This window comes from Polypterus senegalus, chromosome 12 (genome assembly GCF_016835505.1).
Source record: "Polypterus senegalus isolate Bchr_013 chromosome 12, ASM1683550v1, whole genome shotgun sequence".
Taxonomy (NCBI): domain Eukaryota; kingdom Metazoa; phylum Chordata; class Cladistia; order Polypteriformes; family Polypteridae; genus Polypterus; species Polypterus senegalus.
Window position 1 is genome coordinate 132528411 of NC_053165.1, and position 72089 is coordinate 132600499.

At 41.4% G+C, this 72089-nt stretch overlaps 2 protein-coding genes and 1 long non-coding RNA gene across 9 annotated transcripts in view; 1 reads left to right on the top strand and 2 right to left on the bottom strand.

The window, feature by feature from the left end:
• Window positions 1-14335: 14335 nt before the first annotated feature.
• LOC120541640 lies at window positions 14336-15398 on the bottom strand. Its single transcript, XR_005636054.1, has 3 exons — window positions 15341-15398; window positions 14476-14555; window positions 14336-14366 (listed from the first exon to the last, which is right to left on the bottom strand). It is a non-coding gene; the product is annotated as an uncharacterized LOC120541640 (long non-coding RNA).
• Window positions 15399-18763: 3365 nt separating this feature from the next.
• On the top strand, window positions 18764-45023 carry nr2e3 (nuclear receptor subfamily 2, group E, member 3). Its single transcript, XM_039771365.1, has 8 exons — window positions 18764-18819; window positions 19119-19346; window positions 22430-22533; window positions 23083-23334; window positions 33252-33433; window positions 38830-39070; window positions 40433-40538; window positions 44378-45023. The coding sequence occupies exons 1-8, from the start codon at window positions 18764-18766 to the stop codon at window positions 44508-44510; spliced, it is 1302 nt and encodes a 433-aa protein (XP_039627299.1). The 3' UTR covers window positions 44511-45023.
• A 12325-nt stretch (window positions 45024-57348) lies between these two features.
• myo9aa (myosin IXAa) overlaps window positions 57349-72089 on the bottom strand; it is a 470016-nt gene continuing 455275 nt past the window's right edge. For all 7 annotated transcript variants that reach the window (XM_039773456.1, XM_039773459.1, XM_039773460.1 and 4 more), the window contains one exon: window positions 57349-58676. In XM_039773456.1, the coding sequence (XP_039629390.1) occupies window positions 58237-58676 (440 nt within the window). In that variant the 3' untranslated portion in view covers window positions 57349-58236. The remainder of the gene's footprint in view (window positions 58677-72089) is intronic.

Below are 72089 nucleotides of genomic sequence, written 5' to 3' on the forward strand. Positions count from 1 at the left end.
AACTTTCAACCTTACTTTACAAATATGAGCAGCACTCATATTCATAAAGATATCTGTCACATTACCTGTATAGGCTGTCACCAAGTCTTGCAGCATTAAGTGCATTAATCACAGGTAGCTTTGTGCTCAATGTTGATGAATACACATGAAGACAGAGAGGCCCAGTTATTCACATTCTGCATTCTATTAAAACTGAGAAAATATGGTGTTGCCAAACTGGCTTCATATCAGACAGCAAGAGAGAAATTCCTGATTCGACTGTATTTGTTCCTCATTTGTAACCATCAACATCTTCTTACAGATTTGACCGCCTTGAATACTGTACACCACCATGACGTACTTTATAAAGGTACATGATACAATTGACAGCAAAGAATTGTGAAGTGGTTTTGTTTATCAATGCCCTCAACTACTCAGAAGGTTTGTATCCATAATAACATCCTACCCTATGGGATGGACACACCAGTAATTGCATTGCTGTCTTTTAAGATGTTGCTTGGTGTCACATGTGCTCCATGAAGCACACTGTGCACTGTAAATAATGATTAAGTAATACAATTGACATGGGGGAGGAAGCCAGAGTCTCCACTGGAAACCTCATACAAAGCTTTCATTCAAACAGGAGTGTTCAGTCTGGGGTCCAAGTACCAGAAAGAAGCACTGACATCCACTGTGCCTGCAATGAAAACCTATAAGAACATGGTTTGTTATGATTATTTATTCTGCTCATTAGTATATATATATATATATATATATATATATATATATATATATAGTATTTTCCTGTCCTATTCTCTTCATTTGTAAACTTAAATCCTTATTTTTCCTCCTGTCATTATACTACAGTTACCATGCGTTATACTTTGCTATTTTAGTTTACTTGGCACTTGTATTGCTGCCCTCTTGTTTAAATTAACTTGAAAACTCACTTTGAAAAAAATATTGGCTAAATGCAGAAACATAAATATAGAAAGAAAGTAACAGGAATGTGTGATCTTACTGCCACGATAGACACAGCCTCTATTTAAAACAACACTACTGGGATGGATTTCTGATGTCATATTTTGAGGAGCTTCTTTCCAACATTTAAATGCAATATTAAATCACAAGTTACAATATTTCCAGAATCATTATGTCCCAAGATAAATCATTAATAAAATGATTTCCCACTGAAACAGTAGAACTGCCTTTGACGTCTTTTGTCAAGCTAAAGTTCTCTCCTTGGAAATGTCAGGAGACACTCGCCAGGATAGTCAAAAGCACCAAGAAACAGAAGTGGCTTCAAGTTCCTGACAAGTCTGGGATCTGGCAAAGACAGACATGTGATGAGTTCAACAATTATGAACCTTACTTACATGAAGGTATGGTCTCAATAAATATACAAGGGTGAATCAATAAGTAAAGGCAATTTAAAAACTGCACCATAACCACAGGGCATAGAAGCTGACACAATACAACATGTTTACAATGGCTTATGGGTACTTCAAACATGTACAGGGCAGTGCCAGCTTTAAACCTTTCTACCTATTCATAAACATTTCAGCGAGACATGCTGTTTTCACTTCTGTGGTGAGACAACATCGTTTGGTGAATTCCAGCAGGTTTCGCTCCCTGTACACAAAGAAATCTCACGACAACACATTGTTCAACAATGGTGCAGTCCCGCAGCGGACCACCCATGTTCATTTGACGTTGGCTTCAAGTAGACTAATGGCAGAGCGCTGCGTGTGTTTGAACTACCCATAAACCATCACAAACACGTCATACTGTGTCAGCTTCCATCTGTTGTGGATGCTACGTAATTTTCAAATTGCTTTTTTAATTTAGCTAATGAGCCTTCATTTTTAATTCTTATACAAATAAACAGATCAGTGGTAACGATTGGCAACATTTTGCACTACAAAGAACAAAAACAAGCAAATGTTAACTGTCTCATCCTAAAATAAGATGCAAGATCATTTTCTCTTTCAGTGAGAAGTGCTCAGTTTAGAGGATAAGCAGTCACTCTGTGTGGGACATTGTGCTGATCTCTCACTTCAAATCCCAAAAGAAAGGTTTATCAAAGCATTATGTAACAGAGACAAGAAAGGAACAGAGCATCTGCAACAGTTACATTGTCAGCACTTGACGAATCAGCAGCTCATTGAAGATTTAAAGTGTATCACCGCAGATCCTTGTCATGTATTAGAGTGGCGTGCCATTTACGTAATCAGGCTGTGTGAATACAATGGCTGCGGGTGTTAAGAGTAATAACATTGAATTCAATCGCTTATTTACCTGTTTCTTATGCATCTCCTGTTGATATAAAATTATTATTTGCATGGACAATGTATTTTTAAAAAATGTGTAATGATAAAAATAAACATTTAAAGCATATGTTCATATGATGTACTGTACACTGAAATAACTTTAAATGATTAAAATACTTGAACTAAAATACAGGTCTCACATTCCCAAAACCATGTCATCCAATTCACGGATATTCTAGAATTTGGTGTAACCCAGGAAGCAGTCTGTCACAGTGTCTACAGTATTTATGCTCACACCCTTACAGGGCCAGTTTGGAATCACCAGATAACTGAACCTGCACATCCTTGGCAAACTGGGAAGGAAAGCTTGGGAAGATGGAAGAGAACCCACATAGACACATAAAGAATGTGCAAACCACACAGCCAATGATTGGGTGACAAATTTAAACCAAGGATGCTGGAACAACGAGGCAACAACAATGCCCATCTCCAAACAGTGCAGCTGAAATAACAAATATTTGATGAGTTTTTCACTTTACAAATTATAGTCTATTACATCAGCTAAACTGGAACTTGATCTAGAAGTACAGTGTAATGTAACGTAACACTCTCAAAGTCACTTAATCCAGTTTGCAGTGCCAGAGCATGTTCTACTAGCTCTGGATAGGGTGCAAGGACCACTTCACTCACAAATCACCAATCAGCTTAACCCATAAGTCTTTGCTGGTGTATAGGGTCCTTATTATAATGTGTAGAGTGCAGTGGAAGTGTTACTTGCATGTGCTAATTAACATGCAACATGTCGCCACTCTCCAGCACCATGATGTAACACAAATTAAGTTTAATACAGTATACAGTAAAGACTATAATCAAACTGAAATGCAAATAACCAAATGAAATGCTGTTCTGGAAGCAATCAATGTTCTGTATTAAGCAGGGGCTGTAAAGAGGAGAGTAGCCTTTTAAGTTTCCCACCCATTAGGAGAAAACATACTTCAAAAATAAGCATAAACACAAATGCAAAAGTACCAGGCTCTGTAAATAGGCTAAGCCTGGAACAGAGGAGAGTCCAGAGGCTTTGGAAAACATCTTGTATCACCCCAGTCCCAAAGGTATCACGTCCTAGTGAGCTGAATGACTTCCGACCTGTTGCTCTGACGTCACATGTGATGAAGACCATGGAGCGGCTGCTGCTTCACCGCCTGAGGCCACAGGTCTGGGAGAAGGTGGTAGCGAGGATGCCATCATCTATATGCTACACCAATCCCTCTCCCACTTGGACAGAGGCAGTGGTGCAGTAAGAATTATGTTCCTGGACTTCTCTAGCGCCTTCAACACCATCCAACCTCTGTTCTTTAGGGACAAGCTGACAGAGATGGGAGTAGATTCATACCTGGTGGCATGGATCGTGGACTCTCTTACAGACAGACCTCAGTATGTGCATCTCAGGAACTGCAGGTCTGACATTGTGGTCAGCAACACAGGAGCACTGCAGGGGACTGTACTTTCTCCAGTCCTGTTCAGCTTATATACATCGGACTTCCGATACAACTTGGAGTCTTGCCACGTGCAAAAGTTCACTGACGACACTGCTATCGTGGGCTGCATCAGGAGTGGGCAGGAAGAGGAGTATAGGAAGCTAATCAAGGACTTTGTTAAATGGTGCGACTCAAACCTGAACACCAGCAAGACCAAGGAACTGGTGGTGGATTTTAGGAGGCCCAGGTCCCTCATGAACCCCGTGATCATCAGAGGAGACTGTGTGCAGAGGGTGCAGACTTATAAATACCTGGGAGTAAGCTGGATGATAACTGGACTGGACTGATGCTCTGTGTAAGAAAGGTCAGAGCTGACTATACTTCCTTAGAAGATTGGTGTCCTTCAACATCTGCAATAAGATGCTGAAGATGTTCTACCAGACAGTTGTGGCTAGTGCCCTCTTCTATGCGGTGGTATGCTTGGGAGGCAGCATAAAGAAGAAGGATGCCTCACACCTGGACAAACTTGTTAGGAAGGCAGGCTCTATTGTAGGCACAGAACTGGACAGTTTGACATCTGTGGCAGAGCGACGGGCGCTGAGCAGGCTCCTGTCAATCATGGAGAATCCACTGCATCCACTGAACAAGATCATCTCGAGACAGAGGAGCAGCTTCAGCGACAGACGAGATCGTTCCTCCCCCGCACTATGCGACACTTCAATTCCACCCGGGGGGTTAAACACTAACATTATTCAAAGTTATTGTCTGTTTTTACCAGCATTTTTATTACTCTTTAATTTAATATTGTTTTTTGTATCAGTATGCTGCTGCTGGATTATGTGAATTTCCCCTTGGGATTAATAAAGTATCTATCTATCTACCGTATCTAAATATTCCTCACTGACACAGAATGAACAATGTACTTTGATGGCCAGGGATGATGCAAGGATGACAAGTCATGAATACTGCAAGCCTGAAGATAACTAATGCAAGAAGTGCAACAGCAATGACAACAGATTTCAGTGGAGTGAATGAGTATCAACATAACTACAAGGCCCAAATACAGCATTTACTGATAACGGACAACTCCAGAGCACAGCGGCTACACAGGCCACTTGTTACTGCCATATGCCACCAAACAATGCAGAGGAAACATAACTGAAATGTTACTTACTTTCACAGAATCAGAACATAAGAAATCTGACAAATGAGAAGAGACCATTCAGTCCATCACACCCGTTTGTTTAGCTAACGGCTAAGTCGTCCCAACATCTCATCCAGATACTTCTTAAAGGTTGTCAAGGTTTCTGCTTCAACTGTGTGTCTCTGTAGTTTGTTCCCACAGCTCTCTGAGTAAAGAAGTCCTTTGTGGTTTTAGTGATAAATACATTTCCCATAAATTTCACCTGATGTCTGAGAGTACGTGATTCAGTGCTCAGTTAAAAGAATCCAAATGGATCTACTTTATCATGCCTTTAAGGATTTTGAAGAGATGGATTAGGTCTGAACACAGTCTCCTCTGTCTGAGGCTAAACCAGTTCAATTCACTGAGCCTGTCAGAGTAGGTCATGCCCTTAAGTCCTGGTATGTACGTGACACAGAGGTTTTTGTGATATGGGAGGACATACCCAGAAAAACACAACCCAAACAGGCACGAGAATACCATTCAAAACTCAGTGCAGCAAGTAGGGTAGGGTTAATGTGCAGCTTTAACGCAAAACACTGTGTCATTGTGATGGAATATGCAGATAACATGTAATTAAAATGTTTACAATGCTGACACTTGCTACATAAAAAAAGACAATGATCTATCTGCAATTCTGCAGAATTAAAAATAACATTATCCAGGCTGTACAGCACATTTTTATCTAGTTAAGCCCACACAGGCAAGCCAAACATTTCCTATATACTCACACACACACACGATGCCCCCACTCCTCTGGAGTGTCCTAGAAGCATAGAGTTCGCCAAACCAATTGCAGTTTTGTAGTGAGAAATATCATATATCATGACTTTTCTTTGCTTTAAACTAAATTTAGGTTTATTTGAGAATCAAAGTATTACTGGCAGGTGAAATAAATAGAGGGATTTAGAGATAAACTTCTTTAAACTGTGTGGCAGGTGGCCGGGGGTCATGCCCAGCCGGGGCGCCCCTCCAGCATATCTTGGGAAACCCAGTATCTCCCCCTGGACGCTAGATGGCACTCCATGGGGGTTGGAGTGTTGTGCAGCCCTGTTAGGTTCTGCAGGCGCCGTCAGGGGGTGCTGCAGCAGGAGCTGCTGGACTCTTCTGGGCACTGGTTTCGCCACACCCAGAAGTGCAGCCAGATATTGGCAATCAAGCACTTGGAGCACTTCCGGGTGCCCATTACAAGGAGCCAGCAACCACCACTCAGTGGCCAGGCTCGGGTGGAGGAGGAGAGAGGAGTGTGGTGTTTTGTTGGTGTTTTTGGGACTGTGTTGTGGTCGGGGGACACAGGGAAGACGTGCCCTCCAGCTGAAGAAAATAAAAAGTTTATTTATTTTATACGTGTGCCTCCAGTGTGAATCTGTGTCGGGTCGGGTGCATATATATAGCGCCTTATTACAACTGGGAATGATATAGATTGACATCCAACAGAAAAAAAAACATTCCCAAAAGTACCATGGCCTCACTTAACCTGAACACGTGATGTTAACAGTATTTACTTACTAAACAAGTTATGTTATCAAGGACTAGAGTAAGAAGAATTCCTGAACCTGAAACTTAGGACCAGGGGTTGTTACAAAAACTCCTAAAACTGAAACAATCATAAAAATGTCATGGCATTTCCTATTCCGCTTAATCCAGACAAGTGTCATGTGCAGGCTGGAGCCTATCCCAGCTAGCATAGCATAGCAGAAACAAATTCTGGACAGTGCCACACAAACACGGGATAATTTTAGGGTTTCCAATTCACCTAACCTGCATGTCTTTGGACAAAGGGAGAAAGCTGAAGCACCTGGAGGAAACCCACACAGACACAGGGAGAACATGCAAACTCCATGCAGGAACACAAACCCTGGTCTCTTTACCGCGAGGCAGAAGAGCTACCACTGAGCCACAATGCCACCCTTTCATGTAACAATATCATGGTATAAAAAGGTTATAAACAAACTTTAAATGCTTCCTTTTTTCTTCACAGCTAGAAAAACAAACGACAGTACAACATAAATGAAGAAAAGTAGTGCCACTACGTAAACATAACTGCAAAATAAAGTAACATTTATGACATTTAACAAGTGAAATGCACAGTCAGTTATTTAAGGTTATACCAAAAAAAAAAAAAAAGAAATCCTGTAGTTGTTCTAAACAGTCAATGAATAGCTGAGTTATTGTAAAGGACAGGTCACACTCTTTAATAAATTAGGCAATACATAACTTTTGCTGGCACAGATGACCTGGCATTCACACAGTGGCAGGTGTGCTGCTGGCTGCTACACCAAGAAATGTTATTATAAATTGGAGTGCATGAATAGCTGCCCTATGAATCTGATCAGTGTCCTGCTGTACTGTACTTTCTTAGATTACACAGTACACAAGCAAATAGCGGGTTTATTTAATTTATGACACCAAGTGCCAAGGAGCTGTCAAACACCCCCTTTCCTCCAAACAAATCTACCTTTCCTTTATTTTTAACACTTTGTTCTACTGCATCTGTGCCTTCTAATGCGGAGGTTGGTATTTAAAGGGACTGTGGGTGTCTTCACTGACAAACCTGCTGTCTTCTTCTTCGACCGCTCTGTAGCGCCACTTCAGTGGCTGCACGCACTCCCATCAATTTACCTGATGCAATTTGAGACAATGTCCCCTAAAAACCAGATGCCACATCCTGAAACTGGACCATCAAAACGGGGCACCCATAGCCAAAACAAAGCAGCATCATGGTGATGCAGCACAAATGATTCCTATAAACTAAAAATGCATTCTGAAGTGATCTCTAATATCAAAAAAACCCAAAGCAACAAAAAAAAAAGATTACTAGAAAAAGAATGTCAATGTTGTCTAACTCGTAACAGAGAAAGATGGGGCTTCTTTAATATTGGTAAGCGGAACACTACTGAATTTATGAACACTGAATGTGTACTTAATTTTCTGTGTATGGCATATACTGTTAGGTGTATTTTTAGCATTGTGTTTGTATTATATTACACTTTATATGACTGGCTTTCAGCTACACAATGTTTGTAAACCTATGCAATACTCTAGTTTTATATTTAAGAATAATTAAAAGTCTCTTGAGTGTGGGAGGTAAGGAGTAATTTCATTGCTTGAAAATTTCAAACATAAAGATGCAGATTCATTTCAGGGCAGCAAACAAAAAAGAAAATAAAGATGGGTGCAGAAGTTGAATTAACTCATTTGACCTTCTACTTTCCTAATCTAGTTAATGGCAGCTGAGGAAGTTATGTTAAGTTATATGCTGTGATCAAAAGTTAAAGATGCCTTTAAATGTAAACTACTGGTCCCTTAAGGCAAATCTGACCACAACCTGATTCATTTTATTCCCAGCTAGAAGCCTGTATTAGATAGCAGGAAAGTGTGTGTGCATATTTATTTATATTTTATTTACTTTTCTACCTATTTATGTGTTTATTTATTAAAAATATTTGATAAAAAGTCAAATTCCCCCCTAGGGACAAATAAACTTCTATCTACATTTTTTTCGTAGAAACTATCCTAGATAGGACGCACTAATACATACTGTATGCATTGAATATTAAATTTAAAATTTTTTGCAGAAAATTCCACCATGTTGCCATTTTATTTTAAAATTTCACTACATATAAATTATTATTTTTTATTCATCCATCCGTCTTCCTAACCTGCTTATCCGGTACAGGGTCATTGAGCAGCTCGTACCTATCCCAGCAATCACAGGGCGCAAGAGAGCAACTTCATCTGGGCAGGGCCCAGTCCATCACAGGATGAGCACACACACATTCAATCACTGACACACACTATAGGGTCAGTTTACTGAACTGCATGTATTTGACCTTGGGTGGGAACCAACGAGGAAGGTGAGAACATGCAACAGACTCCACACAATGAAGACCCACAACATGTTATACCTGGTCTCTACTACTCTACTGTGAGGCAGCAGCACTACTACGAGTTTTCTCTTGTTTTTCTCACTTATTTTTTTTATTATGCCTGAAGCCAGATATTTCAGTTTTCTTGCAATGTGGACTGTGTATTATATTTAGTCATTGGAAAGAGTCTATCTTTTTGAAAGAAATCAATGACATAAAGCGGCATGATGGTGCAGTGGTAGTGCTGCTGCCTCGCAGTTAGGAGACTCGGGTTCGCTTCCCAGGTCTTTCCTGTGTGGAGTTTGTATGTTCTCTCCGTGTCTGCGTGGGTTTCCTCCCACACTCCAAAGACATGCAAGTTAGGTGCATTGGCGATCCTAAATTGTCCATATTGTGTTCTGTGGGTGTGTGCGTGTGTGTGCCCTGCCCAGGATTTGTTCCTGCCTTGCGCCCTGTGTTGGCTCCAGCAGACCCATGTGACCCTGTGTTAGGATATAGCAGGTTGGATTATCGATGGACAACATACACAACATAAATACAGTATAGATTACTTAAAGGCCCACTGACTGAAAGAGTTGATGTCATATATGGGAGGTAGAGAAGAAACATCCATCCATCCATCCATTATCCAACCTGCTATATCCTAACTACAGGGTCACGGGGGTCTGCCGGAGCCAATCACAGCCAATACAGGGCACAAAGCAGGAAACAAACCCCGGGCGGGGCGCCAGCCCACCACAGGGCACACACACACACACACACACATCAAGCACACACTAGGGACAATTTAGAATGGCCAATGCACCTAACCTGGACAGTCGTTGGACTGTGGGAGCACCCGGAGGAAACCCACGCAGACACGGGAGAACATACAAACTCCATGCAGGGAGGACCCGGGAAGCAAAGGCACTGCGAGGCAGCAGCGCTACCCACTCTAGCTCTCCTAACTGTGAGGCTGCAGCGCTACCCACTGCGCCACCATGCCACCCAGAGAAGAAGCAGTTATGCAAAAATTAAAGTATATATTATTGAATATTGAATACTCAACAGAAAACAAGATGGTCTGGCAAGATGTTAACATATTGCCTGACACTGCCTCAGACAGACAGATTGAATATCTAGCATGTTTTCAAGTATTGAGCAGTGACTGGATATTCAGAAGTGCTTTGTAAATTAAAAGGAATATTCTGAAGATTATTCTGCATTCATGTTGGAAAATCTCCCACCACAGTGTCACCATTCCTAGTGAACACCACCTGTGCAGTATGTACCTTCAAAATAGCGGCCATGGATAAGGATGCCTACAAGAGTTGACAGAGATAGCTTAATTCCATAGCAGTGCCAAACTAAATTGTTACTGAAAATCAAAACATAAAATTGTATTTTTTATTACTTCATTCTTAACAGGTTTATAAAGATTCCTTTACTTGATTAACATAAGCAGCTATGCTAGCAGATTTTAGATATTGTGAGAAAGGGAGATCTAAATTTAAAGAAAGGTAAACAGAATTAATAATCTATGAAGTTGAATTCTAACTTAAGATGCTGTCTATCTAATCGGTTTGCCTCTCCATAATCCTAGACATGCTAGCACCTATGCATTTGTAATAAACTTAAAGCTCACCGGTGAGCTTCCATGCCGAGACACAGGTGCTTGTTATGTAACAGGTCTAATTCTGACTTGATCTGCTTGTCACTGCACAATAAAGCGCATATACAGGTACTTCAGTTAATAGTCATTACCAGCTCAGGTGATTACATTAGATTTACAACCACTGTGTCGAAAGTGGACTTCAACTGATGAATCTGCAGTACTTGCAGAACACTTCCATTAGCACCTTAAATTAGACACCTGTGTACACAAACCCAACTTATCCATTAATACCTTACATTTAAAAGTAGTATTGTACTTATTAACTACAAATGAAACAAGATATGCTTCTTAGATTAGAGGTGTCTCTGCACAAAAAAGCACTTCTTGGCCATAAGCGTTTGAAAAATCTAAACAAAACAAAATACTCATTGAACCAGCAATAATTCCCCAAAACCCACAGGTATTTGTATGATGGAGTTGTGAGTGGACACCTTTTATGAGAGTAAATTCTAGTATGTTAATGTTAACTTCATGGAAGTATTTACTTATTTATGACAAAATGTTTCACTTCACCTATTTATATAGTTAAAGGGATACTGGAAGGTTCTGCCCGATCTCTTACATGCCAACATGTAAACTGAATGTTCCAGCCTGTTGCCAAGCTATAATCCTTAAGCAACAATAAAACAGGTTTTGTTTATTTGTATCCTAGCAAGCACCGGGTGCAAGGCAGGAACAAATTCAGTGTATCATACATGGGCCAAGTCACCTAACCTGCATGTCTTTGAAATGTGAAAGGAAACCTATGGGGACATGGAGAGCACAAACAAACTCCACACATGGAGGAACCAGGATGTGAACCCAGGCCTCCTTGTTGTGAGGCAGCAATGCCACCACTGTGCCACCCAACACAAATTTAGAAACCTGAAACATCAGTCTTTTTTGGGTGTTTTTTGAAGAACGTTTTTCTTCTTTTTCGTAATTTGTATTCAAATTTTACTAGAACTTTAAAAACAAAGATACCTGGAAACAGTGAAGAAATGCTGATACATATTACTGTGTGTTGCTGAAACCTGACAAGCCAACCAAAATTGGGTCCTTATTTCACGTCAGTTGTAGCAAACAACAGCTTCCAGTTCTCTAAGGCCCGGTAATGGTTTGGAAACCTGAACAATTCAGAGAAAGGTAATTAAAATCCGACAACTCTAATTAAAAGATCAAATTGCAAGTCTACAGCCTAACACTTCATAATATAACAGATAATCTGTTGGTCCCTCTGGCGTTATATGAATTCTAATGATTGCCAGCAGAGTTCTCATTATGTTCTAATTCTTGTCAAACTTAATTTGTCAATACATTTTTTGCTGTCTTGAAGGAAACAATGTGCTAGTGAACATGATTAATCTAATCTGCAGCAGTTCAAAAATGTGCAACCAGCTCTTGCTTTAAGAAACATAACCATATGTGACACTGGGAGTAAATTACAACATGCTCCGCTCGAGCTAAGGCAGCCTAAGTAGGCATGTGTTGCTGTCTGGTTTTTCGGTGACCCTGAGCCGGTGTAAGTCTGTAATAAGCTAAATCCACAATCAAAGAAAAAAAAACAAATCTGTGACTTCAGTACACTAATTACGAGTAAATCATGGAGCAGTCACTAATTAGGTAGACCAAGAGGGGAAGAACTGTAACCATATGGTAGGTGAATGGCAGCGTGATTGAGTCTACGATTGTTTTTCTCTCTCACAGCTAATTGTTTTTTCTTTAAGCCCTCTATTGTTAACGGGCGGTGGGGTCATTTTTTAATATTTTAAGTGGATTACATTGTTTGAACTGATTTGCCTAATTAGCATTTTTATTTAAATGCACAAATGCTTTGGAGCTTTTTTTTTTGGTTGGCAGAATGTAAATGTTTCACAGGCAAACCACGTTTTTTGAAAACGCTTTTATTATACTCATTTAAAAATTGTAACAAAAATATTCTATGGAAAAGCATTATGCTAAAATACCCAATTTAGCATTCATAGAGATTAGACTTTGTGTGACAAACAACAAACATCACCTTATGCCATCATTATAAATCAGTTTAAAGTTTAATTAAACGTTATTACTACAACCTCACTAGTATTTACACTTCATGTTTGCATCTACTACATTTAAAACCATCAATGGTTGATAAAAGAAAAGCAAATAAAATTTCTTATGATTGAATTACCACAGAACACAGAAGGGTTGCATTTCTTTGTGAAGCCTTCTCATTTTCATGTGCTTTTCCACTCCAACTTAACATACTGTATACAAACTGAAACTTTAAAGCAACATCTGTAAAAAACAAAATTCAATGTAACATCTCAAACCTGCTGAATTCAATTTTGAGGGCCACAGGGTACAAGGCAGCAATCTGCCAGGTGCCAGTCCACCATAGTTGTAAGAATTAAATGTTTTTATGTTGTTGTTTATTTGGACCCCAATAGATATGCTTGTTAAACAGTTTTTGTTTCCTTCAAATAAATATTAATCACTAAAAAGGAACTATAATTGTTGTATTTTCCTTGAATGACTGTAATGATTATTTATTTAAATATATAAATTTATTATTATTATTATTTATTTAAATATATAAATTATTTTATTATTTATTTTTATATATTATTATATATTTATATTATATATAATATATAAACTACACCTACTCTATAGGAGCATTAACATTTAATACATGTATCTAACGAAATTCTTTCAACCACAGTGATTGTTTTCTGTAGAACTATCTAAAATTATTATATAATAATATAATTATTAATAATATTTTTATTATAATATATATATATTTATATTATATTTTAATTATAATAATTTTTTTATAATATAATTATACATTAAAAATAAGACAAACTTTTTCAAAGAAGGTAAATGTAGTTATAAGGCAATTACAGAAAAACAACATATATGCAGGGTTAGATTTTATATGACATCAATAATAAAGACACACTCTAGTATGTATTTTGAAATTTAATTTTATATGGCAACCATCACAGGCAAATGGCACACAATGATCTTTACAACTCCATTCACTGATCCAGTCAATCGGAACAGGAAATCAAAGAATTCGAAGCCTACACCACACTTTGTTAGAAACACATCCAGTACACACACACACACACACACACACACACAGGTCAGGGTCCATGAGGTTTAAGTACAGAAACACATGCTTGGCACCTGCTCATTGGAACATTTTTTCCATATTTTTTCACAAAAGGAGACATGGTGGCTCAGTAAGTAGCACTGATACCTGACATCACCTGTGCACAAATCTAGTGTTTGGCTGGGGTGCCTTCTATCTCAGTATTGTTGAGATGACCTCTCAAAATGGGAGTGAGGGTATATATAGTGAAAAGGGGACTTGATCGTGACCAGACTTGCAAGCAATCAGGCAAAAAGATAGTCTGGCAAAAAGTCCACTGACATTGGCTACACTTATGGACAGAGAATTGTGTTACCATTTCCATGGGGGCATTACCTCCTACAAATATGCCTAATACCGTATACTGTAGAGTGTAGTATGCGTCTTCGGGATGCTAAACGGCAGGTTGTCTGACTTTCCATCAGTGGTTAGGCCTCCAAGGATTGGTAGTGATAACCCCAAGAGCTGATATCTCTGGAATAGTTTAAAATGAATGTCTGCTGCGGTACTTCAGTTTACAGGACAGGTGACAGCAGGGTGGCCATATATCCTATAAATGGATCCTGATACTAACTGGAAAGGACAAGCAGGGAGCTTTAGGATTTTCTGACCATTTATCGGAGAACTAGGACTTGGATTTGCAGAGGTTCAAGAAGAACAATCCCAAGAGTTTGCAAAGTTCATCCTTACCCTATAAGTAATTCCCAGGGTATATCCAGAAAACATTTCTCCTCTAAGTTTAAGAGGGCTTCCCAGCTAGTGATGAACTGAGCTTGGAGTCAGGAGCTTCATTAGTGGTACAAACTCAACTGGAGGAAAGGAGACAGGTGAGGAAACAGGATTGTTTAGTGTGTTACTTTTGTGGCACTTCCTCTCAATATACAAGGATGTAAGCACTCCACAATTTACAGAACTTACAGTTTGGAGGCTTCCATTCGTTCATCCGTCCATTTTCTAAAGTCTGCTGAGCAGGGTCAAAGGGAAGCTGGAGCCTATCCCTGCAAAAATTAGGCAGAGCACACAATAAAAGGCTTTCCTGGGATATTACTGTTCAGTATTCAGTGGCTGGGGCGGAATAGAGTGCAATTCTACAGTGACATGTACTCTGTAGGTGTGCTGAAACCAATGTCTGTTTAAAACTTTCATACAGTAACTGAAGGACTGACTCGCCTGCCAACTATCCATCGTCAATGCAGCGAAACTACTTATGAAAAATTAAATATGACTATCGATTTATCTTAGAAAATCTTGGACAACAGAAAGTCTTTTGAGTACAACAGGCCAAGCCAATTACTCTTCCTCTCAGTGGATACACTTATCAGTTTGAAATCAAAACCCCATGTATTACTATTGATATCCAACTGCTTTCTACATAAACATTTCCAGACCACGGGGAACTGACTACTATATTCTGGCAGCGACAACTGTCTGGCAAAAAACAACCCTGAATGGGATTCCAGTCTATTTTTGAACCAACAGAGGAAAGTCATATGAATAAGGACGGGAAGTAAATACCCCCAACTAAAGAGGTGATAAAACACTGTCAAGTAGTGGCAAACTATTACACACTGCCACTTTACCACCCGAAAAACCAGAAATGTTGAAAAAATATTATTGGAATTCTCAAATAACCTAACATCAAATTTTAGTGAGATTTCATTTTCAAGTTGCTACTGCAATTGTAAATTAATTAACATAAAAGTAGAGCTAAATACATACAGTCATTCATTCATTTTCCTTGCACAGTTATTTAAATACTGACCCAAATGGAGCAAGAGCTTACCTTGGCTTCATCCGGTGCACACCATCGACAGAATGGCCGATGAAAAGCTTTGCAGTCCTATGTGAATAATAAATTATAAATCAGTCTCTCCAAATAGTAATAGCCACTTGCAACATTAATAATGTCTCAGCTATATTTTAAATCACTTTAATGTTAAGACAAACACACATGAAAATTTCTTTGTGACTCTGAAGTTTTGAGTGCTTGAGTCCTTAAAGTGGATTCTCCCTAATGTCACCTGTAAACAGTCCTCTGGAGATCTTCTTTCACTTTGGCTGCTTACCTGCCTTTAAGGGTGTTGGGTGAGGCAACGTGCTGTCCCAGTGCTCGCTCCCCAACCTGACCTGACCTGACCTGAGACCAGCGCCTAAACGTTATGAGAAGACCCCCCGACTCTCTCAAACAAAACTGGCATATATACTATACTGAATACATTATACACACACACGTATATAAGAACCTGTTTGCTGTATAAGTGCCAGCGCATTTACAAAGTGTATTGTATCTTCATTTACTTGAACTGTGCTGTCCATTAAAGACAAGACAGGAGATTACGGAAAATGGAGAAAAATATCAATGACAACAAAATGCTGACTTTTAAACTCTACACAATGTAAAAATAGACAGCAAAAAAGTTCAAACCTACAGGAGAATAAAATGTCTGAACATATTTTTTATTGACTCAGATATTTAATTTTAATCTTAAATTGAGAATACCAATAAAAAGATGAAATATTTTTTCTGTGCCGTTTTCTTTTTGACAATAAACAGATCAATCATTCAACAGCAAAAAGCAAAATGAAAAGTTAATAAGCTGCTGGGGTGGCTGGCGCGGGGGGAGGCAGGCATTATTACCTGTGGGCAATCAAAAAAGATCAAATTCACAAGAGGAACCTGAGCTGGTATTCTAAGAGAGATGAGACAGCAAGAGACAAAAACTATAGAGTGGCAAAGGATATAATCTCTGTTTTGTATAATTGTCCTTTGATAACATGTGGACTGAAACTCTGCACTCAGGGAATCAAAATGGAAGGAGACAAGCAGTTTAGTGGTGTCAGTTTAAGGTTACAACTCCACTCTCTCTCTCTGTTTCAGGACGGGTCTTTTGGATCTTTTTTGTGATCACTAAGGATTCATCACCTTTTTAATTCTTCATAGTGTGACTGATTGATCCACCTTAGATATACAGTAAAGATTAAGAGGATGACAAATAAGCATGTGCTTACACAGCGCCTAGGTCTAATCCTTCTGCTTGTCTTTAGGAGCCCCAGAGGAACAGGGAGAGAGAGAGAAAGGCAGACACAGAAGGAAACAGGCTAGCAAGGTAGAAGAAGAGAAGACAAGCACCTTACCAACTCCTGCTCCATCTTAGGTCTGAAGAAATTTCAACAGAAGCTGTTTGCAGAGCTGTGAAGAAAAAAAAAATGAAATAAGAAAAGAGAAACTCAGCAAAATGTGTTTATACATGAAAAAAGTTACCTGAAGACCACTTCCCTGCCACCAGTGTGCCATCTGCAAGTTCTTTTGCACGATTTCTAAAGAACATATTCACTGGAACAGACTGAAAAACTGAGGGAAATCAGCTGTGAAATGAAGAAATGAACCTCCTTTCAAATACACTTTTTCATCTTCTTACAAGAAGACTTTAAGTATAAAGAGTCCATCTCAATACTGTAGAGACAGCATATGGACGGTTTTTAAGAATAAATATTACTAAAAGGTTACACACTACTTGGATTAGGTAACCATTAATATAATTTTGCTGCCGTTTCTCTCAAGTGCGTAACTTTATTCACTCTGGGAAATGGAAGAGGATCTTTCAAGCATTGCCAGTTTATCTAACTCTCCGGCTGATTCCATAGTTACCACCAGGATGGAGGACAGCAGACCAGGTAAATCTGTGCTTTGTTCAACAGAAATTAATTAAAAGGTAAAATATTAGCTTTTTTTTTAGTATATGATGTTTTATACAGTATGCTTCACATTTCATGTATCTACTTTTCTCCCCAACATATTCACTTTTTAACAGTAGATATATACAAAATAGAACTGGCAACAGATTTCTGGGGAAAAATCACCCTTTTCGAATGTTCTTGAAAAGCAGCATAATACAAAATAATAAAATGCTAGAGTTCTAGCTGTTCTAATGCACAAAGACTATAATAAATATTTAACATTTTGCTGTTTGTGCTTATTTTTTATATGAATGTATATATTTTTATTATTTGTGAATTTCCCCTTGGGATTAATAAAGTATCTATCTATCTATTGATAGAACATAACGCACTCCACACCTCGGGACAGTTCTTTTTGAATCTCACCCTTTTTCCCACATTGCAAGTATACATAAAAGATTTAGTTCAACACACACAGCAAAACTCCTCACTCGCATCTTTAAACTGTATAATGCTTCACGATTTTCTTTTTCAGATATGCCACAGCATAGTCAGTATTAATTCTTCCATTTCATTTTTTTCTCCTGAGTTTATCTTTTCCTTTGTTTCCTTTCCTCTCCAAGATGTTACTGCACATCATAGTTCAAAAGAAAAAAAATATGCTAATCTACTGTGTCGCTTCTAGGCCAGTGGTGTCCAACTCTGATCACGGAGGGCCACTGAGGCTGCAGGTTGTCATTCAAAACCTTTGCTTAATTAGTACCCGTTTTTGCCATAATTTTAATTGACTTGCTATTTGGGACTCCGATGCCTTAATTGTTCCATCTTTCCTTAATTGGCAGTCAAACACAAATGAGATACAAAACGAGCCAACACATGACCAGCTAACCTAAATATGAAAGGTGAAGGTCTAAGTAATGTTTATCTGCTCAGGTCACTAAAACATTTTGTGGGTGCTCTTGAAAAAATAAAAATCAACGGTTTTGTGGCTGAATGAGAGCAGCAACAAACCATGGAATTAAATAATGGACATAATTAACAAACAAAGAAAAGAAAATCAACTTCTAATTAAGAAAATGGTTGAGGTTGGAGGCCCTGACTTAGCTGGTCTGTTGGCTCACTTCACATCTTTAATTTTTTATGGATGCCAATTAAGGAAAAGGCGAAGTCTTATAAAACAAAGCTATTAAAAATAAGGAGGAAATAAGTCTACTAACAGCAGAAATTGGGCACTGATTTAGAAAGTAACAGGATGGTGCCACGGCGACCCTCCAGGATCAGAGTTGGGCACCCCTGTGCTTGAGCAATGCTAGCGACCCTCCTTAAGAGCTTCTTCTTACACCCGGACCCTTGCTTGCTGGTTTTACGTGCTATTTTCTTTAACTAATCTCACACTCTCGTATATTTACACGAAAGAGTTTGACCATTGCACAGCTTAAAATTTCTCATTACTTTGCCATATGCCATGAACATTCTATACATTTTAAACTGAAAACTAGTACTGTAAATGTATATTTATTTAGAAAATATGGTTTTGGATAAAATTGAATCTGGTGTTTCACTTACAAATGCGGGTAATGACAAGTACCCAAAGGCGTTTACCTGAAGTTGCTACTTTCATCAAACATAACTTACAAATCATCGTATTACCATTGCTTTTATATTCCACATTATGTCTTCAATGGAATCACACGCCGGGTGATGCCGGTCGACTGAGGGGCGATGATTAAACGACTGTTCTGTGCTGTACTGGTTAACTTCTTAACACAAGTCATCAATAACAATCTTTGGTTTTAAGTTTAGGTTGTTTTCTGAGTGCTGTTTTGTTTTAAATTTTAAAATTAATAAATGAATTTTTTTTTTTTTTTTTTCCATTGACCAAGTCACTTCACCGCGTGCTTTCTCACGATACTCGACTCGCCTTTTGACTCTAAAAAAACTCACTCTGTCTTCCTGGCAGATAAAAGCCCCGCCCCCTGCAAGGCCCTGAGCCCCGCCCTCCTGTGTAAAGTGTGTGGCGATACGAGCAGCGGCAAACACTACGGAATCTACGCCTGTAACGGCTGCAGCGGATTCTTCAAGCGCAGCGTGCGTAGGAAGCTAATTTACAGGTGAGCACGAATGGAGTGTGGGTGGGTGAAGGTGGCGGTGCAAGACACTATCAAACTTGTCTTTCTTAAAGACAGTTGTTTCACCGGGAAACTGTTTTAAAAATGCTCTTCCATTTTGTGCGTGATTGGTATTCAGAAACACTGTGTCTGTTATGCGTGAGAAAAGGTGCAGAAAAAAACTAAAATGATAAGAACCGGGCATCCCAAACCTTAGGTGCATGGTTGTATATGACAGACTAAGGCAGGTCACTTTCTTACTTGGTTGATGCCTTTACCCAATGTGATTTGATTTGATTTGATATACAGTCGGTTACATTACTTTTGTTGTTCCAATTGGGGTGCAGGCAGGAGAAGTGACTTGCTCATGGTCACATAGTGTCAGTAGTCTAAGCCTTAACCACTACACCACACCACACCACCTAGGGACAGCTTAATAAGACTTGATATGCAAAGGCATGATGTTGTTTAGTTACTGTCTGGGACCTGGCACTGGAGAATTCAGGTGTATAGTTTGCATGTTCTCCCCATGTCCATTTGGTTTCTCTGCCAGCATCCCAAGGAGGTAATTTGCCTTTGTGTATGCAAGGGTGCCAGTAATGGACTGGCACTCTGACCAGGGATGGTCTTTGCCTTTGCACCCGTCATCAGCTCCTCTCTACCTAAATTGGATCCTATGTTAGAGAATTAATGGATGCAAAGGTCTGCTGTTAATTGACCTGTTTTCCCATCATTTTAATTACTTTGTTTTTTTTTATTCTGTCCACTGAATTGCTTCTTTTGTCAGCAAATGGCAGTAAAACAAAAAAGAGATGTGAATTGAGCCAACAGATGACCAGCTAAGTCAGTTTCACTCCAACCAGTTTCTTAATTAGAAGTTGATTCTTGTTGTTAATTAAACCTGTTTATTTAATTCCACGTTTTGTTGGTGCTCTCATTCTGCCACATCAGACATTTCCAAAACTGATGATTTTTTTTTTTATTTTGGTGACCTGAGCAGATCAACATTACTGAGACCTTTACCTGTCTTTATTCTCAGACGTTTTATGATGGAGACAGGCTAGCTGGTCATGTGTTGGCTCGTTTAAAGAAAAAAGAAAGATTATGGGTCTTAAAAAGCAAAACAATTAAAATGATGTTAAAAAAATTCAGTTAGCAGCAAAAGCTGGTCACTAATCAAGACAATGGTTAGAATGAAAACCAGCAGCCAATGAGTTGTTTTAATATCTATATATTGTTTGATATCAGACTCCTGTAATCTCATTATAGTTTGGCTTGTTAGGAGTCCTGCACCAGAATCTTCATTTTCCTGTTTGTAGCTGTGTATACTGTCCAGATACGGTATGTACAAGTATATGATGCTAATGGGTAGCCACACGGCACTCACCCGGCTTTGTTGAAATCCCAGCCAGGGCACCATCAGTGTGTTGCTGGGTCTGCCCACATGCCAATGATGTGTGTGTTAGGTTAAGTCGCTCTAAACAGGCTCCATGTGAGTAGAGGCCTGTGCTTCTTTGTACCACTTGATGAACTGGCACTCCATCCTGGAATGGTTCCTGTCTTTCTTCTGATACTGCTGGCAAAGGTTGCTGCTCCCCTTCAATGGATTAAAAATGTTTGAAAATAGATGGATAGATTTTTGGCATGATGTCTTATTTTGTTCTTACTGGCATAGTGTTTTTATAAATCAGTGCCGCAGACTACACCTGCACATTAAGTCATTAATAAAAATAAATGAATCTGAAATTGATGCTAATTTTTATATTAGTTATTTAAACACAATGTTAAAATGTGAGTGCTGCTCGGAATAAAGGGAAATCATTGACTTAAAGTTCATTACATTAAGAAAAAACATTCAAGACTGTGGTACTTTAAAGTAATGGATAACAAGTAGGTGTTGCAATCCAGCTATCATAAAGAGAAAGCTTTCTTCACTTGAATGTTTGGGTTAACTGAGTAAACAGTAGACTGTCACTAAATAACACAGCAGGCATTAGCAGCACACGAGTTTAGTTTGGTGGGCGAAAGAAACATTTCATCATTTGTAGAAAGAGCTTTTCATAGTCTCGGCTAAACTGTCGGCCATTTCTGTGATTCTGTATACTTGAAATTGAATGTCAGTGAAAGTAAAAACTTAAATCAAGCTAAACGTGATTATTATTTGGCTTTATCCAAGTCAACTTAGAAACATTTGAGATCCAATTGGTTATATTTTTTCTGTTTTTCTACTGGCAGGTGAAGTGACTTGCTCAGGGTCACACTGTGTGAGTAGCGGGATTTGAGTTTCAGGTCCAAAGCCTTAACTACTACGCCATCCTGCCTGCCTGGACACATTTGTTATGACGTATTATTTGGCTGATGCCTTCATCTAAGGCGACTTACAACATTTCAGAGACACAATTGGTTACATGTTGTTTTTATTTTTAATCTTAAAAATGTTTTTTTTTTTTTGATTAATACATGTCTGAAGAAATTAGGACAAGTAATTATTTAAAGTGACAGGATAAAAAAACTGGCTTTGGAAAGATTTCTTGGATCTGTCGTTGTATTGGTTTATGCGGATTAAAGATCTGTTAAATGTATTTCTTTTTGGGCTGTTTATGAAATGCTTAATAATTATTATATGGATTTTCTAAAGAGTTTGATTAAAGTAAGTTTATTTTGTTTTTCCCAGCATATAGTGGGAGCAAATCTCTTTCTGGAGACTAAACAGTTTTTCCCCCTCTTCCTACTGTATATATTATCCCTATTTATTCTGACAGATCCCCTTCACTAGATATGCAGTAGTGTGTTTTTCAAAAGGTTTTCACAGGAGAGCATTAGTTTTATTACAAGAATTGTTTGGTTAATAATAGTGACAGTTTTCAGGGCTGAGGATGGTAAGAGTGGCAGGAGGTTTGCCATTGAAACACACCGCTGTCAGTGAAGCCATTTACAAGAAGTAACATAAACTGGTAACTGAGAACTCCAATTCAACTGAATCTTCCTTTTAGGAAATAATTTGGACTTGCTTTCAGGCTAGTGTTTATTTAGCATAAAATGTAGGAGTCATGCAGTGTTTAATGTGTGCAATTTACCCTTTATAGGTGCCAGGCTGGCACAGGAATGTGCCCTGTAGACAAAGCACACCGAAACCAGTGCCAAGCATGCCGGCTGAAGAAGTGCCTCCAGTCTGGCATGAATAAAGATGGTGAGTGATCCCAGAATCCCCCAAAAGGTTTATCATGTTGGTTTGTATTGGATGAGAAAAGACAGCAACAATAATATTTTTTGGAAGGGTGCTATAGTGACTACCACTTCAACCACAGAGCGTTACTAACAGCAGAAGAATAAAAAAAGAAAAATATATGGTAGTTAATAAATGAAGGCAGCAAAATTTTTAAAACATTAGTATCTTAAATGTAATTTCTATGCATTTCTTTCTTAATATTTGTCTGCATTTATTTCTTTAGAGGGTTTAATTTTCTTTCTGTGTCACTAAATCACCATTAATGCATCTTGTTTCATTTTGAGCGTGTCATACAAAATCATGACTTCTAATGGATGATCACTAAGTTTATTATATGAATAAATCACCAATCTTAAAATTTCAAATGTCATTAATTGAACGCAGAATAGAGAAAGTTCTGCATGTTTCCCATTTTACACTTTTATTATTATAATTGCCCTAAAGTTGATAATCTCTTTGTATGTTTTGGTGCTGCCTGCTGTCTTTCTCACACACTTGCTTTACCTGCAGCTGTCCAGAATGAGAGGCAGCCACGTAGCACGGCTCAGGTAAGACTGGACACAATTGACGTGGACCCGGAGAAAGAGCACCTGACATCTGTAAGAGAGCCCACTTCATCCTCCTGTCCAGCAGCACCACGGCCCGTAATCACTTCGTCCATGTCTACACCATCTCAACGTTCACTTAGTCCTCAGAACAATCATCGGTTCATGGCCAGCCTCATGACAGCAGAGACTTGTGCAAAACTTGAACCTGAAGATGGTAAGTGTTTCAATTCCCTTTTCTAACTAATTCATTATGTAACTTACTGTAATTCTACTGACAAATTTACATTTTTGTTTTAATGGGAAATATGTTGGCAGCTTTTATACAAATAATAATAAAATCTTTCAAAATTTAAGCTACATTTGTCCAGTTGAAGTATTGCAATTTCCAGAATACTTTCTGAAATGTGATTGACAACTAAGGTTTCATTCCAAAGAAGTCAACTATTTAGCAATCATGAGACACACAACAGAATCAATTTATGTGGAGGAATGTGTATGAGATACGCCAATGTCACATTACAAGGTTTCTAGTCAAAGAGTATGGAAGACTTGCTGACTGAAGCTGTTGATCTCGTCACCAGACCACGTCAATTTACACGACTGAAAATCTCAGGGCATGTCGCATTTTGTGACTGCGTGCCAACCTTACAGCACAGTTGTTCTTGCTACTTTTTCTGACTGCCAATAACATGCTGCCTGACAGAGCTGGTGTTGTACAGCGAGTTAGCTGGCACGGCAAGTTCAACCGCAAACTCTGCCCTGGTACATGGTATGTAAAACATGAGACATTAAACTGACAGGTTTCTCTTTTGTGAGTTCTAAAACATGAGTGTTCATTATTCATCATTGAAGCATCATATTCATTGAACTCCGGATGAGCATTCGTTGGTTGTCAGCTCTCATGCACACAACTAAACTAAACTAAACAAACTGGTGAGGAAGGCAGGCTGTACTGTAGGCACGGAGCTGGACAGTTTGACATCCATGGCAGAGCATGTCAGTCATGGAGAATCCACTGCATCCACTGAACAGGATCGTCTCCAGACAGAGGAGCAGCTTCAGTGACAGACTGCTGTCACCGTCCTGCTCCGCTGACAGACTGAGGAGATCGTTCCTCCTCCATACTATGTGACTCTTCATTTCCAGTCGGGGGTAAATGTTAACATTATACAAAGTTATTGTCTGTTTTTACCAGCATTTTTATCACTCTTTAATTTAATATTGTTTTTTTTATCAGTATGCTGCTCCTGGAGTATGTGAATTTCCCATTGGGATTAATAAAGTATCTATCTATCTATCTATAGGCAGAATCCAAATGGTTTGATTTTGTCAGAGCGAGGGGTACAGTTGTGCTTGAAAGTTTATGAACTCCTTAGAATTTTCTGTATTTCTGCATAAATATGAACTAAAACATCATCAGATTTTCACTCAAGTCCTAAAAGTAGATAAAGAGAAACCAGTTAAACAAATGAGACAAAAACATTATACTTGGGCATTTATTTATTAAGGAAAATGATTGAATATTAGATATTTGTGAGTGGCAAAAGTATGTGAACTCCTTTGCAACAATAACTGCAACTAAACATTTCCGGTAACTTTTGATCATTCCTGCACACCAGCTTGGAGGAATTTCAGCCCATTCCTCCGTACAGAACAGCTTCAACTCTGGGATGTTGGTGGGTTTCCTCACATTAACTGCTCGCTTCAGGTCCATCCACAACATTTCGATTGGTTTAAGGTCAGGACTTTGACTTGGCCATTCCAAAACATAAACTTTATTCTTCTTTAACCATTCTTTGGTGGAATGACTTGTGTGCTTAGGGTCGTTGTCTTGCTACATGGCCCACCTTCTCTTGAGATTCAGTTCATGGACAGATGTCCTGACATTTTCCTTTAGAATTCTCTGATATAATTCAGAATTCATTGTTCCATCAATGAGGGCAAGCCGTCCTGGCCCAGATGCAGCAAAACAGGCCCAAACCGTGATACTACCACCACCATGTTTCACAGATGGGATAAGGTTCTTATGCTGGAATGCAGTGTTTTCCTTTCACCAAACATAACGCTTTTCATTTAAACAAAAAAGTTCTATTTTGGTCTCATCCGTCCACAAAACATTCTTCCAATAGCCTTTTGGTTTGTCCAGGTGATCTTTATCAAAATGCAGACGAGCAGCAATTGTTTTTTGGAGAGCAGTGGCTTTCTCCTTACAACCCTGCCTTCAGTTGTCTAGAAGTTGTCTAGAAGTTACCCTGCGGTCCTTTGTGACCTCGCTGACTATTACACGCCTTGCTCTTGGAGTGATCTTTGTTGGTCGACCACTCCTGGGGAGGGTAACAATGGTCTTCAGTTTCCTCCATTTGTACACAATCTGTGTGACTGTGGATTGGTGGAGTCCAAACTCTTTAGAGATGGTTTTGTAACTTTTTCCAGCCTGATGAGCATCAACAACTCTTTTTCTGGAGGTCCTCAGAAATCTCCTTTGTTCCTGCCGTGATATATTTCCACAAACATGTGTTGTGAAGAGCAGACTTTGATAGATCCTGTTCTTTAAATAACACAGGGTGCCCACTCACACCTGATTGTCATCCCATTGATTGAAAACACCTGACATCTGACACCTCACCTTCAAACTAACTGCTAATCCTAGAGGTTCACATACTTTTGCCACTCACAGATATTCGATCTTTTTCCTCAATAAATAAATGACCAAGTATAATATTTTTATCTCATTTGTTTAACTCGTTTCTCTTTGTCTACTTTTAGGACTTGAGTGAAAATCTGATGATATTTTAGGTCATATTTATGCAGAAATATAGAAAATTCTAAAGGGTTCACAAACTTTCAAGCACCACTGTATGTCACGTTACACAAGAGACTTCCCTGGAGCATATTGGCAACTGGCCTTGTCTTGCTAATATTATATAAACCAGTAACGGCGCACTGCATGATAACGTGCATTGAATACAATTGACGTGACCATTCCTATTTTTCATCCTCTTCCTCTGTAAGTTTAGCATTCGTTTGCTCAGAGGTTGATGCACTTGCTGCTTCCTGAGCAGCTGTTATTTTTCTCCACCATAGCGACCTGCTTCTTCTCTTCTTTTGTCGGCATCTCTTTGCATTAAAACTGACTAAGGTAGTGTTTGTGTTGTAATTAGTATTTTTTCTTTAATTTTTCACTTAAGCTGGCACTTAAGTCTTCAACCTGCCTCAAGAATGATTTAAGATATGAAGAGGTAGGGGCAGTGACGGCGAAGAGATGAGAATGGCGCCTGTACGCATGCGCCGCCCTGCTGGCTGCTGCCGAGAGTTGATTCTACAATAAATTAAAATAAAAATGAAAAGAGGAATAACCTTGGAGGTCAATCATTACCCTGAAAGCGGATAATAGATGTCACGTAGTATATGTGTACCAAATTTCAAGTCACTCGGTCAAACGGTTTGCGAACTACAAGTGATTTAAAATCCTGGACAGACAAACGGACAGACATGGTAGCGTATTGTATATAAAGATAATGGCTACGACTGAAAATCACTAAAAAAGTTGTCAAATGTGATATGGCCTTAGTTTCCATTCTTTAAATCTTTAAAAAGATTTTTTTACTAGTAAATTCAGTAATAATGGCAGTCAATCAGATTTGCAACAGAAACATTTCATCTAGTGCATGGCACTCTGCTTTTGGCGAGTCGATCATACAAATGAAAATTGAAGCAGAATTCGTGCATCTTAACAAAAAAACTGTTTTCTACCACTTAGCTCTTTCATATTTTTGCGACTTAACACATTTTCTGCCAGCCGTATCACTTCTCTGTTTCATAATTCAGATTTCCTGGTTTTGCAAGTCATGTCCTGATTTTTAACAATTGTTTAAAAAAAGTGCAACCACATAAACTTCCATCAATGTTATGTAAAAAAAAACCCATTTTTTTCCATTATCAATCCCGTTAAAGGTCCTGGGGCGTAGACCCTCTTCTGACAATATCAGGTACAACATAGGAACCAGCCATGGACTGGGTGGAAGTTAGTCACTCGGCACGCTCATGCTAACACTTACACATTCGTTCATGATGCCAGTTCTGAGTCCCCAATGAATCAAACAGGCACATGTTAGGGAAATGGGATGAAAACAGCAGTACACATTGGAAAACCCACCCAGACATGGGAAGAACATAAAAACGGCACACAGACACTGACCTTAATCTGTTAAGGAGTGCATTAGTTTTGTTGCTCTGTGTCTTGTGTGTGTAAGCCCAGTATTGGTAATTCTTTATGATATTTCCAGATTCCGGATATGGAATATGTGGGCTACAATGGCAGAATGGTTAGTTTTGTAGCCTCATAGCTTTAGGACATAAATAACATATGCAGCCTGGTCACTGGCAGTGTTGGCACATACACTGCCATCCTCCAGTATCTTTCAGGGTATTCAGTTTCTTTCCTTCCTTCCTATCTCGAAGATGTTCATGTTAGGCTGATGGGTGACTCCAGATTATTCCATGATGAGTGAGTGTGAATGTTTGAATGGGTACTAAAATTTTGACCAGCTTTCAGACTTCATTACCAGTACCAAAACGGTTCTGAAGCAAATAATGGGTAACTCCAGTCTGCACCCTCCCCACGCTGCCTTACTACACCCTCACTTCACTGTGCACCACTTCCTTCTTGATAGCCAGGAAGTCCATATTGAGTAGAAGCAGTTTTTCCCTGTGAAGTCCCAGTTGCGTTGGAGTTTGTACTTGTGTTTCATGAAGTCTATGAAACAGACATTTTTCCACAACTGCACCAAACGTCAAGGGTAGGGGTGGGAGAGCGGAAAGCTGTTGTTTACCTCTAGTACAGAAATGCTGGTACTGTACTGTTTTTTAAATTTTGGGTTTTCCGTACCCTTCCAGTACAGGTGTGCCACACAGCCCTAGTCCTGAAACAGTTTTCACATTCAGTTCCTGTCCCTGCCTTACATCTGATGCTGCTGGAGTAATCTCCAGCTCCTTCCAAACCCGAAATGTTCAAGCCCTATATGCACAGTACAATTGTTATTTTTATGTCTCCCAAAGACTAGTAATGTAGGTATAACACACTTCGTGAAAAAAATTAAGGGAACACTTAAATGACCACAATGATCTTGATGACCGAAATTCTTTACTGAATTATCCTGTGTAATTTGTTGTGAGCAAAATGATATAACAATTGTCAGTGGAAACCAAAATCAGCAACCCCTTAAGTGCTGCATTGAACATCACACTGAAAATCAAAGTCAGAATTGAAATCACAGGTTGATTGTACTTGTGTGACTTTCATCCCAGCAACTCCTGATGTGACTCATAGTGTGTATGGCCCTGACATGCCTGTATGCACTCCTGACAACTTCGTGATGAGATAGCGGATGGTGTCCTGGGGGATCTCCTCCCAGACCTGGATCAGGGCATCAGTGAGCTCCTGCACAGTCTATGGCGCTACATGGATGCACCTATGCATAATGTCTCAGAGGTTCTCAATTGGAATCAGGTGTAGGGAATGTGTGGGCCAGTAAATGGCATCGTCAACCAGGAGCTGCCTACACACTCTGGCCACATGAGGACGGGCATTGTCCTGCACCAGGAGGAACCCAGGGCCACTGCACCAGCTTAAGGTCTGACACGGGCTCTGAGGGTTTCATCCTGGCACCTAACAGCAGTCGGAGGGTACTGTTGCCTAGCACGTGGAGGTGAGTGCGACCTTCCAAGGAGCTAGGTAGCACAGCTAGCATTATAACCCAATGGTATTATAGAAAAATAGTAATGGTAATCATTTTAGTTTTATTTTTATTCCAGGATAAATTAAGCAACTTCTTATCAGTGTATCATTAGACAGAGTTTATACTCGTGGACAAATCAACAACATTTAGTGCACCGCACGATCCACTCGTATACAAAGGGCCATTTAATTTCAGCATCACCTACCACTGACGACTTCTTGGCATTTCAAACGGAGTTCAGTCTTTTGACCAGAAGATGAATGGAGCAATGACTTCCTATGACATGTTATTTTAATTATGAAAATTGAGAAGACACTAATAAGATGCTAGTTCAGCAAAGCATAAGAACAAAGTTTTAAAGCTATTGCAGAAATCAATATTACAACCACGGAGAAAAAAACGAATGCAGGCTCAGCAGCTTCACAGGAAGGAGATTCATAATGCTATCACAGAAATTCCTGAAGCATAAAGAAATTAGTAATATATTTAAGGAGTACCGTTACTTATTCATGCTCTATATAGTGGAACGCAATGAAAATTAGTTTTTGAATAAAGAAAAACTTGGTTGCAGGAATTATACATAGCTGGACAGATCTGAGATGCAGAGACGCTCTGAACATCTACAAAGCTGGAAAGCAGAAGGTCCAACAGAACTGAACAAATGTCTTATTTTGCTAAATTAGCTCTGTGAAAGTTTGTCGTATTCATGGACGTCACTGAAGATAACTTTTTTTTTTTACCTCAAACATTATGCCAGGAAGGGGCGGCACAGATTCGCAGTAGTAGTGCCGCTGCCTCGCATTAGGGAGACCAGGGTTCTCATCCCGGGTCCTCCGTGTGTGGAGTTTGCTTGTTCTCCCCATGTCTGTGTGGGTTTCCTCCCACTGTCCAAAGACATGCATGTTAGGTGAGTTGGTGGTACTAAATTGGCCCTGGTGTGTGTTTGCCATGTGATGGACCACCAGCATTCCTCTGCCTGCAAAACGTATGCAAGTCCCCTGTGACCCTGGCCAGGGCTGAGCGTGTTAGAAATGCCATTACATTATGCCAGGTATCAATTACTGTTTTTCCAACCAAATACTTTCTGGAAAGCTCAAAATTCCAGCCAGTTTCTTTACGGGCCAGCATTGTTCTGAGTCAAGCCAAATCGCTACCAAGAAGATTAGAAAAAAGTGTTCCCCTTTATAATTTTGTGAATTCATATTGAATTTGTTAAAAGCAGACAATTATTATTGTTGTTGTTTCTTCATTATATTGTGCAGACACAACTGCACTGGCAAAGTCCCAGGTTCAAAAAAGCCTTTCTTTATTTTTCTTCAAACAAGCATCTTTACTCCCAAAAACCTTTGTTTAATACAATTCACTACCTTTCCTGTCCTCCGCTGCCTCCACTCCTGACTCTGACTCAGCTGCCTAAGGAGGACAGACTTCTTTTAAAGCTGAGCCTGGGGTACTTCCAGTACATCACCAGTGCATCATGGAAGTAGTTCCAGTTGGGACACGTGAGGGTAAGGAATCTGTTACCCAAGAGCTCCTGCAGCAGGGCTGGTGGCCCCCAACAGGTCTGCATTCTCCAAGTACAATTCTCATACCAGCCTGTGGGAAGCCCGACCAGAACAGGACCAACAGCAGTCCTCCGCTGCCCATCAACGATATCAGCACCCCATCCAAAGAATGGATGGCTTTCCAGTTCATCTGTGGCCTATGTGTATATACAGTGCATCCGGAAAATTAATAAAATGCACTGCAACAGCGATATATAAAACACATACAGTGCATCAGGAAAGTATTCATAGCGCATCACTTTTTCCACATTTTGTTATGTCACAGCCTTATTCCAAAATGGATTAAATTCATTTTTTTTCCTCAGAATTCTACACACAACACCCCATAATGACAACATAAAAAAAGTTTACTTGAGATTTTTGCAAATTTATTAAAAATAAAAAAATTGAGAAATCACATGTACATAAGTATTCACAGCCTTTGCCATGAAGCTCAAAATTGAGCTCCAGTGCATCCTGTTTACCTGATCATCCTTGAGATGTTTCTGCAGCTTAATTGGAGTCCACCTGTGGTAAATTCAGTTGATTGGACATGATTTGGAAAGGCACACACCTGTCTATATAAGGTCCCACAGTTGACAGTTCACGTCAGAGCACAAACCAAACATGAAGTCAAAGGAATTGTCTGCAGACCTCCGAGACAGGATTGTCTCGAGGCACAAATCTGGGGAAGGTTACAGAAAAATTTCTGCTGCTTTGAAGGTCCTAATGAGCACAGTGGCCTCCATCATCCGTAAGTGGAAGAAGTTCGAAACCACCAGGACTCTTCCTAGAGCTGGTCAGCCATCTAAACTGAGCGATCGGGGGAGAAGGGCCTTAGTCAGGGAGGTGACCAAGAACCCAATGGTCACTCTGTCAGAGCTCCAGAGGTCCTCTGTGGAGAGAGGAGAACCTTCCAGAAGGACAACCATCTCTGCAGCAATCCACCAATCAGGCCTGTATGGTAGAGTGGCCAGACGGAAGCCACTCCTTAGTAAAAGGCACATGGCAGACCACCTGCAGTTTGCCAAAAGGCACCTGAAGGACTCTCAGACCATGAGAAACAAAATTCTCTGGTCTGATGAGACAAAGATTGAACTCTTTGGTGTGAATGCCAGGCGTCACGTTTGGAGGAAACCAGGCACCGCTCATCACCAGGCCAATACCATCCCTACAGTGAAGCATGGTGGTGGCAGCATCATGCTGTGGAGATGTTTTTCAGCGGCAGGAACTGGGAGACTAGTCAGGATAAAGGGAAAGATGATTGCAGCAATGTACAGAGACATCCGGGATGAAAACCTGCTCCAGAACGTTCTTGACCTCAGACTGGGCCGACGGTTCACCTTTCAGCAGGACAACGACCCTAAGCACACAGCCAAGATATCAAAGGAGTGGCTTCAGGACAACTCTGTGAATGTCCTTGAGTGGTCCAGCCAGAGCCCAGACTTGAATCCGATTCAACATCTCTGGAGAGATCTTAAAATGGCTGTGCACCGACACTTCCCATCCAACCTGATGGAGCTTGAGAGGTGCTGCAAAGAGGAATGGGTGAAACTAGCCAAGGATAGGTGTGCCAAGCTTGTGGCATCATATTCAAAAAGACTTGAGGCTGTAATTGCTGCCAAAGGTGCATCGACAAAGTGTTGAGCAAAGGCTGTGAATACTTATGTACATGTGATTTGTCAGTTTTTTTTATTTTTAATAAATTTGCAAAAACCTCAAGTAAACTTTTTTTATGTTGTCATTATGGGGTGTTGTGTGTAGAATTCTGAAGAAAAAAAATGAATTTAATCCATTTTGGAATAAGGCTGTAACATAACAAAATGTGGAAAAAGTGATGCGCTGTGAATACTTTCCTGATGCGCTGTATGTGTTTTATATATCGCTGTTGCAGTCCATTTTATTAAATTGTTTGTGATGTGCCATTTTATAGAATGTCAGAGACACAGCGCCCAGACAGACACATAGGACTCGTATCCTTTTTATTAAAGTATTTAGACATTGTCGTCATTTCAGTGTTGACTTTTCAGCAGATTTACAGCATGTGTTTCAGGTATTCTGATGTACAATTTGGCCACTTTCATAGTGGTCTCTTGTCTGTGCACATCAAAAAAATCAAAATGAATTGCTCTCGGTACAGTCATAAAAACAGTAAAATGCCAGAAGCCTTCTGGCTTTTAGAAAATTGCTCCAGTAGGCTACGCTGTCCAGACATAAATGGATACGCCGCAGACACAGGTGAATATTTTATATACATACACATTGGGGCCTATTTGGTTCAAAGCTGCACAAATAAAACTACAGACTTTTAAGCACAGTTTATTCATAAACTTGTAGAAAACAGTATTGGAGTCTTTCAAAAGCAAACGGCAAAACGAATAATCTTTCCAGAGATGCTTGACTGCGTCTTCCAAGTCTTCTGTGAATGAAAAGAATTGAAAGGGCTTTTCTTCCGAGCTGAGGGACGGGGCCACAAACTCCATGAGTGGTCTGCCTGGGGACGAACCGCTTGCATTAAACAGTCGGTCACTTATGAAGGCTTTTATTACTGTGAGATATGAGACTTGGGTGCGATGGCAGCTAATCCAGCACTTCTGTCCCTGTGAAAGTGTGCTCTCTCTGTAACTGAGCCGGCTCTAGCAGGACAAGAGCACAGCCTCGTACTTCACACGATGATAACTGTGATGAGATCCAGATTTGAACTTCAAGCTTTTTGTAGAGAAAGTCAAGTATTTGACATTTTCAAGACCTGGGAAGTGGGTAACGGTCAATTTCCTTGTATGTGGGCTTATTTTTCTGTTGTTTTGCAGACTGATTTGCTAAAAAGTTTTACATTTTGTCTCTTTTAGTGGACGAAAACATTGATGTGACAAGCAATGAACCGGAACAAAACTCCTCTGAGTACCAGATGTCTCTCTATCCTTTAAACAGCCCAGAAAATGTGTATGAGACTTCTGCTCGACTCCTCTTCATGGCTGTTAAGTGGGCAAAAAATCTGCCAGTCTTCTCAAACTTGCCATTTAGGGATCAGGTGAGAGAAAATAAAATATTAAAAAAAAAAAAGGTTTCTTCATATCGTAGACATCAAAGATTCCTGTATATTGAAATATTAGGTTAGTCAGCAGGGGAAGATAAGGTGACACATTCCAGCATCGTAAGCTGTTGGATGGATAAATAATAAATATTGTACAAGTATGGCTTAATCCAGTATACAGGGGAAAAACTGAAAAATAACTTGAACGTTCATTGACTCCATTAATGGTGTATCAAACGTTAAAAGCATTTTGAAGCGAAGTCAAGATTGCAGATGTTTTGCAGCCAGAGGCATGCTGGTTGTCCATCGCATGGCAAACACACACCAGGGCCAGTTTAGCATTGCCAGTTCACTTAAGATGCACGTCTTTGGACACGGGGAGGACATGCAAACTCCACACAGGGAAGGTCTGGGACACAAAGCTTGGCAGCACTACCACTGCGCCACCGTGCTCTCCGTATATAATTTGTATGGGTAAAAATATAGAAATGTGCAAATATAAAGTAGTGCTTTACCAGGCATATTGTGATATTTTGATTGCACACAGTTCAGAGTTGTGAATATTTTAAGCGGGCGGCACGGTGGCGCAGTGGGTAGCACTGCTGCCTCGCAGTTAGGAGACCCGGGTTCACTTCCCAGGAGCTTGCATGTTCTCCCCGTGTCTGCGTTGTTTCCTCCCGCAGTCCAAAGACGTGCATGTCGGGTGAATTGGCGATCCTGAATTGTCCCTAGTGTGCGCTTGGTGTGTGTGTGTGTGTGTGCCCTGCTGTGGGCTGGCGCCCTGCCCGGGGTTTGTTTCCTGCCTTGCGCCCTGTGTTGGCTGGGATTGGCTCCAGCAGACCCCTGTGACCCTGTAGTTAGGGTATAGCGGGTTGCATAATGGATGGATGGAATATTTTAAACTGTCTTGGTCAAACATGCTTACAACTAGTAATGTCGGTGATAAATTATTAAAGCAGGAGAGAGATTTTTTTGCACATTTAACAGTAAACTTTAGCCCAAATGAGTAAAAGATGTTCTGTTTGTGATCAAAAGGGGGTGCCAGACAGCCCAAAACCACAGATACAGTAACACACCACACATTAAATTAATAAAATAAAGATAAAGGGTTCTTATTCACTACCAGCACATTTTCACAGTCCTCCTCCAGCAATCCGTCACAATTCACAATAATTAAACCGATTCTTCCCCCTTCTCTTCTCCACTGAGTGTTGCCCACCTCTGGCTCGTAAGCTGCCCATCGTGCCAAATCTTCCTGGCAGCACTTTCAGGCCGTGAAGAAAGTAGAGGGGCCCCCCCGACAGCCCCTCTATTGGCCCATAGGGACTCCCACAGGGCTGTATATCCGCTCTCCATCTCCCAAGCACCCCTGCGGTTGTCCTGCTGGGTTGCCGTATGATGATGAGGAGTAGACCAGCTCTCTAGTCTCGGCTTCTGCTTGTCCATTTATGAAAACATACCGGCTGGGTACAAATTCACCAGTAAATCTGATGGCTCGTCACTTTGGCCTCCCTTCTAGGTAATGGAGCAGAGCTGCCTGTTCTCCTACCACATGTTAATCAACTGTGCAGATTTAACCGTTCATGATACCCACAACTGTTTTAACTACAAACAGAATTCTTTCTTCATTGTACATATAGTGAGAAATATTATCTAATATGTTGTGTGGAAGAGAAAAGACTCTGCAGATTTGGGCTATTAATGTGCCAGAAAATGAACATCATTCCAAGGAGCCACAGAACAAGGATTGAGAAATTTCGGCATAAACATGTTAAGCGAGTTACAGTATGAAATTCATGCAGTCTGATTTAAATAGCACAATGTCTGCTAGAAAAAAACGAAAATTCATTTTGTTGTTTGTAATTGACAATACAGATAGGATAAATAGTGAGGTGCTGCTCTCGTCGTGGTTCAGTTACGTGCAGTACATAAACTGTACAGCGTTTTTGCGTTGGTGGGGTCGTAGGGTGACCCGGTTTATTTGCATGCTGTTTATTGCGCAGATGGTAACAGAATGCCCTAAATCACAAACTCTTGCCACCCTGTCAGGATTGACTGCTCCTGTTGTCCCCCTTTCATGTGCATCTGCAGCTCTGAAAACAAGGAAACGGGCAGGAGAAAACGTTACACCTTTCAGAAACATCATCCATCCCGCTATATCCTAACTACAGGGTCCCGGGGGTCTGCTGGAGCCAATCCCACCACAGGGCGCACACACTAGGGACTGTGGGGGGAGAACATGCAAACTCCACGCAGGGAGGACCCGGGAAGCAAACAATGCGAGGCAGCATCGCTACCCACTGTGCCACCGTGCCATCTCTTGAGCATCATTCAAGCAGAAAGTCCATGAAGACACAAGCAAAACAACATAAGCGCACCATACAACCTGGCACTGCTCGAGGTTTAGGGGACCCCTTTGTTGTGTTGCTTGAAGCGTCAGCAATGACTCGGAGCCTTCATGGACTGACGTCCTCCTCCTCCTCTGTCCCCTCGGATCAGCTCTTTTTGTGATTTTATAAAACTAATTCAGGTATATTGTGGTCATTCTGTCTCCAAGACACCTTTTGCCTTTTTAAAAAATTCAATTTCTCGTCTCAGAAAAAGTGCTTCCTTCATTCGAGTTTGACGGTTATAGCAAGGTATGTGTGTGTAACTTGGAAATGGGCTATGAGATGTGCCGTCAAGTTCATAAAGCTGAGATCCGCTGCTTTAGCTCGTGGATCTCTGACATCACAAATGGTAGCAAACAGAACAGCGAGTTTGTATCACTTTAAAAACTGTGTTTGAGAGCATACAAGCATTATGGCAGCCTGTCTGTCTTATACATTTGATCAAAACAGGTCCTCATCTTCTGTTAACAAACACATGCAAAGCCAAGGACCACCAGGGGTCCCAAGCTCCGGTCCACGAGTGCTACTGCGGCTGTAGGTTTTCATGCTAACCCCTTTCTTAATCAGTGAGCACTGTGTAGCGAGGTACTACATATTATCTGTTTCTGCTGCCTTGTTCCCCCTGAATGTGTGTGTCTTGAGAATTAAGTAATCGTAAGACGTCACTTTAAGGGGAGAAGGGGGTCCTTGCATAAATGTGCTGTTTTGTGGCGTAAGGGGATAGACTTCAAAAATGGAGGCGCGTGTTTTGCGAAGGAGGTGCGGAGGAATCAGGAAAGGGAGTCCCAGCAAAGCACAAGATACCCGACATGGTGGACTGGTTTATGCGCACGCAATTCTAAGTGCTGGCGATCCACCCGAGGACGTCTGTGTGCATGTGGCGCCGCCTTTCGTACTGCTGAAGCTCACGTCTTGTGCTGTATGGTGCTCGCTTGCAGTTAATTCACCTCCTTCACCGTCATTTTAACTGACGGAACAACATGGCTGCTCTCATTTACGGTTATGGAGAAATAAAAAGGTGTCTCGGTAGCTGAGCTTATTTTTGGCTTTTGTGTCTTATACATTTGAGTCTGTTGCTTTGATGTTTAGCTGGTGACGTCCCTTGAGCGCTGAATTTATGGCTTTAGATGTGATTCCTCCCACAGTCCGCTTCTCAGGATTAATCAGGCTTACAAAATGGAAAGATATGAGCAGAATAAATGAGGATACTGGAAATGTGAAACGGCTGTTTTGAGACCTAATAGGTCAGTGATGAGTAAAGACGTTTTAGAAACTCAATTTTAAAAACACTCACATTTTTATGGCCTCTTTCATTTGCATGTACAGGACATGTGGCCGTTTGTAACAATTGAATAACCAGGAAGAATAACACGGTAGTTTTAGCTTTCTTTCTTTCTTTCTTTCTTTCTTTCGTTCACAGTAGCTGGGTCCTCATTACGACTTGCACTGCTTTGTGTTCAGTAGAATAGTTTCTGTGCGTTTCTGCAGACAGCCTTGAGCCATGATGGAGGCCTGTAGTTTGAAGTGCAGTTTGATCATTTGCTCTTTCCACTTATAATTTCTATAAAGATAGTAAACTGGACCCCTGAACTGAGGTATTTTTGCCTAATCTTCACATATTGTTTGTTGTGCCAGCAAAAACTGTTTTATTTTGCTCATATTGTTCTATAAAAAGTGCGCATTCTTTTCTTTTCTTGCGTTTCATGACAAAGTGTTGATTGGATGTTTTGCTACAAAATGGCCCTGCTTCTCATAGTGCTGTACCTTGGAGTTATTTTGTCACGCGACTTCAGATTATTACGGGAGCTTTGAGTCACACAATGAAAGAAGTTTTGGGATAACCTCATCCCCTCCATCTGTGAAACTCTCTCGTACATGCAGGATACTTTTATGCACATGCGAGATGTCTTCGCGTTCGTACGGAATACCCAAAGCTCACTTTTGTCATTTTTCTAATCTAACGGTATCCCGTACGTATGTGAAAGTATCCCGCACATACATAAAAGTATCTTGTACATATGTAAAAATGTCTGGCAGTGTCCCATATGCACGTGAAGGTAAGATATTTTCACAAATGTACGGGATATTTTCTTGTACATACAAGATACGGGATATCCCATCACTTTTTTTCACTGTGCAGTTCAGCGCTTCCACTGCTGTCTCTTTATGTATAAAATCCAACGTCTGTCTGTCTGTCTGTCCATTTTTCACGAGAGGACTACTTAATGGATTTAGATTGCATTTTTTTCTATAATTTTCTTGAACATTCCAGTTGATTTTGCGACTTCTCTAAGAATCATAGTTCGCTTGCAGGAGTGATTAATTATTTGCGCTAATCCGAGGGGAGGCGGTAGCGTGACGTCAGGAGTGGAGACCCGGGCAGAGCCCACCTCACTCACTCGCCAGCCTCTGTCCGAATCGCTCTACCTCTGGCCACGTTTTGCAGCGTATCTTGCCTCCGCTTAGCTAGCGATACCTATTTGTTTTTTTGATTTTTAAAGTTTGTCCTGTTTCACTACAACACAGGCGGAGCCGCGGGGGACGACTAGTAGAATATATTAGGATAGGATAGTTTGAAAAATATTCATCAAAAAACAAACGTAAGTAGTGCAATTGTAAAAATAAAGAGGAGGGAAGGCGGTTTTAGTTCAGCAGTTGCTCCGTTGCCATTCCTCCTCTCGGAGCCTGTGAAGTTTTGGCAGTTGTTTATACCCACAAGGCAGAGGTGTGTATGTTATTGTCACCCACCTACTATTAGTGGGCACCCAAACATTGTGTTACCCGCTGCCCTGTAAATTGCCCCATGTGTTGCTGGTCACACAGCTGGTACTCCAGCTGAGAACGTAACTGGGGTCCGACATGAAGACTGAACGTGAAAGAAAGACGTGCGACTCAAACAAGGCCCAGTATGTGCTCTATAACTAGAAAATGGGGTGGGCAAACTGAACCAGTTGGGCCCACGAGCTGGATGTGGATGATGAAGTCTTTTCCTCCATGTTGTAGGTCATTCTACTTGAGGAAGCGTGGAGTGAGCTGTTCCTGCTGTGTGCCATTCAGTGGTCTTTGCCTTTGGACAATTGTCCCCTACTGTCGGTGCCTGAACTTTCAGCTAGCCTGCAGGGAAAGACCAACTTCTCAAGTGCTGACCTGCGTGTCCTCCAAGAGATCTTCGGTCGCTTCAAAGCTCTTACCGTTGACCCGACAGAATTTGCATGTCTGAAGGCCATTGTCCTTTTCAAACCAGGTATTTTTCTTTCACAGTTGCCTTTTTAGCGCTGCCAACGCCCACCCCGTCCCGTAAAGTAATTGTGATTTGGGTTTTTTTTGTATTTAAGTGAACTGAAGGCATTTTATTTGAACAAAAACACAGTTGGTGAGGTAACAAGAAGGAGATGCCAGTCTCCATTTAATGACTGTACCTGGCACTTAACTGGCTTTCATGGACAGGATGTCAGGGCATAGCTGAGGGCTAGTAGTAGCAGTATGTGCTTTATGGAGATGATGATGAAGATGGTGATGATGTCCTCTTTGCGTCATTTGATTGTGTGTTTGGCACACACTCAAGTGATTTGTTGCTGAGTTCCAAGTGCCAGGGATGAGGATCACTACCTCCAAGTGTAAGGTCATGGTTCCACCTCAGAAAAGATTGGACTGGTGAGGGGGCAACATCTGAGTAGTGAAGGAGTTCAAATATCGCAGGATGTTAGTCGGGAGCAATGGAAGAAGGGAACGTGACGCTGACAAGTGGCTTGGAGCGAGAGCAGCTGTTCTGCGGGTGCTGTGCCAGTCTGTGGTAACGAAGCAGGAGGTGAATGTAGAGACAAGACACGCGGTTTACTGGTCGATGTACGTCTCTGTCTTCAGCTACGGTCCTGAGCTGTGGGTAATCACCAAGAGTACGGGCAACAGAAACGAGGAGTCTGTGCTGGGCTGACACTCTATAACAGGCCGGGAAGTTTTAGTATTTCAGGAGAGTCACTGATCCTCCAGATCGAGAGGAGCCAGCTAAGGTGGTCCGGACTTGCCGTACGGATGTCCCCCTATTGGCTCCCCCTGGAGCTCCTCTGGGCGGAAATTCTGCAACAGACCCAGGACACCCTGCAGGGATTTTAACTCACAGCTGGCATCTGTAGCTGAGGACAGGGAAGTCTGGGCTGACATGCTTGGCCTGCTGCCACCACGACCCTCACCAGTCTGTTCTCTAGAGGCCCCCCTAACACCTGCTGATACCCTCACTGTGTGGTAGTTATGGCACCTTGTCCAGTTTGCCCACTAAGCCTAATACTTTACCTCAGACTTGTGGATCTTGTTCTTCTCCATACTCGGCACAGTGGCACAAGTAGCCATTTGCGTCTTCTCCAGGGGTTCTCATCAGGTCACGTTGCTTCATGGTAGTCCATTGATCTCCAGAACGTACTGTACAAGGGCCTGCTCAAAGTTTTCCTTGACATTGAAGTTTGTCTTTTCATCTGGGGGTGCAGCAATTCAACAATTGCAACGTGTCAAACAGTTCTAAAGTCTCCTTTGTCTACAATATTTGCTTCTCAAAAGCTTGTATCACCATCTTTAGGTTAGCACTGTAAGTAAATCTTTGTTTTCTCTGTAGAAACACGAGGCTTGAAAGACCCTGAACAAGTGGAAAACCTCCAAGACCAGTCTCAGGTGATGCTGGGACAACATAATCGTACACACCACCCCTGCCAGCCTGTCAGGTAACACTGGGGTTTGACGTTTCCTGTCTGAGAGGTGGCACGTGTGCTTTAGTGTACCGTTAGTACAGATGGTGCGAATGGCTTACTGTAGACACTTTGATTTATAGTTTACTTACCAGGGCTACGGACGCAAGTCTGCTGGAGAAATAACCAAAGGAAGAAACGCTGGCAAGATCTGGAAATGAGTAGACAACATGGCCAGTGTCAGCAGACATGTGTCACCAGCACATCAGATGCACGTGTAAAATATGATCTGTCTGCTGTGTGTGTAAACATGGCCGCCAGAATAAAAAGGCCATTCGTGGATTAAGTGGTCTAGTGGTTAGTGATGCCCCCCACTCACAAGTCCAGGATCTTCAGTTCAAATCGCAGCCCCATCGCTGTTAGCGCATTGCATTCTCTCCCCATGTTTAGGTGGGCTTTAACTGCCCCCAACACATCCACTTCAGTCCTCCTGGCTATGGGAGTGTGCCATGTGCTCAGGACGGGCGGGCGCTAGTCGGGCCCCTCCTACACAAGCCCGTTCGTGAAAATCGGTTAGTGAGCTTTCAGTATATCACAAGTCACTCGTAATCAGAAGACGTGGAATTAAAAACTGTCTCATATCATTTGTTGATTTCCCGTTTAGTTTCAATAATATTCTCACCTAATTTGAACCGAGTCCTCACCAAGAAATTACATTTAAGAGCTCCAAGATCGCCGAAACACTCTAAATGGATCGCAAGTTGGAAAGTGAACGGATGTGTCAAAACATAAAAGCAATCTGACAATGAAGCGATCACCGCGGCCCCAGCTGAACGACGTGGCGAATGCCACCCGCTTGTTGGCTCAGTACAGAATGGAACCGACGAAGCTCCATCTGGTCGGCCATCGACACGGCGAGTGCTTTCATTAGACAAGACCGATGGGTTGAGTTGTCCACTGTTGCGGCACATGTGGGTATCAGCGGTGGACCTGCGCCTACCACAGGGTACCGTACAGCATGTGTAAGATGGGCACCCAAACAACTCAGCGGTCTGCACAAGCGGACATCCTTGGAATTTCAGCAGACGTCACTCCTTCTGCCCACAGAACTCGCACTGCGGCCCGTTTGTTCAACAGCGGCGCCATTTAGCAGAGGAGCGTCCGTGTGCATTGACCTCCGGTTCAGCGAGACTAACAGCCGAGTGTGGCCTACCCATAAGCCTTTGCAAACGTGTCGTGTTGCTTCAATGTCTGTCCATCTATTTTCAGATTGCCTTTAATTTTTTGGTTAATCCTCATAATTTATTTCACAGCACAGGTAGGCATAAACATTATTAGAGAGAAATTAATGGCACATTTTCACAGCCACGGGGAAAACATGCAAACTCCACGTAGACCCTCGTCAGGCTAGCAATCGAACCTGAGCCCCCAGCGCTACGAGGCAGAAAAAATAGAATTAATGACATTCAATTAGATAGAACTTAACTTGTCTTCGGGGGAAATGTGTCTTTTTCCGGAAGCTCAATAAATAAATAAGCAGATAGATACGCGGTGGTCTAAACACACACCAGAACGACGAAATAGGAGGAAAACGAACAAGAAAAAAAAGTCCCATGAGGCCTGACGCAGAAGTATAAAGGACCCCCCTGGTGTTTCCTGCTGAAAGTCCTCGGTGTTGGTGTGTCAGATGTGCAGCATTGTTCATAATGGCACTCAGTTTTGTTTTAATTCTCTCCTTTGTTACGACCTCCTGGGGGTCCAGAGCTCGCTCGCCCCATAACTGACCCTGCCCTTTTAGTTAGCTGGCTGATTCGGTGGGCCTCTCTTGAAGTGAAGTTACCAGCCCAGCACACGACAGTGGCCTTCACAGAGTTGTAGAAGATGTGAAGGACGTGTCTACTCACATTAAAGGAGCGCAGTCCTTAAGGAGAAGGAGCCTGCCCTGCCAGGCCAGCCTGTCAGTGATATGGACCCCCAAGTACTAGTAGGAGCGGACCACCTTACATGCAGTCCAGCTCACTGCCGGTCACATCAGGAGGTCTTCAAGGCTCTTCTGTCTCTAGGTGCTTGGCCATATAATCCACAGCTATGGACTGGGTTATCATTTTTATGCTGATGATACTCAACTCTACTTCAATGTTAAAAGTGAAACTTCATCAGAACTTCCCTCAGTGAGCAGAACTCTTTCAAATTAAATTGCGACAAAGCTGAACTCCTGCAAATTGGGACTAAAATGCAACTTAATAAAATGAGCTCCTTCCCAGTCACTGTTGGCGGTGATCTCATCAGACCTACCTCTACAAAGAATCTTGGTGTCATTTTTGATTCCTCCCTTTCTTATTCTACCCACATAAATCACATTAAGAAACTTTCTTACTTTCACCTCCGTAACATATCACGTGTTCGCTCCTTCCTCTCCTTTTCTAACGCTGAGAAACTTGTCCAAGCTTTTTTCACATCCTGCATTGATTATTGTAACTCGCTGCTGGCAGGCGCCCCTTCTAATCTTATATCACAGCTCCAGCTTATTCAAAACTCGGCTGCAAGAGTCCTAACTCGAACCAGCAGCAGCGAGCACATCACACCCATCCTGCTCCGTCTTCAGAATCGAATATAAAATTCTATTATTAGGGGTGGCATGGTGGCGCAGTGGGTAGCGCTGCTGCCTCACAGTAAGGAGACCCGGGTTCACTGCCCGGGTCCTCCCTGTGTGGAGTTTGCATGTTCTCCCCGTGTCTGCGTGGGTTTCCTCCCACAGTCCAAAGACTGCACTGGCGATTCTAAACGGTGCTTGGTGTGTGTGTGTGTGTGCCATGCGGTGGGCTGGCACCCTGCCCAGGGTTTATTTCCTGCCTTGTGCCCTGTGTTGGCTGGGATTGGCTACAGCAGTCCCCCGTGACCCTGTACTTGGGGTATAGCGGGTTGGATAACAGATGGATGGATTCTATTAGTAACCTAAAAAAACTTTAAATGGCCTCACACCGGACTACATCAGCGATCCTCTTCATCACTAAGGTCCTCTGATTCTGCTAATCTTGTTGTGCCCGACGCTCATCTTCACTCCATGGGTGACGAGGCCTTCAGCTCCATAGCGCCCAGACTCTGGAGTGACCTTCCGACATGAATGAGATCAGCTGACTCCGTAAATTCTTTTAAAAAACAACTCACAACTCCAAACTGCTCTGTTCAGGAAGGCCTTGAACTTCAGCCGCCATCCTGCCTCCTCTCAGTGCAGACTCTCCCGATCAGAACGCAGGCTCTTCTTCTTGTATTTTCCTGTAGTTTATTGTCTTTGCTTCCATTGTGTCTCCTGTATTTGCCTGTTTGTGTTCCTCGCAGTCCATGTCGGTATCCCGTGTTACTTACGCCTGCTGTTCTTTCTGATGAGCTTGAGAAGGGCGCTTTAGAAACACAATGTACTCTTCTTAGCACTCCGACTGGTGACGAGGCTCTTTGTGGCGGTGAGCGTCAGTCCCCCCGTCCCCGACTCCTGTCCTCTGTCTCGCCCCCCAGTCAGTGCAGATAACCCTCTTCAAACCAATCACGCCCGATGCTAGAAGACGAGAGCGCTCTGCGGGCATGCGATACTATGGGGGTCTAACAGGCATCACCTTCACGGCAGATTTGTGACTGAGCGGCGGAGGGCGGCGTGTTGCACTCGGCACTTCAGTCCGTCTGCTCTGACGCGCGGAGGGCGGCGTGTTGATTTGCCTCGTGTAAAACGTATACAGCAGGGCAGACGAGTGAGGTTTTGGTGCTTTTGGCGGGGTGTTCTCTGTCGTCGCTGTGATAACCGCCTAAGTGATAAAGTGCTAAGCGCAGTGGCAGGGCAGGGAATGTTGTTTTAATTGAGCTTTCTCTTCGCTTTCTCACAGGTTTGGGAAGCTCCTGCTGTTACTTCCTTCACTGCGATTTGTCAGTTCTGAAAGGATAGAACTGCTCTTCTTCCATAGGACAATTGGCAATACACCAATGGAGAAGCTCCTGTGTGATATGTTCAAGAATTAGTGGACAGCACGCCGTATGAAGACGAGGAGAGAACGTCACTGGTCGTAGGCTGCGGGACCCTCGGCAGCACACACGACTGGATGGCGTTCAGCGGAGCCCATCATCATCATCATCATCATCATCATTCGGCTCGTGGAGCGGCGCTCTGAAGACACCAGACTGCCATTTATTACATGTAAAGGGGGCTCACACTTGGCATTTCCTTCGGTCGGCACCCTAATTTAACGGAGCTGTGATGCCAATCATCTCCTCTTGGAAAGTGAAACGCAATGCAGAAGAAGACAATATGGAGACGGCGGCAGTGAGCACAGCTCTGGTCTGTTTTTCTTTCAATTCAAATAGGAATAAAGCGTTCGCATGCGTGTTCTTGATCTCTGTAAGCACAGCTTAAAGCATAGAAACAGTCCGTGTTGCTCAAATGCAAGGCACATTTTAAAAAGGTTCAGAAAATTGTGTTTGGTTTAAACGTTGGCAGTGTTTGAGTGTCTGAGTTTGTGTAAATAAATGACGCCTTTCTTACCTCGCTTTGCATTTGTCTACTTCTGGGCGACGGCGGGTATGAGGGCACCAGAGGGATTTTACCAGAGAAAACTAAAAGGCCAGCGACCTCTTGGAGGACATTAGAATGGCCACACAGCCTCAGCCTGAGCCTCGGAGACCACATACGTGCTTAGGAGATCATCAGTGAAAGTTAGCAGCGCTCAGTGATGACGGCGAAGTGAAAAGAGCGCACAGAAAATTCAAAACCTGAACCGAGCAGTGGCAGCTCATTGGCTCTTCTTACTTCTTCTGTTTGATTTTTCTTGACATAAAACAAGAACATCATTGATATTGTAAAATATCTGGCTGTACCGACACAACAGAGGTCTGCTAAAAGTCGGTCAAAATTAAAGCACAGTTTTATCTGAAAAAAAAGTCTTCACAAAAGGCAAGTTAACCAAGTTAATGGCACAAGTGCCCACGTATCCAGCAGGGCTCATATGTACGCCCTTCTTTTAGAAATTGCAGCTTTACTAAACCGAAAATCTATACACATTCACACTGTCTCCAGATCCATCCATCCATTACCCAACCCGCTATATCCTAACTACAGGGTCTGCTGGAGCCAATCCCAGCCAACACTGGGAAACAAACCTCCAGGCAGGGTGCCAGCCCACCACAGGGCACACACACACACCAGGGACAATGTAGGATCGCCAGTGTACCCAACCTGCATGTCTTTGGACTGTGGGAGGAAACCCACGCAGACACGGGGAGAACATGCAAACTTCACACAGGGAGGACCTGGGAAGCGAACTCGGGTCTCCTAACTGCGAGGCAGCAGCGCTACCCACTGCACCACCGTGCCGCCCGTCTCTAGATCTATCTGTCTATATCTACTGTCTATTATACACACACACACACAACTGGTCAAAAGTTTAGAACACCTCAGTTTTTCTTCAGATTTTCTCAGTTGAAATGCAGTGAATGACCTAAAATGGTTAAAAGGTAAGCAGTAAACTGCCAGAGGTTTCAATTTAAACTTTAGCTTAGCAAAAATTTAAAAAAAAGGAAATTTCAGAATGTTACAAATGGGCCTTCTTTAGAAGGTGTAGTAACTCAGTCAGTTCCAATTCGGCTTTAAGTAATCAACAGACGTGAAAGGGTGTGGAGACGCCGTGGAGAACGTTATGCTGCCTGTAACATCGTTCAGCGTGACCGGTTTGGTGGGGGGTCACTGATGGTTTAGGGAGGCACATCCATGGAGGGACACACAGACCTCTACAGGCTAGAGGACGGCACCTTGACTGACTTCATGAAATCCTTGAATCCATTGTCAGACCCTATGCTGGGTTCCTCCTGGTGCACAACAATGTCCGGCCTGATGTGGCGAGAGTATGGAGGCAGTTCCTGGAGGATGAAAGAATTGATGCCACTGAGTGGCCCCCATGCCCGCCTGACCAAAATCTAACAGAACACCTCTGGGACATCATGTGTTGGTCCATCCGACGCTGCCAGGTTGCACCTCAGACTGTCCAGGAGCTCAGTGATGCCCTGGTCCAGATTTGGGAGGAGATCTATCTATCTATCCATCCATCCATTATCCAACCCGCTAGATCCTAACTACAGGGTCACGGGGGGTCTGCTGGAGCCAATCCCACCCAGCATAGGGCACAAGGCAGGAAACAAACCCCGGGCAGGGTGAATATATAAACACATTTCATGTGTGTTTCGTGTCTACAAAGATCTAGGTAAACACTTCATTAAAACAGAAATGTTTTTCATCTTTTAGTAATAATTGACATGAAGTGTATAATGTGTGAAGCCTGAAGTCCAAATATCAAATAAGCACTTTGACAGAAGGTACAAATGTAACAAAAGAATTGCACTTTTATTCATCATATGCTTCAGCTGCGTCTATTCTTGGCCTCAGTTGTGTAATGTGGAATTAAAGTCCGAGTGTCGCACTTCAAACCTTTGGCTACTCTGCCTAAATTTTTCGCTACGATTTACAGGCCCACCCCACTACACGTACCCACGTAACATTCACCCATCACAGACACCGCCTTCACAATGGCCGTCAGCTCCAGTAGCTTAGTGGGGTCTGAAGCCTGTCTGCTCGTGAGCCACACGCCCGTCAGGACGCCTTTGTCCTTCAGCTCCTGGAGTGCTGCCTCTAAAAGAGCTGAAGAAACAACAAATCACTCGGCTCGACCCCGAAGACCTTCAAATCACTTGCAAGACACACAACCCTCCTGAAATCGCACCGTCATGGCAGGCAGTTCCAGTGAGACGTCACTCCAACGGCATTTCAATCGTTCCTTGTGTTCATTTCAGAAGTAGGAGAGAACAGACAACCCGAACGATTCAAATCAACGTCCGCACAGCCACAAGAGGGACGGCCATGTCAATTAAAAGAGTCTTTAAAAGTATAGGCCATCATGGCACAGCCTTTCTCCTCTTCTCCACTGGGTGGCGCTGTCCTTTCATCCTCAGACAGCTTTGGAAGCCCCCCTCATGCCGCCACTGTGCTCTCATATTTATACACTGTCTGCCTCTGTGAAACGCCAGTTAGGTGCCATCTTTTCTACCGTGGCTTTGCAGTTACTGTATTTTAGTAGGTGAAAAGAGTCAAACGACAGACAGCGGAGAACTTGCCTTGGTTTGGCCCCCTGTCAGCCTGAAGTTATTTTAGGCTCATTATGAGATACAGACGCCTGATGTCACATCTTCTTGTGAGCCGATACACACTGGTTAGTTTACCTGAGCTTCAACATACCGTACTGTGCCACCAGCTTAGGGTTATGAGGGCCTGGAACCTCTCCCAGCATGCATAGGGCACAAGGCAGGGCGAAGACACAAGACCCTTTGATTTATGTCTGCACTCGTACAAAAGTAATACAGTAATCCCTCGCTATATCGCGCTTCGACTTTCGCGGCTTCACTCTATCGCGGATTTTATATGTAAGCATAACTAAATATATAACGCGGATTTTTCGCTGCTTCGCGGGTTCTGCGGACAATGTGTCTTTTTACTTCCTGTACATGCTTCCTCAGTTGATTTCATACAAGGGACACTATTGGCGGATGACTGAGAAGCTAACCAATCAGAGCACACAGTTAAGTTCTCCTGACTGAGAAGCTAACCAATCAGAGCCCTCAGTTAAGTTCCTGTGTGCAGTGTTAACCAGGAAGTCTTGTCTCGCTCATTCAGCATCAACGTGTTTCGCTGTGTAAAGAGTTAACTTTTGTGCTCTTTTGTGTTTATCTTTGTGCATAGTCAAGCCCTTCATTATGGCTCCATTATGGCTGCTGCTGCTTCAGGGGCCGTGCCCAAGCGCCAATGGAAGATGTTAACGACTGCCCAAAAGGTAAACGTTTTGGATATGCTGAAGGATGGGAAAAGCTACACCGCTGTAGGATGCCATTACGGCATCAATGAGGCTACGATTCTTTTTATTTAAAAAGTAGGAAAGGAATATAAGATCTACAGCCGCAGTGTCCTTTTAACCAGGGTCCAAAACGAGTTGTAAGTGGATGTAATAAGGCAGTAGTCTGGATGGAATCTGCTTTAGGGATTTGGATTGAAGTCTGCCGGAAGAAGAACAACGGCAGTGCTTCACATTTGCCTGAAGAGGCTCCTTTGGAAGAGCTGTAACGCTCTCCTTTGTTGTGCAGTAAAACTAAACTCGTCGTTATTGGACAAGTCGTTGTGTCATTGTTGGTGAGTAACTATAATTAATTTTCTAATTACAGTACTTAGTACATGTACGTACGTTTAGTGTCACTGTACACACATTTACTGTATACTATTTTTCTTGCGTTGTACGTATTTATTGCTGGTGGCCTGTCTATCGTAATGGGTGTAACATATGTGATATCTGAGACACTCAATATCTTTAAAATAATATTTAGGTTTTACTGTATATAAACAGTGTGTTTATATACATAATTTCAATGAATCTTACCTAATATCTAAGAGAATACAAAGGGATTATGCTGTATAACTGTGTGGGAGAGTTTATAAAGGCTTAAAATATATAAAAATAACCATACAAACATATGGTTTCTACTTCGCGGACTTTCACCTATCGCGGGGGGTCTGGAACGCAAGGAGGAGGGATTATTGTATCACATTTGAAGGTGAAGAAGTCAAATTTCAAATTTTTGAAGCACAAATTGAACCAAATGCAGTGCTGTGGATGAACAAAAACAAACAAAAAAAATAAGCTTTGTAACCGAGTGCATAAAACCGAAATCTAATTGAGCAATTTAACTTAATAACTCTCAATACTCTTGTAAATGCGTCCCCCAAGTGACACTCCTGGTGTCGTGACATCTCATGAAGCACCAAGCACTCCACATGATCAGTGATCTGGGGGTTTGGGGGATTGGAGACCCCCGTGAAGTAATGGGTGCTGGCGAGCTGCTGCTAATCAATGAAATGCAGTCGTCCCCCGATAACACCATCTCTCGAGTCCAGTCATTACAAACCAAATTTACAAATGTTCTGCCCGCCTCAAGGCACCCGTGAACACGTGCATTTGTGCCGCTCATTCATAGGTGGATGGAAGGAGCAGAATGTGGACGACTGGAGTAGATGGAGAGCACTCGCCTGCAAGAACATCAGAGGCACGTCTCGTCTGGTGAGGTCGCATGGCCACCAGCGGGTCTTCTTACATATGCTGGCCTGGATCACGTAAGAGAGTTGGCATAAGTGAGGCACTTGGCGTCATCCACGAGCCCAGGTGAGGTGCGAGGAGGTCTTGGCCGTGAACGAGGCTGTGGAGCACAGCAGTGGTGTTGTTGGGTGGTCAAATAAGGAGACAGCATATGGACTGAACCTGCTGCACCCCCACCTGGGTGGTCACAGCACGCATCCATATGCCTTTTATGTTCAATTTAACCCGAAACCCTCACATGATGAGCTAACCTCCCACAGGGTGCCTCCTTCATTCACAGATTATTATGAATTACTACAGGTTGGTCTATCGACAGAGGGGCAGGTGGCATTAACCGAGGTGTGTCAGTTTCCAGGAATGTGCGTTCACTCTCTGGGACCCAAAGAAGCCATCACTTTGAGGGTATATCTGGGGTCCCCCGTGTGTTGTTCATGGCGAAGCCAGCGAGTCGCCGTGTGAAGTGCTGAGGAGTGACGGGCTGTGCAGGCATCGCTTATCAGCTGCGATTCATTTCATGGGGTCCTCTGTGTGTGCTAAATGTATGGTGTCAGAGTAGGCCGACTTCACTGACCCCACACTAATGCAGACCCCCTGTGATCTCCGGAGTTCTCTGCTACACTTTGGGGTTATCTGCACAAGCAGAAAAAAGAAGAATACAGCAACGACACCTTCTAGTACTAACAGTAGCTTTGTACCAAATTCAACTTGTTTAAGAGAATCTGGAATTTGTAAATTAGCTTTCCAGCTCAGGGTGGGCTGGCCAAACCAGAAGGCTGAGACTAAAATACGTGAACTCTGAAAAATGAAAAAATACCGCAGATCCACAGCAAAAAGGGCGCACCATTCATCGTGAGCTGGGGGGCCACACTTGTCATCACACGCGGCTCAAGTGACACAAACCTAGGAGATGGGGCTTTACTGTCAAGAATGAAACAGTGGGTCTCATCAGCTTACCTGCCATCTTTTAGAACACTCCAGACGAGAACAGGCCATTCGGCCCAGCAAGCCTCACCAGTCCGATCCACTTATTTCTTCTAAAATAACATCAAGTCGAGTTCTGAAAGTCCTTAACATCTTACTGACTACCACACTACTTGGTAACTTATTCCAAGTGTCTATCGTTCTTTGTGTAAAGAAAAACTTCCTAATGTTTGTGCGAAATTTACCCTTAACAAGTTTCCAACTGTGTCCCCGTGTTCTTGATGAGCTCATTTTAAAATACAAGTCTCGATCCACTGTACTAATTCCCTTCATAATTTTAAACACTTCAATCATGTCACCTCTTAATCTTCTTTTGCTTAAACTGTAAAGGCTCAGCTCTTTTAATCTTTCCTCATAATTCAACCCCTGTAGACCTGGAATCAGCCTAGTCGCTCTTCTCTGGACCTTTTCTAGTGCTGCTATGTCCTTTTTGTAGCCTGGAGACCAAAACTGCACACAGTACTCAAGATGAGGCCTCACCAGTGTGTTATAAAGATTGAGCAGAACCTCCTTGGACTTGTACTCCACACAAAAGGGGCCTCACGTATAACGCAGTGTGTAGAATTCACACTAAAACATGGTGTACGGACAAAAGTGGAAATGTGTGTACCCACAAAAAAATCCAGATGCATAAATCTGTGTGTATGCCAAGTTCCACGCACTTCTTCTTTACAAATCCCAACGACCATGAAATTTAACACACGTGCACACGTCTACAGCCTCACTCAGACTCCTCCCAGAATTCTGCATATTTTAATATGCAAATCAATATAAATATGACCGTCCTATCAGTGTTTGAGTACAAAATAATGAAAAAGGCAAGTGAAAAAAAGAAGAATTTCAGCACATGTGAAGTGGAGGCGAGGAAGAACAAACTACTTGTTGGGTTACGCATTGGTATAAGAACCTAAAGCGTGGCTGAAATAATAAAGAAGTGGTCAGATAAGACAGTCAATATGAAAAGGCAAATCGCAGCCCACCGCCCCTTTCTTCGGTTTCAGACAGTATTACAAACACAGACCCCCGTGCTGCTGCTTCTGATTACCTGCTTTTACATTCTGCTAATTACATTCAAACGAAGTTGTCCAATATGGCTGATCATTTGGTGGCTCAGGGTCATCATACCGTTTCTCTTCAGGTATGGCCAAGCCACGATGGTGTGGCACATTATGCAGGATGCTACATGCCAGCACAATGCGACACACTTTCTGTTGACTATAGAGCAGCACATTAATAGAGTGGAAATGCATTCCATTTACAGAAGCAAATTCATTCTCTGAAGGCGCCTTTATAGTGTAGCACTGGTGCAGAGTGCCACAATGGATCGATTATCTTCTCTTTTCATGGCTCTTTGTGGTGACATTTTTAAAAGACCTGCTTGCCTTTTGCCACACTAATTAGAAAAAGCACCTGTGACTGTAAAGAGCTGCCGTTTTTATAGGTTCTCCAGCTATATATGATGTTATGCCAGCTCATTCTTTTGGTGATTTGTTCCTGGCTGATATAACTTATCCAGCGCCATTGCAATAGCAAAGTGCATTCAGCTGACCACTCTGATTACATTTGGAAAATCAGACAATGCTGTGAATTGTGCTTTGATGTTTCCCAGTTCAACCACAGTGTAAGAAAATCTTATATATCTGGATGGCAAGGGGATAATACCATCCTATACAGCTGGCATGGCAACTCAGTGATGTCTGTGAAATACCCGATCAGTCAGCAAGTTCATATTGAAAAGCTCCTGAGGCTAAAAACCTGAGAGTGGACAGAACTTGCAAAAGAGCAGGTAGAGCATAATTCCTCAAAGTCTGTCTTTGTAAAGGCTGCGCCAGTTCTGCACACAGCTCTTAGAGGATAACTCTTGGAAATTGAAATCGACTTAGAAGCCAATCATCATCATCATCATCTGTAAATACTCACTCTCTTCTAATTCTTCCATTTGCAATGTCTTCTAACAATGCTAAAACAGCTACGGTAATTGGAATAATTTGGCCATTCCATGCACCATTACAATCAAGTGAAATAAATTTATAAACAATATGCAATTAATTTAAGTGTATTTGATAACTCCTGCATCATTGATGCGAATATGAAAAAGAAAGGTAAACGACATTGAAACAATAGCACTGCTTTGACGCTGGATGCCGCCAGTTTGCAAAACTGAGCAGAAACATGCGTACGCAAGGTAGGGGGCCCACCGTGAAAATATGCGTGGCTTTACGCCAAATTTAGCTTTTATACATCTCAAAGTGTGCGAAGAAACGGGCGTATGCAACATTATACCGGAGGACGGATATAAACTGACATTCTGTTTGCCTTCTGAACGCGGTCTGGAAGTGGACGATGACACGACTCCTAATCCTTCTCATAAGCCGTACTTTCAAACTTAAAGGATAAGTGAAAGTTGTTTCTTCACAATCATGGTGTTATATTAGTTTGCCACATTTATTTGTGTTTTAAGGTGAAGCATTTTGTATAAATTATTAAAAACAAATTCTCATAGCTGAAAATGGAAGTCTGGGGGCACAGGTTCAAATGTGGCCCACAAAAGCCTTAAAAGGTACTGAATACGCCCCCTTTAAAGAAAATGTGCCCCCCAGGTGTCTGGGCACGCATCTGACAACAGAGGTGAGCTGGAAGTAAGACATTTTATCAACGAGCTCCCTGGCGCTTTTCCAGCGCACTTGTAGTCAGGTTTGGCCCAAACGGAGTCCGCCCTTTAGATTTGCAGTTAACTCCAGAACTGAAACTGACGAAGGAGGAAAGGCGACCCTCAACTCTGGGCGAGTCCCTGCAGACCCGGAGAGATGGCGAGGACGGACACAAGCCCGACTTGGGGCACCCCAACGGTGACTGAGCGAGGTGGTTGGAGTGCAAGCCCCTGTGAGGGCTGACTTGGTCTCCTCTGGCTGCAAGACCCCTTTAGGGTAAGCAGAGAAGACATTGATTTATGGAGGGAGCAGACTGTGGCTCGGGACAGTTTAAAAGAAGGGACCTGCCTGGGATTTGAACCTCATTTTTAACGCATTATTGATTGATTTTAACCTCCACCAGTTCCATTTTAGAATGTATTGACATTTTTTGAAAAACTGCGCCATTTGCACTTAAGCACTTTACACCAACACCTGTGTGTGTCCCCTCATTTGCCCAGCTCATGCCAACCCAGATTGTTACAAACTTAAGTACTGAACTTCCTTCAATAAAACCTTTTCACTTTTGAACTCCATGAATTTCATTGAATCTAATTGGGCCTAACAAAATGGCCTGCATAGAGTCCAAGGCCCCCACATCCACCTGTGGAGGAATTGTGGTCAAAGCTTTGGTCACCCAGGAAGAAGGCGGACTGGCACTGCAGTCAAGGATCGGGCTTGGCCATCACCCTCCTGCACCGTCACTGAGCATTCCATTCAAGATGGATTCCCATTGTCCTTGTAGACCTTTTAGCATCGGGAACAAAAACAAATCCTCCTGACATGGTTTGCTCCATTTCTGTCATTTAATAATCCTACAAGCGCTTTCTTCATAAACCTGTTTGTATATCACAGACCAGGAATCATCTGTTGAAAGAAATGTTACACACACCGCCATTTATACATCTGAAGGCGTCTTGAGAAAAGCGCACACTGAAGTACAAAGCTGGAGTCGGAAATACAATGGCAGTGGCCGTGTGGCCAAATGAAAGGGTTGATGGGATTTCTTTCTATACTGATATCTTCTATATAAACATCCGGGTGTGTGTGTGTGTGTGTGTGTGTCTCTCCGGCCTGGAAGTGCGAGGCTACAGCATGACGCTCAAAGAAAGCGACTCTGACGCCAAAGAGAAACTCACTTAGCCACGGATACACACGCAAAACAAAACTGCAGAGAAAAGAGAACTTCGCTTAGTCGCTAATGCACAAGCGATGCGATTGATTGATTGAAGTGCCAGAATCCATGGTTTCTAGGAGTCCAGGCCTTTTACAGCACAGGATTACACGGCCGATGTATACAGAATTATTCATATACACTTACTGGCCACTTTATTAGGTACACCTGTTCAACTGCTTGTTAATGCAAATATCTAACCAGCCAATCACATGGCAGCAACTCAATGTATTTCTACATGTAGACATCGTCAAGAAGACCTGCTGAAGTTCAAATTGAGCATCAGAATGGGAAAGAAAGGAGATTTAAAGGACTTTGAATGGGCTGGTCTGAGTACTTCAGAAAGTGCTCATCTACTGGGATTTTCACACACAACCATCTCTAGGGTTTATGGAGAAAAAGAGGAAAATCTCCAGTAAGCGGCAGTTCATTGGACGAAATTGCCTTGTTGATGCCAGAGGAGAATGGCCAGAGTGGTTCAAGCAGATAGAAAGAGAACAAGTAAATCAAATAACCACTTGTTACAACTGAGGTACACAAATGAGCAACTCTGGACACACAACACATCGGCTCTTGAAGCACTTGGGCTGGAACGGCAGGAGACCACACCGAGTGCCACTCCTGTCAGCTAAGAACAGCCGATTGAGGCTACAATTCACACAGGCTCACCAAAATGTTGCCTGGTCTGTTGAGTCTCGACTTCTGCTGCAACATTCAGATAGGCGGGTGAGAATTTGGCCTCCGCAACATGAAAGTCCATCCTGCCTTGTATGAACGGTTCAGGCTGGTGGTGGTGGTGAAATGGAGTGGAGGGTATTTTCTTGGCATCCTTTGGGCTCCTTAGTACCAACTGAGCATCTTTTAAATGCCCCAGCCTACCTGAGTATTGTTACTGACCATGTCCATCCCTTGATGACTGCATTGTGCCCATCTTCTGATGGCTACTTCCAACAGGATAATGCACCATATCATCAAGCTCAAATAATCTCAGATTGGTTTCTTAGACGTAGGCAATGAGTTCACTGTACTCAGATGGTCTCCACTGTCTCCAGATCTCAGTCCAATAAGAGTTCCTGATTGATGAGGTGAAACTTGAGATTCTCATCATGGATATGCAGCCAATAAATCTGCAGCAACTGCGTGATGCTATCATGTCAATATGGACCAAAATCACTGAGGAATGCTGCCAGCACCTTGTTGAATCTGTGACAGTTCTGAAGGCAAAAGTGGGTCTAACTTGGCACTAGCAAGGTGTTCCTTATAAAGTGGCGGGTGAGTGCAGGTATATTGAACGCTTGTATTACACTGGATATCCTTTACAAGAGATTATATTTCTCAAATGTACACAGATACATACATGGGAATTATGTACATATGTATAATTGTGTGGATTTTTATGACTGTGTCAATTTCCAGTGGTATGCTGTGTGCTAAGAATGACCACATTCTCTCAGGTTACATGAACTGGGAACAGGACAGTGCCCACCAGCCTCACCCCCCCCCACAGTGGATGCCAGTTGTCTTTCATTGCCCCTTTAAAGTTCATTATAAAACACTGAGCCTCACCAACTAACCTAAGGGCTCAGAACTCCAAATACTCGAGCCAGTGACAAGCAGCCAACTAACGTGAGACTTTCTGAATAAAACTTCAAAGTGGCGCCGGGTGTCACAGAGCTAAAGGATCAACACCTGGCACAACACAGTAACTGGCACTCACTGCTGTAATACAGTTTTGAGTTTTCCCACATTTTCGATCATTAAAAATGATGATGGAGCTCAGAGTCGTATCGTCATCTTCTTGTTCTAGTTGGCCACTGTTTTCCAAACGCTTTCTATTAAGACAGCATCACGTCCTGCTCAGTCACATTTTACATTTCTTTGCACGTTGAAATGTCAGCACAAAAGGAGTTCCATATCGTGTCCACATATTTACACATTTTTGCGTACACCCTCCACTGAGATTTAATACGTCATATTTCACTTTTTACATCCAATCCCATAATGGTGACAACCTTTCAGTGTCATCGTGTAAACAAGGTGGCCAGCCTGCAGCAGGAGGAGCCTAGAAAAAAAATTTGAAATGAACTGGCCGCACAGCGTTCATGATTGCACATTATAAGAAGTTGTTACAGAAATTCAAGTAGTTCTAAAAATAAAAGCAATATTCATTTATATGTGGCGCCTTTTCTTGTTGTTGGGGTTCAGCCCAGTGAGCACACCTTCATTAAATGGAAGACATTTCTGGCAGTCTTGCCAATCCTTGCGAGAGCATCTCATAACTTGCGATACATTTGCGTCACCACAAAACTCTCCCCGTCCTTTGTTTCTCCGCTCGTGTCTCATTGACTTGGCTACACAGTGGCTCTCAGGCTATACTGCTTACATGTGAACACTTAGAAAATCCATTGTGTATCAAGATTATCACTAGAAAGCACACCATTTCAGTGTGTAACTTCACTCCATTTCAGAAGTACAATTAGTCCCCACAAAAACTCTGCTGAAAAAGGTGACGGATTGATGACAATGGTGAGTTTGTAACAACAGCTGAAGGGAGTCCAGCCAGCGGGTCATTCATTCGATACAAACTGTAACCCTTTAGAACTGTAAATTAGCATTCAAGACCACCAACATTTGAGTAGAAACCCGAGCCTGAGGCTCGCTGCCTCGTGTTTTTACTTCCAGGAGAAAGTGGAGGCCAACTCTCTGTACATACAGATGGCATACGCCATACACCCTGATGACACAAATCAGACACGGCTTCTTTGGATGGGTACAATGACAGATTCAGAAGTGGGATCGTTCCTGCTCCGAACAAGGACTAGTGGTCAACATAATTTTATCCCTTTGTTTTAATGCCAGTCCATGAGAAAGCAAAGAGCAGCATTCATATTGAACATAAAGTGGTGTAACAAGAATCCTCCCCACTGTACGCACCATTCATAAACTGCTCAGAGATAACAACAGACATAAATATTTGGCTTTATCTGGCCAGCAGCCATCACTGTTTTGCTTCTATACATTTTTTTCTATATTTATATTTATATATATATATTTATATATGTATACATATTGAACATTAATTAAAATTTTATCAATGGAAAAAAATAGAACAAAACAAAAACTCTATATAACATGCTGTGTGATTGTTCTAAATGTAAACCACATTGCAGCAAATAATTTATATTAAGTTAATTGACTTTGCACTGTGGCAGGCTCATATTTTGGGAATCATCTAAGCCTCTGCTCCACAGTCCTGCATCAAAAAGTAACAATGTCTCTTTCCATCCCATCACAGATCTGGACAGCCAAGGCGTGATTCATTTTAATACCGAGGTGCAACAGAGATATTGGACATATAGGCAAAAGCACCGGCCAGGTGGTCATTTCCTGACAGGTGCTAAAAAAAATGGAATTCCTTCAATATCTTCCACATTATAGGCTTAAAAAATACAGAAGAGAGTCACACACAGAGGGAAAGGGGAAAAAAAGTAAGGCCCCAAAAACAAAAGTCTTTTCCCAAGTCGTCTTGGTGCATCTCAACATTCAGACTCTTGGCTAACAATCAATGGCACTGTAGACCAAAGATGAATGAACGATTCCTGCTGTCACTGAGGGAAAGAGGTAAACGCCACACACAATGTAATTAGGAGTACATCAACAGTTTATAAAAACGAAAAAAGACCAAAAAAGGAAAAAAAAAAAAAAACACTATCATGGCTTCATACCATAAATTCATTCTTCCCATAGACAACAAGCTGCTGTGATGAAGGCAAGTCTGAATCTGTGTTCTTCTTTCTACCCGCACCTTTTCCGCCCTCATCTGAGGGCTCCTTGGTCTTTTGCGGGGAGCTTTTCATTGTCTTCAGTTTTAATTTGCCCTTTTCTGGGTTGAAAGTCCCCCGGCTGGTAAACTGCGGCTGCTCTCCAGCATCCTGGTTCAGTCTCGAATCTGTAGACTCATTTGGCTGAAACGCTGGGTGGGAACGGAATCGTGGTGCGTGACCCCTTCCCTGATAGGCGCCAGTGCTGGACATCGAGGACACAGTGGAGGCCGAATCCACCGAGTCAAAAGATTCTTGTTGTTTCCGCAGTGTCCTTCGCGCCTTTCCGGAAGATTCCTTCTTATTCTGTCTGCATGTGACCAACGCTGCATTTCGGTCTAAAAAAAAAAAAAAAAAAAGAAAACTTAATGTAAAAACATTTGACATTTACTTAAAAATCTGCTTCAGATGCCATCTGTAACTCAAAGGAATGCCTCCAGAATACTTCCAGTGAAACAGTAAGGAGGCTATCGCTGTATTTTTCAATCAAAAAATGAATGATATTAGAAATAATATAGTAAATCTCCCCAACACTGCAGATCCTCTTAAGCCCCAGTACTCCATTATAAACAAATTAAACTCTTTCACCAGGATAGATTTACCTGATTTATATAAAATAATTTCTCAACTGAGACCCTCCACCTGCGTCCACGATCCAATACCAACAAGTATCAGGCGTGCTAATTGATAATGTTCTTGACATAGTAAACTGATCATTAGATACCGGGGTCTTCCCAGACTGTCGTAAGACTGCTGTAGTTAAACCCCTACTCAAGAAAAGTGACCTCGATTCTTCTGCTTTTGAAAATTTTAGACCCATCTCTAACCTGCCTCTCTTAAGTAAAGTTCTAGAGAAGGCAGTCATTATGCAGTTAAATGACCACCTCAATAAACCTGCTATTCTTGATAAGTTTCAGTTGGGTTACAGAACAAATCACAGCACAGAAACTGCACTCGTTAAAGTAGTAAATGATTTGCAGGTAAATGCAGACAGAGGCCATTTATCTGTTCTCATCCTCTTAGATCTGAGTGCCGCATTTGACACCATTGATCACAACATTCTTAGAAATCGCCTTAGTCAATGGGTGGGCCTCTCTGGCAGTGTCTTAAATTGGTTTGAATCCTACCTGGCAGGGAGAAAATTCTTTGTTAGTTGTGGTAATTACAACTCAAAGACACATGATATCCGATATGGTGTTCCACAAGGCTCTATCCTGGGTCCGCTGCTCTTCTCAATCTACATGCTTCCGTTAGGTCAGATTATCTCAGGGCACAACGTGAGCTACCACAGCTATGCTGATGACACACAGCTGTACTTATCAATAGCACCTGATGACTCTGATTCTGTTATTTCACTAACACAATGTCTGACTTGTGTTTCTAAATTGATGAGTAGTTATTTTCTCAAGCTAAATAAAGAGAAAACAGAAATTTTAGTGATTGCCAATAATGGATCTAATGAGGTTATTAGAAATAAACTGGATACATTAAGATTAAAAGTCAAGACGGAGGCTAAAGAATTTAGGGGTAACTGTGGACTGTAACCTGAATTTGAAATCGCATATTAATCAGATCACTAGGACAGCATTTTTTCACTTAAGAAACATAAGTAAAGTTAGACCTCTTGTATAATTGAAAGATGCTGAGAAATTAGTTCGTGTTTGTTTTCAGTCGACTAGATTACTGCAACGCACTCCTCTCTGGACTACGCAAAAAAGACATAAGTCGTTTGCAAAGAGTGCAGAATGCAGCTGCTAGAATCCTAACTGGGAAAAGAAAATCTGAACACATTTCTCCAGTTTTGATGTCACTACACTGGTTACCTGTGTCATTCAGAATTGACTTTAAAATTCTGCTTATGGTTTATAAAGCCTTAAATAATCTCGCTCCATCTTATATATCAGAGTGTCTGACACCTTATATACCAAATCGTAACCTTAGATCGTCAAATGAGTGTCTCCTTAAAATTCCAAGAGCTAAACTTAAAAGTGGTGGTGAGGCGGCCTTCTGCTGTTATGCACCTAAAATCTGGAATAGCCTGCCAATAGGAATTCGCCAGGCTGATACAGTGGAGCTCTTTAAAACACTGCTGAGAACACATTACTTTAACATGGCCTTCTCATAACTTCATTTTAGTTTAATCCTGATGCTCTGCATATTCAATTAATTATCATTACTATTCATGGTGGCTCCAAAATCTGTACTAACCCCTACTTTCTCTTCTGTTCTCTTCCCGGTTTTCTGTGGTTGCGACCGGCACCACCACCACCTAATCAAAGCACCATGATGTTCCTACATTGATGAATTAAAAGCCAGAAGTCCATGTGACTGTCATCAACAAGTCCTTCCGTGAGAACCCTAAAAACAAAGAGGGCTGTTTCATTTATGTTAATTAGAATGCCCAGAGGGGGCTGGGTGGTCTCGTGGCCTGGAACCCCTGCAGATTTTATTTTCTCTCCAGTCGTCTGGAGTGTTTTTTCTGTCCTCCTTGGCCATCGGACCTTACTTTTATTTTATGTTAATGAGTTTTGTCTTATTTTAATTCTTTGTCTTTTTTCTCTTTATTCATCATCATAAAACTTACAAACATTCTAAGCAATCAGTCCGTTTATAGTGCCAACTATAATAGTGAGGATAATGTAAATAGTAAGGTGGAAAGATTTAATTCTAAAGTGAGAGCTGCTGTTGACATAGTTGCACCTGAAAAGACAGTGAAAAAATCTTCTAGCATTGTTATACCATGGAAGACTCAAAGAGTGTCTGATTTAAAGAGAACATGCCGTAGAGCTGAGCGTCAATGGAGGAAGAGTAAACTTACTATCCACCACGAAATATTAAAAGTCAAAATAACAGAATACAATAACACTGTCCGTCTTGAGAGACGCTGTTATTTTTCCAAGATTATAAATAACAATGCTAGTAATCCCAGAGTCTTATTTTCTACAATTGATCGCCTACTAAACCCAGGTAGCTCAAAGGAATGCCTCCTTAGTGCTTCCAGTGAAACCTGTGAGGCTGTCGCTGTATTTTTCAATCAAAAAATTAATGATATTAGAAATAACATAGTATATCCCTCCAACACTAAGGATCCTCCTAAACCCCAGCATTCTGTTATAAACAAATTAAACTCTTTCAATAGGATAGATTTACCTGATTTAAAGAAAATAATCTCTCAATTAAAACCCTCCACCTGTGTCCTTGACCAAATACCAACAAATTATTTCAAACAAGTATCAGGCGTGCTAATTGTTCCTTGACATAGTAAATTCGTCATTAGATACGGGGGTCTTTCCAGACTGTCTTAAGACTACTGTAGTTAAACCCCTGCTCAAGAAAAATAATCTTGACTCCTGTGCTTTTGAAAATTTTAGACCCATCTCTAACCTGCCCTTCTTAAGTAAAATTTTAGAGAATGCAGTCATTATGCAGTTAAATGACCACCTAAATAAACATGCTATTCTTGATACTTTTCAGTCAGGCTTCAGAACAAATCACAGCACAGAAACTGCACTCGTTAAAGTAGTAAATGACTTGCGGGTAAATGCAGACAGAGGCCATTTATCTGTTCTCATCCTCTTAGATCTGAGTGCCGCATTTGACACCATTGATCACAACATTCTTAGAAATCGCCTTAGTCAATGGGTGGGCCTCTCTGGCAGGGTCTTAAATTGGTTTGAATCCTACCTGGCAGGGAGAAAATTCTTTGTGAGTTTTGGGAATTACAACTCGAAGACACATGATATCCAATATGGTGTTCCACAAGGCTCTATCCTGGGTCCGCTGCTATGCAACGTGAGCTACCACAGCTATGCTGATGACACACAGCTGTACTTATCAATAGCTCCTGATGACCCTGATTCTATTGATTCACTAACACAATGTCTGACTAGTATCTCAGAATGGATGAATAGTAACTTTCTCAAGTTAAATAAAGAGAAAACTGAAATCTTAGTGATTAGCAGTAATGGATACAATGAGGCTATCAGAAATAAACTGGATACATTAGGATTAAAAGTCAAGACGGAGGTAAAAGGCTTAGGGGTAATTGTTGACTGTAATCTGAATTTTAAATCGCATATTAATCAGATCACTAGGACAGCATTTTTTCACTTAAGAAACATAGCTAAAGTTAGACCTCTTATATCATTGAAAGATGCTGAGAAATTAGTTCACGCTTTTGTTTTCAGTCGACTAGATTACTGTAACGCACTCCTCTCAGGACTACCCAAAAGAGACATAAATCGTTTGCAACGAGTGCAGAATGCAGCTGCTAGAATCCTAACTAGGAAAAGAAAATCCGAACACATTACTCCAGTTTTGATGTCACTACACTGGTTGCCTGTGTCATTCAGGATTGACTTTAAAATTCTGCTTATGGTTTATAAAGCCTTAAATAATCTCGCCCCATCGTATATATCGGAATGTCTGACACCTTATATTTCAAATCATAACCTTAGATCCTCAAATGAGTGCCTCCTTAGAATTCCAAGAACAAAACTTAAAAGAAGTGGTGAGGCGGCCTTCTGCTGCTATGCACCTAAAATCTGGAATAGCCTGCCAATAGGAATTCGCCATTAATGTTGACTTATTTTTTTTCGTATTGTGTCTTTTATTTTTCTATTCTTTATTATGTAAAGCACTTTGGGCTGCATTATTTGTATGAAAATGTGCTATAGAAATAAATGTTGTTGTTGTAGTGTTAACATCTCATGAAAGTGTTCTCTCAAATCCAAAAAAGATGAAATTGTGGAAAACTGAAATCCTTCATTTTACTTTCAAATTAGACTTTAGTCAGGGCAGAACTTAATTTGCAAAAGGAACTTTCAAAATTAAGGCGAAAAAAAGGTTTTGGATTAATCCTACCGAGACTGCAACATTTGGTGTAGTTGAAGAGTTTGTACTCCAAAGGAGCGATCTGGAGAGCCATGGTGTTGGGAGACTGACCGGCCACAACACGATCCAAAACTCAATCTAAGAACTAAGAGATGCTCATCTGAAATATACCTGCTGGAGCCATCAGTCAGGTGTCTCAGGGCCAGGAGACCCACATGCACACAGGTATTCCTGTTACGGTAACATCAAAGTGAGTTTTGAAAGTCCCTAAAGTCCTATTGTCTACAACACTACTTGGTAGCTTATTCCAAGTGTCTATGGTTCTCTGTGTAAAGAAAAACATTATAATGTTTGTGTGAAATTTACCCTTAACAAGTTCCCAACTGTGTCCCCTTGTTCTGGATGAATTAATTTTAAAATTACAGTCTAGATCAACTGAACCTTCATAATTTTAAACACTTCGGCCATGTCGCCTCTTAATCTTCTTTCGCTTAAACCAAAAAGGCTCAGCTCTTTTAATCTTTCCTCATAATTCATCCCCCTTAGTTTTGGAATTAGCCTGGTCACTCTTCTCCAGATTTTTTCTAGAGCCGCTATGTCTCTTTTTTTTGTAATCTGGAGACCAAAACTGCACACAGTACTCCAGATGACACTTCTACACACCACAGGCTGAACTCCCACTTCTGTTAAGTTTGATGCCCAACCTCTCACGTGGCTCCTTAAGAAATGTTTTCTGAAAGTCCTGATGCATAATTTCATGTGCACCACTTTGATCATTTATTTTTGTTGCTTCCTCATAGAAATCCAACATGTTGTTTAAACCTGAACCCATGATGACCGTTCAGTTAAAACTCCTGTGCTTTCCATGTTTTATTCAGTCTTTTCGTTTAAAAATTCCTTCCATTAATTTACTTCTGATGCAAGTTAAGCTTACTGGCCTATAGTTAGTTGGATCTGCCTGATCACTTTTTATATAAGGAGATGTTTAAGATTTTCCAGTCTTTTGGAATTTCTCCAGTGTGAAGTGACTTCTTAAAAATGCGTGTCAAGAGTTGATATACAGACTTGCTAACCTGCTTAATAATTTGAGGATAAATATTATCTGGTCCTGGGGATTCGTTTGATCTCAGCCTATTTAATCTGAGCAGCATTTCTCTCTCTACAATTTCCAATCCCTCAGTACTTCCTCACATGCAAAGAACTCAAACAACTGAGTTTAGAGCATCTGCTATTTCACTGTCTGTATTCTTTAATTCCACTTTAGTATTCCCGATGCACTTAACCTCTTCCTTGAGTGTTCTTTTACTGTTATTTTAAAAGGAGTTCATCAAGAACACAGGGACTCAGTCGGAAACCTGTTAAGGGTAAATTTTTCACAAACATTAGGAAGTTATTCTTCACTCAGAAAACCAGAGACACTTGGAATAAGTGAGTATACATTGTGGTGGGACTTTCAAAACTCAACTTGATTTTTTTTGTAAGCTTTGTTGGGCTGAATGGCTTGTCTTTGTCTAGATTGTTCTAATCTACTAAAATACTAAAAGAATCTCTTTGGGTCATCTTTCACCTTATCTGCTATATTCCTCTCCAGCTCCCTTTTAGCCTCCCTAATATCCTTCTTAATGGTTGCCCTCATGTCCTCATACTCCCCATGATTCATTTTGGAGTTATTAGACTTGTACGCCTTATACAAGAGTTTTTTTCCTTTACAGCTTTTTGTCACCTATTCATTACCTCACTGTGGAGTTTTTCTCTTAATTGCCTACAATGCCAAATTATTATTTAAAATAAATCTTTTGCCTGTTCTCTTCCATCAGTAAAATATGTGACTTGCACATGTATGTATGTAAGGTGAGCAGCGCGTCACAGTTGAGTGAATCTGCTTTTATCAAAGATCCCACCTACAGTGAAAGACTTGTTACTGCTGGGCAGCTGAGGCTCAGAGCATCCACTGATTATAGTTGTCTATGACTAGCCATTCATATTACGTGTTGCAGCTGTGTGTAAGAGGCAGAAAACATACGACGTGTGTGACAGCCCATCTTCATGGTCTTGAGTCAACTCTGATTCCAGTTCTGAGTCTGTTGTGAACAACGCATTTGCTGAAGGACTCAGTGCCATGCTTGATTTGTAATTACAGCCCATAGACTAACTTTGAAGTATTACGGCGGGTAGTTTTATAGTTCAAGAGTCATAGGTTCAATTACCTGGACGCTGTCTGCTGCATCTTCTCTCTAGATGACTTTACTCAACAGTGCTCTTTCAATTTCAATTTAGCCTACTGGCAATGTATCTTAGCGTATCTGAGAGAACTCTTATATTGTATCATGCTGATCACATTGCTGTGCTGCAAGTACATAAGACTTTATATATAAAAAAACAAACAAACGACTTGTTCATGATATAATTATCCACCAAAGACACAAGACGGTGACTTGATTCCAGGGTTGGTATTGATTATGTACTGTAAAACTCAATCCCATTTCAATGCCATATTTTACTTTGTGTTTTATTGGACTCTACTTAGTAACGCTACAGGAGTGGCACTCTCTGCAGCTCACCTTCGGAGTTATGTGAAGGCTGTGCCGTCCATCAGCAGATTATAACACTACTTGTGTAAGCAAAACTCTGCCAGCACTCAACAAGCTATCTCCACTATTTGTAGGCTTCTTTCTTTATGCAGTTACTCCATTAGTGCACATTGCTTTGCCAACCCCCCCATGAAATCTCTCCTTCATAAGTATCCAGATCCTTTGCTAATTGTGCTTAGGTCAGTCCGGTTTGTTTTAATTCACCTTGAGATGTATCTAGAATGTGAATGGAGTTCACCTGTGAATTGTCTGGACATCATGTGGAAATGTATACTCCTGTGTTAATAAGCTCCCACGATTAACAGTGCATGTTGGGACAAAACCCAAACCCTGATGTCCGAGAAACTCTCTGTAGAGCACTGCGATCAAATTGTGGTCAGGCATAGATCAAGGCGAGGGTGTAAGACCACTTCTATAGCTTTTAGTGTTCCCAGAGGCACATTTGTCTCAATAATTGTAACACACAAGAATTTTTGAAACACCACACCTCCTAGAGTTGGCCATCTGGACCAAATGAGTAACTGGGCAAGAAGGGCCTTAAACAGTCGGGTGACCAAAAACTCAAAAGTCCTCTGCTTAGATAGGAGAACCTGTCTGAGGGACAACCATCTTAGCAGCACACAGGAGCCTATGGTAGAGTGGCTAAATGGAGGCTAAATATGACAACCTGCTTAGGCTCAGAGAATTAGGGGGTGGGGGGGGGAGACCAAGCACTGCCTAATACCATCCCTACAGTGAAGCATAGTGGTGGCAGCACCATGTTATGGGGTTTCTTCTCAGAGGCAGGGACATGGAGTCTGGTCACAACTAATGAAAGGATAAATGCAGCCAAATACAGAGAGGTCAATTTGGAAAATCTGTTCCAGAGAGCACACAAACTCAGACTGGTGTGATGGTTCATCTTTCACTTTAACAATTGCTCAAATCATACAGCCAGGACAACACAGGAGTGGCTTCAGGACAAGGCTCTGACTGTTCCTGAACAGTTCATTCAAAGCCCAAACTTAAACCCTTCTGAATATCTATGGAGAGACCTGAAGATGGCAGTTTACAGACACTTCCCATCAAATCTAACAGAGTGGGGAGGATATGCCAGAAAGGGGGGATACACTGCCCAAAAGTAGGTGTGCAAAGCTTGTAGGGACTTACCCACGACAACTCAAAGCTGGCATTGCCGCCAAAAGTGCTTCTACAAATTACTGGAATAAGGGGTGCGAATACCTATATGAACGAGAGATTTCAGTTTTTGACTTTTAAAAACTTTACAAACCTTTCTGAAAACATGCTTTCATGTTGTCATTGTGGGTTACTGAGTGTAGATTCATATGCAAAAACAGCAAAGTTATTCATTTAAAATTAAATCTAAAACACAATAAATTGACGGGCTGTTAATACTTTCTGGATTCACTGTAGCTCCAGTCTCTGAAAAAATGTTGTAAAATGCTGTTCATACTAAAAAGCAAATCTTTATATTGATTCTGACATTTTACAAATGGACTCTTCTAACTTCTGACCATCTAGCATTTTCTCCTTGACCATCATAATAAAGGTAAAAAGTATATATTATTAAAAATAAAAAAAAAGCTGGCAAAATTTCAGATTAGTGGCATATTCTACAGCATTAACATATTCACTGGTTGGAATGTCTTCTTTTTTGTGAGTTAGTATGCTATGCTGGCACAGTGGTGGGCACTGCCTCCTCATAGCTGCACAATCCTGGGTTTAAATCTGCATCCAGGCACTGTCAGAATCATCTCAGCTGATGACTGCTGCTCATGTCAGGCGGACCTTAGCCTCTACTGCTGCACAAACGTGGAACAAAATGCATCACAGAAGTAGAGAGCACACACTACACGTGTGGCAGATTTGTCCAGATTACTGCCAAAAGCCTGTGGATATTTGAAATGTCTTTTGTATGCACTCAAGACATTTGTGTGCAGAGGAAACAGAAAATGAAAGGAAGTACGAATTACATAATGCAGGAGGTGTTTAGATCTTTATCATTATCCTTCTGCATAGTCACTTTGTGTTCCAAAAGGATGCAATCAGACCGGAGATTGTATATCCTGCATTTCAACTCGTTTTCTGTGCAACTGACTTTAGTTTAGGATGGGAGCACAAGGCAGTAACCATCCCTGAGATGGCTGACAGTTCAATGTAGTGCACACACATGTATCCATCTACTTTAAAATTCTTATTAATAATACTTGCAAAAAAAAAAAAAATCTGTGTCTAGAAAAGAATAAAGATGATGATTACCATGGGGCATTATTTTCAGAATACCTCATTTATTTCACCACCACCAAAAGGCTTTAACATTTGACACTCTATTAAGTTCTTGCACTTATCATCTTTTGTTTCTTTTCCTTCATCATCATCAGTTCAACAGCCATTTTCTGGGTTTACCCAGGTTAGCTGATTGCCTCCCAAATCCTTTCCTCTGTCCTGGGGATCCTTTGAGGTGAGACTCAATCTTTTCATATCATCTGACACCACCTCCAACCGAGACCCTCCATATCGAGATTATTATTGTAAATGAAAACTAAAATGAAGATGAAAACTAGTGATAAAAAAGGTTTTTGTAAACTGGCATAAATAAATAAAGTGATGAAAGAAACAAACTACAGTACATCAAACTTCTATAGCAGCTGAAAAGACTAAAATAATAAATTACAAGAAACATGTTTTGTCACATGCTGGATTTATACACGGGCTAACCTGGACTGTAGTATTGAAAAATAAATATTTGTTATTTGTGCTTTTCAAAGAATTCTTTCTGTCAGTAGACTGGTCGTTTGAGGCCTCTTTTACCCCTTTACAGACACCGCTAAGGTAACTCATCCACCGTTACCTGCAGGCACATTATCATTCCTGAGTTTACTGCTCTCTAGTGAACTGCAGCTAGTGACAGAGTGTGGCGGTCTGGCTGTTGGAACAGAATGTGACATAGCTGGATGAGCTCAATATGGGCTGTTAACACGAAAACGAAGAAGAAAGAACTATATCATGCAATGATAGTGACAGTTCTTTAGAAATGGACACCGACAATGAGAGGTTCAAGTGGCAATAAAGCATACAAAGGTGATGCTGAACCGGTAAACTATGATGTCACATCTGAATATATATTGTATCCTAATAGTGTGCACATGTGGCATGAGATCTGTGCTGACCAACAAAACCTTAAAATATTGAAACAAAATTAGTGCAATGGCCGACACTAAGTAGCCAACATAAACAATTCAAAAAGACTTGGTCAAGCTTCAGACTTGGGCGCGCACTTGGAGAATGACATTTAATAGAGAAAAGTACAAATTGCTACACTTGGGCAAAGGGAACATCAATTATAAATACAAGATGGGAGACCCTGTCCTAAAGGAAGAAACCTGTGAAAAGGAATGAGGGGTTTACGAGAACACAACATTTTCATCATCTAAACAATGTGCAGAAACACATTTAGGTTATTTTGTAGATACTGTTGAATATAAATCATGGGACGTTATACTTAGATAAAATAACATACTAGTGAAACCACACTTAGTGTATTATGTGCAGTTCTGGTCGTCACCCTACAACAGAGCAGCACTTGAAGCTGTGTAGAGGAAAATAACCAAGTATGTCTCACTCAAGGACATGTCATACTTTTACACATTTGGAGAATTAACCCTCGAGCAGAGGAGACTGAACAGGGACCTAAACCAGGTCTTCAAAATTCTCTAAGACATTGATAAATAAGGTCCAGCAGAATTCTTTCAATTTAATGGTGAATCAGATACATGAGGACACCCAGTGGGAATACAGGTAAAGTGCATTTAAGACTGAAACCAGGAAGCACTTTGTTGGAAGAACCTGGAAAAAACTATAAAGATATGGAGTTGAAAGTAGGAGTGGAAAGTAGCAATGCAGAGAATTCACTCGAGCTCCATATGCGCAAAGCATACAATTATACAACTCAAAATTATATATCGAGCACATCTGTCTCGACTAAACCTCTCCAAAATGTTTCCAGGGCATGATCCAACCTGCGAACATTGCAACCAAGCCCCAGCCTCACTGGGTCACATGTTCTGGTCCTGCACCAAATTAACATTATTCTGGACAAAAATTTTTAATTACCTCTCGGACAGCCTTGGACTCACAATCCCTCCTAACCCATTAACAGCTCTGTTTGGGGTTCTTCCAGAGGGGCTTAAAGTGGAGAAGGACAAACAAATTGTGATTGCATTCACTACACTTTTGGCACGCAGACTTATTCTAATAAACTGGAAGAACCCAAACTCTCCTCTTTTAAGTCAGTGGGAAACCAATGTGTTATATTATTTGAAATTGGAAAAAATCAAATACTCAGTTAGAGGATCTGTACAGACTTTTTTCAAAACATGGCAGGATCTAATCAGTAATATTTTAAAATAAGTTTATAAAGCACAGAGAATTTATTAATTTAGGTATGTTTACAAGCCTTAAATTTTATGCCGTTTGGCTTGCTCTCTCTCTCAGGGGTGGGGATCGATCTGTTCTTAACATAATTCTTTTTTTTTTTTTGTAAAAACTTGATTGCTATGTATGGATTGTAATAAAATTAATAAATAAAAAAAAAAAGATATGGAGTTGAAACAGAAACCTTGACAACCTTTAGAAAGTACCTGGATCAGATAATGGGACAGCTAAGTTATTAGCTAAACAAACAAGTTTGAAAAATGAGAGGAGACCATTCAGTCTGTCAAATCTCTTATTATGTTCTAATGTGAAACCTTCTTAAACGCATCAGATCATGGGTGAAAAATGTTTCAGTTTATGTCTCACCTGTCTATATTACCAGTTATTTCACACAGTAATAAGACTTTTTTTTTTTTGATTAAAACCGTTCGGTGGTGCACCGAGGGACAGAGATTGACTAGAATTTACATAGATGAGAAGAATGTGTTTGTTGATGAAGATGGTTTACGAAAGAATTGATACAAACCTTACACAGTTATTGAGCTGGCAGGATTTCTAATGAACAATAATATCTTCACAACGTGCCTTGAATCTGGTGAAAAACTAAATCTGATAACTTTTTATTTCATTTACTATTTTCTGAGTTTACATTTATAACTGATAAAACCTGATACTGTGAAAATAATGAAGTTTTAAATATTTTTTTCTCCAACTCAAAATAGGCAGTTAAAGGATCATACTCTTAGTTTTTAACATGTGACATGGTATATTGTCTCTGCTGAGGGATCACTTGCTTTTCTTGTGTTGTGCTCTGATGGCTACTATAAGAGTCAACACGGCCACCTTTCTTTCTCTTGGTATGTCCACGGACTACTTGCTGTTCCTGTGTAGTGGCTATTTAAGTTTTCTGTTGTTCCCTCAGTACATATGTCTAGGTTGGGCCCAACAGTGATCTGTAGCTGTTAGACCAGGTGTCTGTGAACACATGGAAAATTATTAAATTAATTGTAGAACCAGTATTGCTAGACTGCACCTCACAAGAAAATGTTTTTGATTTTGAATGCAGACAGATGAGGCCCAAAATCAGTGTAAAATGGCTTTGTATCTCATACCAAAGTAATGAGCAGTCTCATGATAAGAACACAATTCACTTTCAAAAGTCTACACTGTGAAGAGTGAACTCTGGCAGTCTTTGTCTTTTTATAGGTAGAGAACCTGAACTGAAACCTGATGCTTCATTGAATAGATTTTTGATTATAATTAGCAATTTAATTGTGCTAATGTCTAACCTACTTAGACCAGAGTCACAGGGAGCTAGCACATGGTGCAAGGCAGGAACAAACCTTGGACAGGGTGCCAAGCCCATCACTCGGCAAACACACACACCTGCATACCAAACACACACTGGGGCCAAGTTAATGTTGCCAGTTCACCTAACATGCATGTTTTTGGACTATGGGGGGAAACTGGAGCACCCAAAGGAAGCCCACGCAGACACGGGGAGAACATGCAAGCTCCCCGCAGGGAGGATGCAGGATATGAGCCCTGGACTTCTTACCCCAAGGCAGCAGTAATACCGCTGTGCCACCCATTAGTAATTTACTGCATCTAAAAATCTAAGGGTGTCACTTATTGCTTCCATCAAATACTGAATATTAGATTAATGTGCTAAGCAAAGAAGCATAACATTTTCAATGTGTTCATCTGGATAGAACTCTGTGATTAGAACTTCAATTACAATTATACAACATTTCATGTCAAAACAGTGCAGAAAATACAAATTATGCAAAAGAGCCCCTAGGCTTTTTGTATCACTATTTATTGCAATATTATTCATGCTATTATTTTAAAACACTGTAATGTCCAGTTCTTGGCTTAGAGTCACAGTGCTGA

Bases quoted from the DNA above. Each gene is read 5' to 3' on its own strand.
- nr2e3 (XM_039771365.1), top strand. From the start codon at position 18,764: ATGGTTTTGGATAAAATTGAATCTGGTGTTTCACTTACAAATGCGGGT. The intron at 23,335-33,251 runs GTAAGTGTTTCA...TGTCTCTTTTAG, and splicing joins AAAACTTGAACCTGAAGATG to TGGACGAAAACATTGATGTG. The intron at 40,539-44,377 runs GTAACACTGGGG...GCTTTCTCACAG, and splicing joins CACCCCTGCCAGCCTGTCAG to GTTTGGGAAGCTCCTGCTGT.